Source organism: Apium graveolens, chromosome 9 (assembly GCF_009905375.1).
Source record: "Apium graveolens cultivar Ventura chromosome 9, ASM990537v1, whole genome shotgun sequence".
Taxonomy (NCBI): Eukaryota; Viridiplantae; Streptophyta; class Magnoliopsida; order Apiales; family Apiaceae; genus Apium; species Apium graveolens.
This window is the reverse complement of record NC_133655.1, coordinates 217,969,552-218,041,640: the sequence shown is the minus strand read 5'-3', so window position 1 is coordinate 218,041,640 and position 72,089 is coordinate 217,969,552.

The following is a 72,089-nucleotide window of genomic DNA, read 5'->3' as shown; positions in this document are numbered from 1 at the left end:
TCTTTTCAGCATCTGATTCTCTTCTCAGTCTCACTAACAGTTCCTGCATGGTACCAAAGGGCATGATTGTATCCAGCTTCTCAGTATTGTAGGACTTTAAGTCAGCTATATCCTTTTTGAGTTCATCCATACTTAGATTCTGTCTTAATTGTTGTAGCTTCATGAGATGTAGAGAATCTAAGTGGGCTTGAAGAATGGCCTTGGTACCAGCATTGGAAGTTTCCTGGATTGCCTTTTGGATAACCATGACTTGTTTAACTAAGGATACATTGAAATGCCCTGGTATAGACTCCTTTGTCAATGCCCATTCAGGTAACTCTGGAATAGAACTTGAGCCTACACCTCCCCCTAAGCTCATGCTTCCATCAAAAGAACCAGAGTCATCATTATTAGAATTTACTCCAAATTCTTCAGATGGCTCTCCAGCAGAAGGCATCATATTGACAGCAGCTTTATCTCTTTGTAGAGATTCTGAAGTATGTACTAGGTTTAAAGTCTTTTCTGCCTCCTCATTGCCCTGAGTAGCCAACAGTTGATAGGCTGACACAGGATGAGTAAAAGTGTCAGCATCCAAGGAAATGTTATCAATTTCAGTTTTGTAATGTTGCTAAAATTGTCTTTCCTTGTCAGCATCATCCACAATCATTGACTCACTAACAATGGCTGGATCCACCCTTATACCTCCTGTACCTGCTTTTCTCTCAATTTCTCTCTTTTCTTGCATCAGGGGCTCCCCCTGGCTCACACTCCTCACACCCTCACCTTCACCTACTAAGGTGGTACTCCTCTCACTTTCTTTTGCCATGCTAGAAGAAATAGCATGCATATTTAGACTCTCAAGCTCTCCTTTTTCCTGGGAGCAACCCAGCCTCTCACTCAAGTTTTCACTCCCTTCCCCCAGCCCTAGAAGTGATTGTACAGTAACCATGTCTTCTACACTTGGAGTTAATTCAGTTGTTTGTGTAGAGACCATCAACGGATAAAGAATATCCGTTGAAGTTTAAACTGATGGTATCAACGGATAACTGCTCCTAAGCTTATCTGTTGAAGAACAACCACTTGTCAACGGATGAGGGATATCCGTTGAAGAAGGAAAAGAAGTAGAAATTGAAAGTGATATAATTGTTGAATCTGTGTGGATTGATTTTAAATTAAGTGACACAGATTCTTCAACTAGGTCTGAAAGAATTGGCTGATGATCCAAAAAATCATCTAAAAGATGATGATCACCAGTACTTGAGTGGGGCACCTCCCTGAGTTGTAAAGAGGGAGAATCAGGAATTGATGTGAAGATCATGTTCACATGCAGAGATGGTGATGGAGAATTTGGTGATTGATGTGTGTCAATTTTGAGAGAATGGGGCTGTGACTCCACATTTGTTGGAGTCACATCAAGCTGAATTTGTGAAGGCAAAGATACAAGTGATTGTATCTGTGCAGTGTGTGCACCCATTATGGAAGCTAGGGTTTTGACCTTCTTTCTTCTTGTGAAGACTTTTACAGGGGAGTGTGTGGCTTCAGTGACCCTCCCTCTTTTGTTCTATGACCCTGGTTGGGGACTATTTTTAATAGCTACACCCTTTTGGGAGGGTGCAACTAGGGATGAGTTTGAATCCTTTTTAACCACCACAGTCTTTTGAGAAACTGTGGCTTGGCTAGCTTGGGTACCACTCACCTCTCCTACCTTATTCTGGGGGTTTTCTTTATGTTCACCCTCCCCTACCACTAACACCCTGTTCACTCCCCTCATGATTTATGGTAGTTGTTACAACTGTTGTCTTTTGAGAGACAACAGAGGTGGCTTTCTTTGACTTGGGTTTTGAAACTTTAGATTTGGTGGCCTTGGTAGAAATCTGTTGGGGCATTGACACAGATCCCATGGCCACACTTGAAGGCAAAGAAATGATGGGGTTGGAAGTAGTAGGAGTTGAAGAAGTATTTACCTCACTTACCTGAGGTGCATCCATGATTGGTAAGTATACCAATGGCACCTTACTGTTGAGGTCAATCCTTAAAAGATCTGCAAGGACCCTCTTCTCTTGTACCCAGCATTTGAGTTTATTACTCTCATTATTTATGACCAAACCTTCAGCAACATGGTTAGCCAATAACATAAAGAATCTAGCATAATAGATGTTATGAGTTCTATTAGCTTTGTTACCTAACCTAGTACCCAATTCTAGCATAACATAGTTGTTAAAATTATAGTACCTATCAGAAACCAGCATATAGAGCATATTAACAAGAGCTGAAGTTATTGCATCAAAATTACTAATTTTCCCAGAGAAAACCTTGATAAAGGCATCACTGAGGAAACTCCATTCTTTCCTAAGGCCTTTTCTCTTAATACGGCCTAAACTATTAGAATCAAGGGAATAGCCTATGGAATCTAACATGCTAAATACATCATTATCAGTGTGTGGTGTCATGGCATTGATTTCAGGTAATTTATAACAGGACTGTATATCATCAGAGTTGATACAGTAATTCTTACCTTTGAGAGAGAAGGAGATGGTCATATCAGTGGGGTTGAACTCAGCAGTTGTCCAAATCTCCTCAACTACCTCACAGTAAATCATTGGGACTTCCAGCATTGCATAGCTCAGTTTGCAGTTCTTGATGAAATCCATCATCTTGTGATAATCTGAGTGGGCTTCATTCTTTTCCACCAAAGCTACGAAATTGTTTTTCTCATAGACAAACCCAGTTTGGGACATTATCTTTACTACCGGTGCCATTGTTGTGGGTAGGAGTTGCAGAGAAAAGTTGAGAGTTTTGGGAGAGAAAGAGAGTAAAAGCTTTTTAAAATTCAAGAAAGCGTAAAATGAAAATAAGAATTCAAAGGGGCTTTTATACTTTCTCAAATTAAAACATAAAGAGAACAATATTTTTTAAGTAAATTACAGCCGTTTGAGAATAAAAGAAAACTGTATGTATTCTAAAAACTGCCTTTAATACAAATACATATAACTGTATATATATATGTATCAACGGTTAAGAAAATAGAATCAACGGCTGTGACTCATTCAAAACGACTGATGTGACAGTTCAACGGATGAGGTAAACGGTCATCCGTTGAAGATTAACACAGTTTTATCCGTTGAAGGATAAATTTCCAGAAATGTATTTGTCTTTCAACGGATAATGAACATTCGTTGATGGAACAACTTTGGCTTTCAACGGATAGAAAATATCCATTGATAGGATAAACTTTACTTAAAGCCAATTTTGCTCTTGCAACAAATTCATTTCAGACTGCATAACAAATTACAATTAGGACATGAATTTAGAAATAATTAAGCATACCTAGCTCACTTACCAGTCTTGTGAATGTTGATTCATCAAGTGGCTTGGTAAATATGTCTGCAATTTGTTTTTCACTTGGAACAAAATGAAGTTCCACTGTACCATTCATCACATGTTCCCTTATGAAGTGGTACTTGATGTCAATGTGCTTGGTTCTTGAATGCTGCACTGGATTTTCAGTAATGGCAATGGCACTTGTGTTGTCACAGAATATTGGAATTTTGTCAATATATAGCCTATACTCAAATAGTTGATTCCTCATCCATAATATCTGTGCACAGCAACTACCAGCAGCAATGTACTCAGCCTCAGCTGTTGATGTAGAAACATAATTTTTCTTTTTACTGAACCATGACACAAGCTTATTACCTAGAAATTGACAGGTGCCAGTTGTACTTTTCCTGTCTATTTTGCAACCTGCATAATCTGCATCTGAGTAGCCAATTAGATCAAAACCAGACTCTCTAGGGTACCAAATTCCTAGATTTGGAGTCCCTTTGAGATATCTGAAAATTCTTTTAATAGCAACTAAGTGAGATTCTCTAGGATCAGCTTGAAATCTAGCACAAAGACATGTAGAAAACATTATATCAGGTCTACTAGCAGTTAAATATAGAAGTGAGCCAACCATGCCTCTATAGCTTGTAATGTCCACAGACTTTTCAGCCTTGTTTAATTCAAGCTTAGTGGAAGTAGCCATGGGAGTTTTTGCAGATGAACATTCCATTAAGTCGAACTTCTTTAAAAGATCATAAATATATTTAGTTTGACTAATGAAAATTCTACCACTAACTTGTTTAACTTGTAAACCAAGAAAATAAGTTAGCTCTCCCATCATGCTCATCTCATATTTACATTGCATTAAATTAACAAACTTTTTACAAAGTTTATCATCTGTAGAACCAAATATAATATCATCTACATAAATTTGAACAAGTATAGTAGAGCCATTAACATTTCTAAAGAAAAGAGTTTTGTCAACAGTACCTCTAGTGAAGTGATTATCTAGAAGAAATTTTGACAAAGTCTCATACCAGGCTCTAGGTGCTTGCTTTAGTCCATAGAGTGTTTTCAACAGATAATACACATAGTCTGGAAAATTTGGATCTTCAAACCCTGGAGGTTGACTCACATAGACTTCTTCCTCCAATTCTCCATTCAGAAATGCACTTTTGACATCCATTTGATAGACTTTGAAATTGGCATGGGCTGCATAGGCTAGAAAAATTCTGATGGCTTCTAGTCTTGCAACAGGAGCAAATGTCTCATCAAAATCTATACCCTCTTGTTGAGAGTAGCCTTTGGCAACCATTCTAGCTTTATTCCTTATGACAATGCCATTTTCATCCATCTTATTTCTGAATACCCATTTTATGTCAATAGAACTTTTGTTCTTTGGCTTGGTACCAGCTTCCATACTTTGTTCCTCTCAAATTGGTTTAGCTCCTCTTGCATAGCTACAACCCAATCTGGATCCAATAGAGCTTCTTCCACTCTCTTAGGTTCCTCCTGTGATAGAAAACTACTGTATATACATTCATCTTGAGTAGCCCTTCTAGTTTGCACCTTAGATGTTGCATCACCAATGATTAGTTCAAAGGGATGATTCTTGGTCCATTTCCTTTGAGGTGGTAGATTTGCTCTAGATGAGGTGGCCTCAGTGTTGTCATGATGTGAGATAGAGTGTTGATTAGTTGAAACTCCCCCTGAGTTATTGGTCCTTTGCAAGGAACTGGGAGTTCTATCAACTGATGATGTAATTTGATTATCCGTTGATGAACTATGATCAACGGATGCTCCATTATGTACTTCAACGGATGATGCACTTTGTCTTTTAACGGATGCTGAGTTATGACTTTCAACTGATGCAGCATTTTGTGCATTATCCAAAGGCAAATTTTGAATCCTTTTTGAAGTGTCTTCTCCATCATTCTCATCTTCACTGTCATCACAATATATCTCAATGTTGTCAAATTTGAGTCCTTCATGGTGTCCCTCATCTGTTAGTCCATCAATCTTTTTATCATCAAACACAACATGCACATATTCCATAACAATGTTGGTTCTTAGATTATAGACCCTATATGATTTTCCAGCAGAATAACCAACAAATATCCCTTCATCAGCCTTTGTATCAAACTTACCTTTCTGATCAGGTTGGTTCCTTAGAATGTAGCATTTTCAACCAAAGACATGAAGGAAGTTTAAGGTTGGTTTTCTTCCCTTGAACCATTGATAGGGAGTCATGCCTTTTGCCTGATTAATTAGAGATATATTCTGAGTGTAACATGCACAGTTAACAGCCTCAGCCCAAAAATATATTGGGAGTTTTGGCTCTTCAAGCATTGTTCTTGCAGCTTCAATTAGTGATCTGTTCTTCCTTTCCACCACACCATTTTGTTGTGCAGTCCTTGGAGCTGGTCCAATCACTAGGCAATATCTTTTTCTTGAAATTGACAATACATTGACTGGTCCAAAAAGATCCATGTGTAGCAGTTGTAATGGTTCATCAATTGCTGATTCAAGCTTCTTACTGAATGATGCTCTCTTTTGTTTTCCTTTCTGACAAGCATCACACAGTCCATCCCTTGAGAATTCCACTAGAGGCATTCCTCTAACTAAGTCCTTTTTGACTAGATCATTCATTGTCTTGAAATTCAAATGGGACAGCTTCTTGTGCCATCGCCAACTTTCATCTTGACTTGCTTTGCTGAAAAGACAAGTGATTGATTCTGCATCGGTAGAGTTGAATCGGCCAAGTACACATTCCCTTTTCTAACTCCAGTTAAAACCACTTTGTTGTCCTTCTTACTGATAACAACACAGGCTTCAGAATTAAAGGAAACAGTATTCCATCTGTCACATAGTTGACTGATGCTCAATAGATTGTGTTTGAGACCATCAACTAATGCAACTTCATCAATGATGACATTTTCCTTTGAAATCAAGCCATACCCCATAGTGAACCCTTTGTTGTTATCTCCAAAGGTTATGCTAGGGCCAACTCTCTCCTTGAACTCTGTGAGCAGGGTGAAATCTCCTGTCATGTGCCTTGAACAACCACTGTCCAAGTACCATAGATTCCTTCTTTTTCCCTGCACACAACAAAATCAAATCAAGTTGATTTTGGTACCCAAGTTTCCTTGGGTCCAGCCTTGTTAGTCTTTTTCCTAGACTTCATACTTCCTGTACCTTTTGACTTAGGTAACTTTAAGTCAACCTTGGTCTCAGATGTAGTTGGTTGAAGTGTAGGGTTAGTCACAGAATCATTTAGCACATTTGGTTGAATTTGATAAGGCATAGATTGTGCAAACATGTTATTCCACATAGGCATGTTGTATGGCATTTGAGGCTTACTAAATGCAGCAAAATAAGGATTATTAGCATATGGCATGTTTGCAAAATGTGCATGAGAATTCTTCTGAGATAAAACAAGCATGGCATGCAATGGTGACATAGACATGTTAGGCATGGAAGGAGTTAAAGGCATGGGAGCATTCTTAACAGATTTGCAGTTAGCAGATAGATGATTAACACTACTACAATGCACACAACTTTTTCTAGGAGCATACTTATCAGGTGTGTAGTTGTTGTGTTTGTTAATCCCTACCTTCCCATTTCTATTAGATTTTCTTTTAGTTTCCTTTTTATCCTCAACCAATTTAAGCCTATTCTTCAACTGGTCTAAAGTCATGTGTCCTATATTCACCTTACTAGCATCTTTGGATGTGCTAGCTTCTTCTTTGACAAAGTTCTTGGAAGTTGAACCAAACTTCTTACTGAGATTTTTCAAATTATCCTTTTTAGAATCATTTGCCTGTTTTAACTGATCAGCCTTCAACGGATGCTCCTTTTCTTCCTTCAACGGATGACTTTCATCATCCGTTGATTCCACATCCGTTGATAGTCCATCAATCAATTCCATTTCCTTTTTGTTTTTCTTCCAGGCATTCTCACAGAAGGATTCAATTCCTTGAACTTTGGAAATTTGAGCACTAACATCCCTAGATGTTTTCCAGGCCTTGATTACCTCTTGCTCACGTTCTAGTTGTTTAGAAATGATTTCTACTTTCTTAACAGACTCTTCTAGTTCACTCTCAACAGATAAGCATTTGATTTTAATCTTTTCAAGCTCAATTACCTTACCCTCTAACATAACATACCTATCACTTAAAAATAGATTATTCTCTTTAATTCTCATGTTCTCTTTAGTCAGTGATTTAAGTGAAATACATAAGTGATATAATTCAGTAGACATATCATTTATAGCTTCATTGCATTCATCTTTAGAAAGCTGAGAGAGGTCAGTAGTGATTACCTGGTTGCTTGATGAACTAGTTTCATTCTCATCAGAATTAGCCATTAGGGCTAGGTTGACATACTCCATATCATCATCTTCATTGGCTCCATCAGCTGCCCAGTCATTTTCCTGAGTCAGAAAAGCCATTTCCTTTTGTTTGAGCAATTCAAAATATTTCTTTTTGTAATCCACTTGCTCAAATTTCTTCTTTTCAGAAGTTGGCTTTCTACACTCACTTGCAAAGTGTCCACTTGTGCCACAGTTATACCACTTGAACTTAGACTTGTCCACCATGTTCTTGTTTGGCTTAGTGGCTCTAAAGTTTTTCTTGAATTTCATCTTTGCAAATCTTCTGGACAGAAAGGCCAGATGTTCATCAACATCATCAGAGTCATCTTGAATGGAATTGTCTTCAACCTCAGCTGCTTGCTCCTTTCCCTTACTTGATTCTGATTTTCTTGTGCCACTTTTGAGACTTGGCAATGTCTTTTCTTCATTCCTGGCTTCAATTCTCTCATTTTCAGCTACAAGTGCAACTGATCCACCTTTTTTCTTTCCCTTCTCCAACAGCTCATCTTGCTCCATCTCAAGTTCATAGGTCTTCAAAATTCCATATAATCTTTCAAGTGTGAAGTCCTTATAATCTTGAGAATTCCTTAGTGAAACAGTCATAGGCTTCCATTCCTTTGGTAGAGACCTTAGAAATTTTAAGTTGGAATCCTTGACTTGGTACACTCTGCCATACAGCTTCAATCCATTCAACAGTTTCTGAAATCTATTAAAAGTATCATTCAATGATTCTCCTTCTTCAGAATGAAAATATTCATATTGTTAAATGAGAAGCTGCATTTTGTTTTCTCTAACTTGCTCAGTACCTTCACAAATAAGTTGTACAGTATCCCAAATTTCCTTAGAAGAGAGGCTGTTAATGACATTATCAAACATATCTTTGTCTAGGCCATTAAACAGAATGTTCATGGCCTTCTTGTCCTTGTGAACCTCTTCAATATCTTGAGGAGTCCATTCTGCTCTTGGCTTGGGAATAGACTGTCCAACAGCAACTGTGGCAGTAGCAGCTGTGGCTACTTTATGAGGGATGTGAGGACCATTCTCAATGCAGTTTATGTATCTTTCATCTCGAGAGAGAAGATGTAGATGCATCTTCACTTTCCAGTGATGATAATTATCTCTTTCCAGGATTGGAATCTTCACTCCAATATCCTTCTTACTCATGATGTTAGTAGAATAGATCATTAAACTCTTTATATGTTAAGAGCTTGCTCTGATACCAATTGTTATTCCCAAGGAACTAACAATGAGATTTACAGAAGGGGGTTTGAATGTAAATCTCAAAACTTTTTCAAGTTTTGAGCAGTCTCAAAAGCTAAGTGTATGATGAACAGATGTGTGTGAATTGCTTTAAGCAAGTGCAGACAAATGTATATTCAAAACACAAATGTAAAGAACACAAAGGCTTTAAAAACTTTTCTGGTGGATTAGTTGTTTCACCAGAGATGTGTATTTCAGAAAATCTATAATATAAAGAATTGTTCACAGCTGCTACCTAGTACAAACTAGATGATTTTCTCTCTGAATTTTTCTAAACAGCTCTTAAAAATTCACACCTAATTACTAGCTGCAACTTGGTTTATATAACACCAAGTATTTCAAGTGAAGACAAAGATAAAATATAATTATAAAATAGTTCTTCACATGTTTCTTCTTCATTTCTCTGTCCAATGCAATCTAAGATAATCTGTGAATCTTTGAATACTTCCTTGTTTGCACCAGAATGGAAATGTTGCTTTTTCTTGATTCCTCCAAGAGGCTACCATATTCCAATTGTCTCTGTCAACCCATGTGCCTCTGTCAGCTTATGAATTATCACTATCAACTGCTATGGAACTGAGCATCCATTAAAACTTTCATCCGTTGGTGGCTTTATCCGTTGATGCTCTTATCCGTTGATGCTCTTATCTGTTGATGCTCTTATCCATTGATGCTTTAGCCGTTGAAGCTTTATCCGTTGATGCACTCATCTGTTGATGGATGTTATCCGTTGAAGCTTTAGAGACATCCGTTGAGGCTTTGTTTCTCATCCGTTGAAGGTCTTTAATTTATCAGTTGATACTACTTCATTTATACAAAATTACAAGGCATGAAATATTTACAATTAGCCCTCCTATTTGCATATCCACTAGTAGTCAACATGACTTATAATTTCCTGCAACTTCTAAGAATTATAACTCATTTACAAAGACTGAAATGTGCAATAATACTAAACTTATTTCTAAGTAAAGCTACTCCATCAACGGATAGCCAAAGTGGTCTTATCTATTGAGGCTACAAGCACTAGATTTCTACTTAAGTGTTTTATTTAACTTATCATCAAACTAATACACATATATTCCTAACACTTACTTCATACGCGTATCTCGAATTGATACCACATAGCCCTAATCATCTACCTATACGATTCTATCTGACTCACATATATAATTATATAACAGATAATGTGCACATAATCACGTAAAGCACATAGCACATAAGGCACATAATTGATTTTAGACTCGTAATTATTTTTATAATCGATACTAAACTTGAACTCGCATTAACAAACACTATCTGGTTCGATTTATAATTTTTTTTGGGATTTATTTGACTCGATTCTACCCCTAATAGGGCCTACAGACAATTAATTACCATAAGACGACTCGCTTCCGAAATAAATTATGATTTACAATTATTTATAATGGAATCGGGTCATTTTTCTGAGTCTAAGGGTCTTCGTTTTACTTAAATCGGACTAACGGTTTAATTACTATGCATTAAACAAGATTTAATTAATTAATAAACAATTATAAATAATTAATCTCAATTAATTAAACCCTAATTATATTTTTAAATTATTACTTAAGAATTTTTGTATTTTGAAATAATTAATCCTTAATTATTAGAATTAATAACAAATTATTACAATTTATTACCAATTATACGATTAAATCGACTATTTACGAATAATTATTCGATACGAATAATTAATACAACACTCTTCGAATAAATAGACGAACGCTCGAATAATCAATCCAACTTATCGAACTACTACTCATACAACTACGAGTTACTCGCATTATTCGGATAATTATCGAATTATTAATCACATTATTCGATATATTTAATCTTATTTATTAATTAATTACTTAATTATTAATTAATAGATAAATAATTAAATAATTGAATAAATAATTAAATAATTAAATAAATAATTAATTACGAATTTCTAAATTAATAAAATAATTTAGAAATTATTAATAATATTTTTTAGATTTTAAAACTAATTTTTAATTGATTTTTAGAATGATTAAAAACTGATTTTGATTTTATAAAATAAACTAAATAATTAAAAATGCAAAAACAGGAAAAGGTTTCAGGTCTTTGAGGATCAAACCCGGGTCGTTTACTGGGTCGAAACCGGGTCGTTCCCGGGTTGCTCAAGAACAACCGCCATGGCTGCCAGGAACTGGCGCCGGCGGAGATATTCCGGCGATGCAAAACATGGGTAAAACACGTGATTTCAGATCGATTCTTCTGGGATTTCCCTCGACAATACTTCCAGAACAACTCCCATTCCTTCTTCATCGTTGTTTCGTCGAGAACGTGGTCGGAAAGTTCAAGAACACGGCGGCGGCGTTCAAAATCCGGTGAGCATGAATCCTGAACCAAATCACTCGAAACTGGTACCGTTCGATTCTAATTTTCACGATCTACATGCTCATATCAACCACAACATCTAACAATCAATCAAACTAAAAACCCGAATTCAAGAATTAAACCCGAAAATACGAAATCAAAATCGATAAATGAATCACTAAAAATGATTACAGAATCATAAACTAGATTGAATAAGCTTCAAAACGACTACTTACATGAAGGATTTGGTTAACAGAATCACCTTCAAATCTGAGGTTTAATTCCTTGAGTGTTCTTCACAAACAAACTCAATTTCTTGAATATTCGAATTTTTAATAATTAATTAATGAATAATCAATAAAAATCCATCTATTTATATTTATGAAAATAATACCCCCAAATAAAATTAAGGGGCTAATGACACATCTACTAAAAATATTTGGCCCCAATTTTTATAATTTTTTGGGTATCAATTATGAATTTTTAATTATCCAATAAATACAAAATAAATGTCAAAAATTCCCAAAAATTATGAATATTACAAAAATACAAATAAAATGATGTTTGACAATTTCATGATCATATAAAAAATAAAAATGTGATTTTTGTGGAGTTTTTGACTCCCGAAGGGGTCCGAAAAAGTCATTTTTCGCGAAAGAGGTAAATTTGTAAAACGTCTAGGGGTTCAGAATAACGATATGGTATATGCTGTTCTTGGAAAAATAGGGCCAATGATTTTGTTTGAAATACGGGGTTTTAAAACACTGTTTGAGCTGTACGGACTTGATATAAAACCTATAACTTATAATAAAACACTCAATAATTACCCAAAACACATTCCGATCAAAACAGACAACACGTAACACATAGCAGTTAGGGTTTTACGACTTTACACACTTAATCACATAATAATACACATGATTATCTTTATTAGAGTATAATACAAGCGTAATTTTCTCGGTCGTTACATTCTCCCCCCTTAATAGGATTCTGTCCTCAGAATCACGCTATGAAAATAACTGAGGGTACTTTTTTAACATATCACTCTCAAGCTCCCAGGTTGATTATTCAACCACGGGATTTCTCCACAAAACTCTCACTAATGGTACAAACTTCTTTCTTAATACTTTCTCTTGCCGATCTAAAATTTTTACCGGCTGTTCTACATACGACAAATCTGCCTGAAACACTATCGACTCATATTCTATTACATGCCTTGTATCAGGGTTATACTTCTTAAGTATTAACACATGAAATACATTATGAATATGCTGCATATGGGGCGGTAAAGATAATTCGTATACAACTTTTCCAACTCTCTTCAGGATTTCAAACGAACCGACGTAACGAGGCTTTAGTTTGCCTTTATTGCCAAACCTAGTCAATCCCTTCCATGGTGATACTTTTAGCAGTACATGCTCTCCTTCTTGATAGTCCACATTCCTTCTGGCTGGATCTGCATATTTACGTTGTTGATTTTGCGCTGCTTCGAGTCACTTTCGAATACGTTATACTTTTTCCTTGGTTTGCTGTATTAGTTCTGGACCTAGAATTTTGCGCTCTCCAACTTCATCCCAACTTGTAGGTAATCTGCATTTTCTTCCATATAAAGCTTCATAAGGTGGCATCCCGATACTCGCATGATAACTATTATTGTAAGAGAATTCAAAATCTACCGTACAAACACGTAACATATCTTCAATTGACTGAATAGTCCTTTCACTTTGCCCTTCCGTCTGTGGATGATAAACGGTGCTCATGTTTAACTTGGTTCCAGGACATTCCTGGAATTGTCTCCAAAATCTCGAATTAAAACGGGAATCTCGATCCGATACAATGGACACAGGTACTCCATGACGCATCACAATTTCCAATTTATCAAATTCTTTAATCAAGTCCTCTGAAGATGTTAACAAGTTTAATCTTATCTTTCGACTCAGTGCATCAGCTACAACATTCGCTTTTCCTGGATGATAATTGATTGATACATCGTAATTTTGATTAGCTCTAGCCAATGTCGTTGTCTCATGTTGAGTTGTTTCTGAGTGAAAATGTACTTCAGACTTTTATGGTCCGTGTAAATCTCACATCTTTTTCCATAAAGATAGTGTCTCCAAAGTTTCAGTGTGAATACAATTGCTGCTAGTTCCAGATCATGTGTCGGATATTTCTGCTCATGAGGCTTTAATTGTCTAGAAGCGTATGCGGTTACATTGCCATGTTGCATCAAAACACATCCAAGTCCTCGATAAGCAGCGTCGATGTAAATGACAAAATCTCCTTGATCATCAGGTAAAACAAGTACAGGGGCGGTTACCAATCGATTCTTCAATTCTTGGAAAATCTCTTTGCATTTCTCATTCCATTCAAACTTTTCATTCTTCCGGGTTAACTTAGTCAATGGTGTGGCTATCTCTGCAAAATCTTTGACAAACCTTCTATAATAACCTGCTAATCCCAAGAAACTTTTGACTTCTGTCGGAGTCTTTGGCCTTTCCCAGTTTAGAATAGCTTCAATCTTTGCTGGATCGACTTGAATTCCTTCAACACTGATGATGTGTTCAAGAAATTGCACTTCCTTCAACCAAAATTCACATTTTGAAAACTTCGCATAAAGCTGTTCCTTCCTCAATATTTCTAATGTCATTCTCAGGTGCTCTGCATGCTCTTCTTCAGTCTTCGAATAGATCAAGATGTCATCAATAAATACAATGATAAAATTATCAGGTACTTCTTGAATACTCGATTCATCAAATCCATAAATGCTGCTGGTGCATTAGTTAGTCCAAACGCTATCACAAGAAATTTGTAGTGTCCATATCTCGTTTGGAACGCAGTCTTTGGAATATCTTCTGCCTTTATCTTCAATTGATGATAACCCGATCTTAAATCGATTTTCAAAAACCATGTCGCTCCTTTCAGTTGATCAAACAAGTCATCGATTCGGGGTAAAGAATATTTGTTCTTGATAGTTAACTTGTTCAGCTCACGATAATCGATACATAGTCGCATGCTACCGTCCTTCTTTTTCATGAATAGCACTGGTGCACCCCATGGGGATACACTAGGCCTTATAATTCCTCTATCGAGAAGATCTTGCAATTGCATTCCCAGCTCTTTAATTTCAACTGGTGTCATTCGATACGGAGCTTTCGAAAGTGGTTCAGTACTTGGTGCTAAATCGATGGTTTATCTGGTGATATGATTTCGTATTTATATAAAGTCGGATTGGCTATAACAACCTCTTTTAAGAACCGATATCGCAATTATTTGGAGTATCAACAGGAATATCAATAACATACGAAAGTATATAATCTATCTTTAAAATAAGGATATTTTCTGAAAATTTGGGCAGCGTCTCTTCTATATTATAGACTACCAATCGGACTCAAGCCGACACCAACAATCCCCAAATAACCAACAATTAATCAACAAGTACACCAATCAACTGCCACCATTCCAACTTCTCATTCATAATACTGTACACATAACATACTACTAATCACTTATGTCACTAACCAGCACAACAATTACCTCTAATTTAACTTAAAATCATAATGAACAACTCTTATTATATCCATACCTTTTCTTATTTCTTCTGATCATATCAGAATATCATTACAAATTATTCTACTATTTCTCAAAAACTTTATTCATTTATTCCAAGATTCTTCTAGCTCCTTTTTCAATCCAAGCTCTCTAATTGACAATTCATATCACTTATACCTGTTCATAAATTCGTTCTAAAGAAATCTTTTAATCTTAATTTCCACGGCTCATACTTGTATATGGATACTTTTAAGAATCTTGTTAGTCCCTTAACAATATAACAAGAATTACAGAAGGGGGGTTGAATGGAATTCTTGAAACTTTTTCTTGAATAAAAATGTTCTAACTCAAATATATATATATATATATATAGTGTGAATTGATTAGCAGAATGCGGAATAAAGACTTAAGTGAATCAAAACATAGGTAATTAAAAACAAGAGTCTTTAAAAACTTTCTGGTGGATTTGAATGATTCCACCAGAGATATATATTATATATCGAGAGAACCCTGTGTGTAAAATGCTCACAGTTGCTTACAATGATTGAACAACTAAGACTACATAGAAATGCTAATAATCCTGCTTACAAATGTTTCTCTGCTTTTCTGCTTAGTTTTTGATTATTTTTTAGTTGCTACTTTTTGGTTTATATATCACCAAGATTACAAAGTAATGAGACAGGATAATAAAACAAAAACTATCTAGTCTATTACAATGCTACTTCATTACTCTATTCCAGCATCTTTGAATATCTTCATAATAGCATGGAAATGGCAATGCTTCTTTGTTCTCGAAAACCCAGTTGAATAGGCTACCACATTCCATTTGCATCCACTCGACGCATGTGACTGTGTTGTCACTGTCAACAGATATTTGAATTCTTTATTCGTTGGGTTCATGATCATTCGTCGAGTTATTGATCATCCGTCGGGTTGTCTGGTTGATCATCCGTCGACTTCATTGTAGTTTATCCGTCGGGTAGCAATCTGGCACTTGACTTCATTTCATTTATGCAGAATTACAAGACATCATCAATGTACAATTAATCAACCTATTCTGCATATCTAGTTAAAGTCAACATGACTTGAATACTACTTACAGAATCCATACAATGGTGTATACAGAAATGTGCTACAGACTTATTGTTACATAAGCTACCCACTCGATGGATAATAAGTCATCATCCGTCTTGACTATAATGAGTCATCCATCGGGACTATGAATCTTATCCGTTGAGTGCTGCATAATTTCACTAAGTAAAATCTACCAAGGTGTTTTGTTCATGAAATCATCAAGTACACAACATATACACAACAATCTCCCCCAATTTATGTCTACTGGAATTGTAGCCATAAATTAAGAGATACTTGATGATAATAAAACACCCTAAAAATATAACTTTAAAAGAAAGTAGATATTACTGAAAAGTGCTTCAAATAACAAAAATGTACAAAATTTTGCTCACAGTCATTTTCAAGATGCTCCTCTAGCCTGAGCAGATTTATCTAGTTCCTTGAAGGTCTGGATCTCTTTCCAAGCTTTCTGTTGTTTTTTTCAATCTGATTTTGAAGCTACCTGTGGAATTCCAGTTCATCAGATTCTGAGAGATTTAGCTTTCCTTGTATTTCCAAAAGAGTCTCATTGCTGGAGATGCTCAATTGGTCTTCTAATCTGAAAAATCTTCTCAAACCTTTGTCATCCATGAACTCCATCATCCAGTAGGTCCTTAGATGCACTCTTCTCCCTGTGTAAGGGATAATTAGAGTCTTTCAAAGTGCATCTTTAGCTCTAACACTCCTTAGTTCTTCAATCTTCTTCAGTACCAATCTTCTTGCAGTAATGTTGAACCCAAAGTTCTTCTTGAAGGATGAATAAACTTTAATCAGTACAGCTTGGCTTTCTTGAAGGATCATGTGAAGTGGCCACTGAATCTCCTTTCCCCCTTTGTACTTGAACACTAACCTTTCAGATAGGTTTCTGTATGCATCAATTCCTCTCACTTCATCTAGTTCATCTAGATAGAGGTTTAGATCAGAAAATTCTTTGATGTCACTCAAGTACATGTAATCTCCCTTACTGACTTTAGATTGAGCTTTGACTAGAGATTTGGATTTGAGAGGTGACAGCTTCACTTTTTGACTGCTCTTGACTTTGTTCTTCTTGGCTTGCTAATGATTGGTAGATTGAAGTCAGGAATTGGTATGTTCTCCCATTCTATTGGCTCATCCTTGGGTACAATAGGTTCACCATGAATATTCCTATAGGGATCCACCACCCTGATATCTTCAAATACCACATAGGGCTTTGATGTTTGAGTTATAGATGGTGTGGATTCCTTGGGAAATTGATCTTCCAATTCCTTGTCAACAATATACAGTTTCCTTTTAGTTCTTTTAGCCAATTCCTTGATTCTTGGAGATTTCTTCTATTGTTCAACTTGCTTCTTTGATTCAATGACTTCAGATGGCTGAGAAGGAATTTGTTGTGATGAATTTACAACATGTAGCTTGGCTAAGATAGCAATTTGCTCTTTCTTCTGTTTATCTTTTTAGCATCTAGAGTAGCTTACTTCTTTTCCTGCTTCAATCTAGCCTTTTCTTCTCTCTTTGCTTGAGCAAATTGAGGATGTCCAGCCACCACACAAATTTCTTTCCCATTCCTGAAAATTTTATCAATTCTTGTTTTTGAAGCTGAATCAGCTGGATCTTTGTAGAAAACAATTGATCTTGACAGAAGTTTCTTCTTATCAGGCTTAGGTGTCTCATACACAGTATCTAAAGGGTTCTTCAATGATGATTTTGAATAATTTACCTTTGGTTTCAGAATTGTTTCAGCCTTTGGAGATTTGATGCAAGAAGGCTACCCTCTTTCCAGATAATTCATGCTCATCTCATTCACACTAATTTTCTTGACTTGAGAGTAATGGATGGCTGACTTAACTGGCTCCTTGACAAGTTCAAACTTGTTCTGTATTTCCTCATCAATCTTCTCCCAGTTGACTAAACTCAACTTCTCCTTATCAGCTGCTCTTATATTGGCTGCTGCTGCATTGATCAGATTTATACTATCTGTAACTGATGGCTTTGAGATAGTAATTGAAGGCACAATTACTTTGCTGATTTGAATTTGAAGCCTCTCCTCCTTACTTGGTCCTTTCTCCCCCTTTTTGTTATCATCAAGTTGAGTAGAGGAGGGGGTTTGAACAGCCACTAGTTTTTGAAGTAGATCTATCTGTTGGGCTTGATTAAGATGAATGGCAGTTAAAGATGCTTCCATGGCTGACATTCTTGTGTCCAAGGCATCTATCTTGGTTGACAGATCAGAATTTTTCCTTAATTGCCTCTTGATGTCAAGCATTGTAGCTTCTGGAAGTTTAGAATCTATCCTGTCTGAAAGGGCCTTCTTCATCTCCTCAATATCACCCTTCATGGTGTTTACATCCCTAGCATGCTGGAAGCCCTGGATTTGTTGAAGTTGCAGGGAGGCTAGATGTGCTTGAAGGAGCTTCTTGGTGCTGGCATTAGTAGTGGTTTGAAGAGCAGTATTTGTCTGATTGATTAGCTGGATCAGGGTTGTCTTGAAGTAATGCTCATCACAGTGCTTTGAGAAGGCCCATGATGGTATACCTGATCTTGAACTTGAGCCTATTTCTCCCCCTATGTCCATTACTTTATCTTCACTATCCCCACTCCCATCTCCAAAGAAATCAGCTGAACCACCAGTCTCATAGTCCACATCACCAGCTGTAGAAGGCAAAGCTGTGATGGCATCCTTAGCTCTCAACATAGACTGTGTGGTATGGACCAAATTCAGCATCCTTTCTGTATTGTCATTGCCCTGTTTAGCTAGAAGTTGATAAGCTGGAACAGAGTGAGTAAATGCCTCAGCATCAAGGGAAGTGGAATCTATAATAGCTTTAGGATGCTGAGATAGTCCTTCCCTGTCTGCATCCTGGACATTCATTGACTCACTAGCAATGACATCCATCCTTATTGCTCCAGTACCTGCATTTTTCTCGTTTTCTCTCTTTTGTTGCATCAGGGTCTCACCCTGGCTCCCCACCCTCACACCCTCACCTTCACCTACTAAGGTGGGACTCCTCTCAATCTCTTTTGCCAATCCTGAAGAAATGGATTGCAGAGTTTCACTCATTTCCTCTCCTTTTTCCTTGGAGCAACCCAGACTCTCACTCAAAACACTCTTCTCTCTCAATCCTAAGAGTGACTGTACAACCACTAAATCTTCTGCACTTGAAATAAATGAAGTTTGAAGCTGTGCAGAGATATTCGACAGATGAGTGATATCCATCGAGTGAGTGGTTTTGCTATCCGACGGATAACTGCTGTCAAGCTTATCCGTTGGGATACATTCACTACTCGACGGATGAGCAATATCCGTCGAGAGAGTAGAAATGAATGAGCTGGGAATAGAAACTATTGTTGACTCTGTGCTGATTGAAGATATTTGGGGCACAGATGATACAACAGTTCCTGAAAGAATTCCCCAACAGAGTTAAAGAAGGGGAATCAGGAATTGATGTGTTTATCATATCCACATCCAGAGAATTTGTTGGTGAGTATGGTGTTTGAGGTGCTTCTATAACTAGAGATTTTGGCTGTGACTCCACATTTATTGGAGCCACATCAAACTGAATTTGTGAAGGTGCAGTGACTGTGTCTTTAGCACTAGTTTGCACAGTGTGTGTACCCTGTGCATCTCCAATGGTTTTTGATTTCTTCTTTCTGGCATAAGTTTGGGGTGAGATTGTGTCCCTAACCCTCTTGGCCTGTGCTCTTGGTTGAGAGCTTTATTCAATAGCTACATCCTTTTGGGAGGATGCAGCTAGAAATGAGCTTTTGTCCTTTTTAAGCACTGCAGTTTGTTGGGAAACTGCAGTGTGGCTAGGCTGGGATTCACTCAACTCTCCAACCTTATTCTTGGGGTTTCTTTTATGTTCACCCCTTTCCTCACCTAACTTACCCTCCTTCACACTCCCCTCTTTGGATTTAGTGGATTTTTCAACTGGCATCTTTTGGGAGATACCAGAGGGGGCTTTCTTTGATTTGGTTTTTGAAATAATTATAGGTTTGGTAGCTTGGGTAGGCAACTATTTGGTCATTGACACAGTTGCCACAACCACACTTGAACTCAAAGAAATTGTTGAGGTTGGAATAGTTATAGGGATAGATGAACTTACCTCACTTACCTGTGGTGCTTGCATTACAGGAAAGTAGAACATTGGCACATCCTTGTGATGATTGGCCCTGTTCAAATCTGCAATGAGCCTTCTCTCTTGAACCCGATAATCTAATTTGTTGTTAGGGTTCTCAAGCACAATCTCTTCACAAAGGTGGTTAGCTAACATCATAAGAAATCTAGCATAATACACATTCTTACCTCTTTTATTTAACTCTCCTAATTTAAAACCTAACTCAAACAAGACAAGGTCACTAAAATTAAAATACTTATCTGTAACTAGCATGTAGAGCATGTTAAGCATGGAAATATTCACTGAATCAAAATTACTGATCTTTCCTGAGAAAACCTTTGTAACTACATCACACATGAAACTCCATTCTTTCTTAAGACCCATTCTCCTAATGTCACTCAGTTTAGAAGTAGAAAGTGCATAGTTCATGGAATTAAGCATATTGATTATATCAGTGTCAGTGTGTGGTGAGGTCACATTATCATCAGGAATTTTGAAACATGCTTTTATCACATCACTATTGATACAAAATTCTTTACCTTTAACGGTGAGTGTGATGGTCTTATCTGTAGAGTTGTAGGTAGCAGTGGTCCACATCTCTTCAACAACTTCACAGAAGATTGTGGGTGATTTCAGCATGGCATAATTGAGCTTGTAATTCTTCACAAAGTCCATCATCTTGTGATAATCACCAGAATGCTGAATACCCTTGTTCACTAGTGCAGTGAAATTGTTCTTCACATAAATGAACCCAGTTTGAGATATAATCTGTACAACAGGTGCCATTGTTAGAGAATAAGAGCTTGAAGAGAAAGAGAGTAAGTGCTTTGAGAGAGAATGAAAATAGAGCAGTTGAATTGAGAATGATAAAAGAAAAGTGATTGAAATGAAATAAGCTTTTATTCTATCTAAAAAATAACTGATAAAAATAATAAAGTAAAATAAAGTAATCAATAAAAATTGCTTAAAATAGCCGTTTAAAAATAAACTGTAAAAATTCCACCCATTATCTGTCGTGTTATGCTTACAAACTGTAAGTATACTCGATGGATAATGTACAGGGAATTAATGGCTGAGATTAAGACAATTCGACGGATAAGGATAAACTATTATCCGTCGAGACATAAAATATTCCAGAAAAATAATTGATTTTTATTAGCAAATAGTATACCGACGGATGATCAAACTTGATGGATAAAGATCATCCGTCGAGATATAAATTTTGACTTCCCATTTAGATCAGTTTGATTTTTCAAAATATAGCATTTGCAGCCAAAGACATGAAGAAAATTTAGAGTTGGCTTCTTGTTCTTGAACAATTGATAGGGAGTCATGCATCTTGCTTGATTAACCAGAGAAATATTCTGAGTGTTGCATGCTATATTTACAGCTTCAGCCCAGAAATAGGTTGGCAGTTTAGATTCTTCAAGCATTGTCCTTGCAGCTTCAATAAGTGATATGTTCTTCCTTTCCACTACTTTATTCTGTTGTGGAGTCCTTGCTGCTGAGAATTCATGCAGAATCCTATTTTCCTCACAAAATGCTCTCATGACAGAATTCTTGAACTCGGTTCCATTGTCACTCCTGATTCTTCTAACCTTGAAATCAGGATGATTATTGACTTGCCTTATGTGATTGATGATGATTTCACTAGCCTCATCTTTAGACTTTAGGATATATGTCCAAGAGAACTTTGAGAAATAATCTACAATTACTAGGCAAAATCTTTTCCTTGAGATGGACAACACATTGACTGGTCCAAACAAATCCATGTGAAGCAGTTGCAAAGGCTCTTCAATTGTTGAATCAAGTTTCTTCCTGAATGATGCTTTAATCTGCTTCCCTTTTTGGCAGGCATCACACAATCCATCCTTAGAAAACTCCACTAGAGGAATGCCTCTAACCAGTTCTTTATTTACTAGCTCATTCATGGTTTTGAAGTTTAAATGGGATAGCTTCTTGTGCCATAGCCAACTTTCATCCTGACTTGCTTTACTGAGAAGACAAGTAACATATTCTGCATTAGATGAATTGAAATCAGCTAGGTACACTTTTTTTTTCTCACACCAGTGAGAACCACTTTGTTGCTTCTTTTATTAGTCACAACACAGGCTTCTGAGTTGAAGGTTACTGAGTTGCCTTTATCACAAAGCTGGCTGATACTCAACAAATTGTGTTTGAGACCATCCACTAAGGCAACCTCCTCAATGATGACATTATCCTTTGAAATCAAGCCATATCCCACAGTATAACCCTTGTTGTCATCTCCAAAAGTAATACTTGGGCCAGCTCTCTCCTTGAACTCTGTGAGCAGGGTAGAATTACCAGTCATGTGTCTTGAACAACCACTATCCAAGTACCAAAGATTCTTTCTGTTTCCCTGCACACATCAAAATCAAATCAAGTTAATTTTGGTACCCAAGTTTCCTTGGGTCCTGCCTTGTTAGCTTTCTTTTTCTGTTTTTTAGGCTTTATCTCATTTGACTTAGGGATATCAGATTCATCCTTAGTCATTTGAGTTTGGCCTTTGAAACCATTCATTGCAACAGAATTATCATGCATATTATTATTAACAGGGAATGGCATGCTATTAGTAAACATGTTATTCCAGTATGGCATGCTAAATGGCATTTGTGGCATACTAAATGCAGCATAATAAGGATTAGGTGCAAATGGCATGTTAGCAAACTGTGCATTCATATTCTGTGTAGACATAGCATTCATAGGCATGGGAGGCATGACATTCATGTTAGGAAATTGAGGTGGCACAAACATGGAAGTAGGCATGGCAAATTTACAATTAACAGACAAATGACTTACACTACCACACTTGACAGATTTTTATAGGAGCATATTTATCAGGTGTGTAGTTATTGTGTTTGTTAATCCCTAATTTACCATTTCTATTGTTTTTCTTTTTAGTCTCTGTTTTTACCTCAATATTTTCAAGTCTGTCACTTAACTGTTTGACAGTCATGTGACCAACATTAGCCTTTTTCCCTTTCTTAACCTGACTCGATTCTCCTGAAACAAAGTTCTTGGAAACAGACCCATACTTCTCATTCAGCTTAACAAGTTTGGCTTTACTAATGGGCTTGCTCACAGCCGACGGATGAGGATTTTCATCATTCGACAGATAACCCTTTTTGTTATCCGACGGATGATCCTCATCATCCATCGAGTCTACATCTGTCAGCACTCCATCTACCAAATTTGGTTCTAGTTTCTCTTTGTTCTTTTTCCAGGCTGCATCACAGAAAGACTCAATTCCTTGAACTTTGGTGATTTGAGCATGGACATCCCTGGATATTTTCCGCCTTAATCACCTCAAGTTCACGCTCGAGCTGCTTCTTTAAAATTTCTTCTTTCTTCAAGGACTCAGTTAATTCCTCCTTGGCAATTTTATACTCAATTCTTAACTTTTCAAAATCTATGAACTGAGACTCAAGCACATTATTTCTCTCACTCAAAAACAAATTGTTTTCTTTGATTTTAGCATTTTCTTTAGTAAGAAACTTAAGTGTAACACGCAAATGATATGACTCTGTAGACATGTCATTTATGGCATCATTACACTCAGCTATAAATAAATGTGCAAGGTTTGTAGTAATTACCTGATTACTTGAAGAACTTGTCTCTGTCTCATCAGACTTGGCCATTAGGGCTAGATTAACATAGCTGACATCTTCATCTTCATCCAGACCATCTGTTGCCCAGTCATTTTCTTGTGTTATGAAAGCCCTTTCCTTCTATTTGAGCAGTTCAAAGTATTTTTGCTTATAATCCACAGGCTCAAACTTTTTCTTACTGGAATCAGACTTCCTACACTCACTGGCAAAGTGCCCTGCCAAGCCACATTTGAAACATTTGAATTTTGATTTATCCACCATGTTTCTATTTGGCTTGGCTGCTCCAAAGTTCTTCTTCAACTTGAGCTTGGAAAATCTCGTGGAAAGAAATGCTAGATGTTCATTAATGTCCTCCATGTCATCTTGGCTCAAAGAATCTTGATTTTCAGCTGCAAGCCCCTTACCCTTGCTTTCACAGACCCTTGAAGTTGACTCAACAGCTTCCATCTTCACTTCCTTCTCTTTTTCCAACTCAGCAACTAGTGCAATGGATCCTCCTTTCTTCTTTCCTCTCTCCATCCTCTCATCTTGCTCTATTTTAAGCTCATAAGTTTTCAGGATGCCATACAGTCTCTCCAAAGTAAACTCCTTATAATCTTGTGAGTTTCTTAATGAGACTGTCATTGGTTTCCATTCTTTTGGAAGAGATCTAAGGAATTTCATATTGGAGTCTTTTGTCTGATAGACCCTTCCATGCAACTTAAGAGCATTTAGTAGTTTTTGGAACCTACTAAAAATGTCAGTGAGAGACTCACTTTCTTCATTATGAAAATGCTCATATTGCTGAATCAGGAGCTCCATCTTATTTTCTCTAACTTGCTCAGTGCCATCACATATGATCTGTATTGTATCCCAAACATCCTTGGCAGTTTTACAGTTGATAATGTTGTCAAACATATCTCCATCAACTCCATTAAATAAGATATTCATGCCCTTTTTATCCTTCCTGACTTGTTCAATATTAGGATCAGACCATTCATGCCTTGGCTTGGGGACTGATGTCTCGTTTCCTGTTGCAGCTCTTATTGGAATATGAGGGCCTCTTTCTATGTAGTCAACATAGGCCTCATCTTGAGAAAGCAAATGAAGATGCATCTTTACCTTCCAATGATGGTAATTATCTTTATCCAGAAAAGGGATCTTGGCTCCAACATCCTTCTTGTTCATCTTGCTATATTGTTTTTATCTTTAAACTCTTTGTAAGTTAAGAGCTTGCTCTGATACCAATTGTTAGTCCCTTAACAATATAACAAGAATTACAGAAGGGGGGTTGAATGGAATTCTTGAAACTTTTTCTCGAATAAAAATGTTCTAACTCAAATATATATATATAGTGTGAATTGATTAGCAGAATGCGGAATAAAGACTTAAGTGAATCAAAACACAAGTAATTAAAAACAAGAGTCTTTAAAAACTTTCTGGTGGATTTGAATGATTCCACCAGAGATACATATTATATATCGAGAGAACCCTGTGTGCAAAATGCTCACAGCTGCTTACAACGATTGAACAACTAAGACTACAGAGAAATGCTAAGAATTCTGCTTACAAATGTTTCTCTGCTTTTCTGCTTAGTTTTTGATTGTTTCTTAGTTGTTACTTCTTGGTTTATATATCACCAAGATTACAAAGTAATGAGACAGGATAATAAAACAAAAACTATCTAGTCTATTACAATGCTCCTTCATTAATCTATTCCAGCATCTTTGAATATCTTCATAATAGCATGGAAATGGCAATGCTTCTTTGTTCTCGAAAACCCAGTTGAATAGGCTACCACATTCCATTTGCATCCACTCGACGCATGTGACTGTGTTGTCACTGTCAACATATATTTGAATTCTTTATCCGTCGGGTTCATGATCATCCATCGAGTTATTGATCATCCGTCGGGTTGTCTAGTTGATCATCCGTCGACTTCATTGTAGTTTATCCGTCGGGTAGCAATCTGGCACTTGACTTCATTTCATTTATACAGAATTACAAGACATCATCTATGTACAATTAATCAGCCTATTATGCATATCTAGTTAAAGTTAACATGACTTGAATACTACTTACAGAATCCATACAATGGTGTATGCAGAAATGTGCTACAGACTTATTGTTACATAAGATACTCACTCGATGGATAATAAGTCATCATCCTTCGGAACTATAATGAGTCATCCGTCGGGACTATGAATCTTATCCATCGAGTGCTACATAATTTCACTAAGTAAAATCTACCAAGGTATTTTGTTCATGAAATCATCAAGTACACAACATATACATAACAAATCTATACTGCATCTTTCAACCGACCAAACAAATCCTCTACCCTTGAGAATATATGCTATATTTCATTAATTAACTTGTCTAATTTCTAATAACCAACACATGGTCTTAATCAACACTATCATATTCTATGAAACTCATTTGGTTTTAAAGCATTACTTCTTAAATGATTTGACGCAATTGGATTACCAATTCTTTATTTCAATTTATATTTTCCTATACAGAACCTTTATCGCTGGCTCAGTCATGAGTGTCCAATTCACTATAACTCATTCATTCGGGTTGGGAAGCCTAACAATTTCTTGAAGAACACGTTCGAAATTTGGTTGCAATTAAGATTTCCTTCTATCTTGAATATTCATGACAAATATCTTCCCGTGACGAAGGGATGCTTCACGTGTTAATTGCATGTCTGAGTCATTGTTCAGAATTCCCTTGATCTCGATTATCGTCCTGACACTCGTTCGCTTTGTCTGACGCACATAGCTTTACTTCATTATTTTATAACTAATTTATTTATTACATTTCACTAATTATTTATTTCACGTAGAAATCCTATGATTTGAAGCGCATCGCGTCAACACAACCTACTGTACTACTGAAGTCCTCATAACAAGAACACCCATCTGTTTTGATATCTTTGTAACGACCATAATATCGGTGAATTCATTTTTCCTTGCCCGCAGATGTCCATCATTTATCGGCTTGCAATTATATCCACCTTCGACACTTAATTCTTTCTGTCACACGGGACTATTCCATTTCTTTTATAATCGTTAAAGAACGGACTCTATACGAGAGGAGAGTTTGTGAATATGATTTTGATTGAAAAGAACCGGATACGGAATAACAATGCAACAAATAATTGGGAGAATCTGTAAGTGAATAAATTGAAGGAAGAAGAATAAGTGAAGATTTAGATGTGAATGAGACAACCATATTTGTACTCAAGATGGCCAATCTTTCATACTATATGGCATACAGCACATAATTAGGTGGCGTCCCACCAGACTCTTCATCATTTCGACAAAGCGTCACACCATAACACTGGTTGTCTCGATCAAAAAGAAATATTTTGAGAAGAGAAATAATTTGAAAGGGATACAATAAATTTTCTTTCCTTCTTATCTCATATATTTATCACTGATAGAAGCTCACACGTATTCAAGAATCAAGAAGAGTATATGCAATTATAGAAAGAATGACATAGTTGGTCGCTATCTACGTTTTGTTTATGCATACCTTCAACGTTTTAACAATCTGAGCATAATTATCTTCTCGTAGAATTTGTCGTCATAACTTTTTGCTTCATCCCTGCCATGTAAGTTTTATATTTTTAGCGTCATACTTCCATGTTTGATACTTTAATAACTCGACCATATTCGTGTTCTTTTGGAATTTATAATCATAATCTCTAATTTCTTCTATGCCGCGTAGCGTAACCATTAATCCTGCAATACCTCAACTCCGTCGATAGAAATATTATTCTTCTTCAATCGTCTGGAAGATTCCTCCATTTTCTTCAATCATCCTCGAGCTTCTTTTGGGTCAACGAACCTATTTTAAACTTCTCTATATTAGCGGCTCTACTTGGCCCTCTGATTTAACAATACTGAATTCGATCAAATATTCTTCCGGGTAATCTAATACTTATAACAACAAGAACTCAAGTAGTAATTTGACAACCCAAAATTTTAAAACTCATTTTGTGTAAAGATCTTTTAGAAATTCTGTTAAGAAAATCTTCTTTTGAAAACTAGTTTTAGAATTTTGAAAGTCAAACATCTGGTCGTCCTTACTATATGAGTTCGGTTGTTGTTTTCTTCCACAATAACAAGATACCTAATTGAGAAAATGACCACCTAAGGGTTCATTCACTTTAATATCTCTTCTGCTTTTATTGAATCCATTTTACCTTCGCTAGTCACCGAGAACTTCATTTACTGCTGCATATTACTTCATCCGTAACTCTCACTCCAATGCTAACATCTAGTATTATCTTTAATATTTTCATCATCGTCCTTGATGTCATAGTTACAATAGATTGACGCAACTCGACGTTCTGTCCTTATATAAGGTCGTATCTTCTTGTAAATCTTCAGTATATCTAATAAGGTAGATATCATTCCTTGCGCGGTGCCCGAAAAATGATAAGAGGCTTTTTGCCATAGTGGTGCCTTCAAACTCGCGACATTGGCTCTTCATCAGCTTCAATCAACTTTTTACCTCCAGCGTAGAGCTCGTCCTACTACCTAATTCTAAGTTAAATCATACCAAAACTCACCTAGCCTCTCTTACACGAAGTTCCCCCAAGACTCAATTGTATTTTCCTTTAAAACCACATAAAAAGTAGGGTAACATACCCAAGTATCTCTCGGCACTGGTCCAGCCATCTCAGCCTCTCCTTTCTCTCACTCTGAAACTGCTGGTCGATAACTACCTCATCCATAAATTCCTGCTGAGGGAACTGATATATCCCAGACACAGGAGCATAAATAGCCAATGGTGCTGGAAATAGTATATGATGCTCTGGTGCAAACATCAGTGGCTCTGGATGTAGCGGCGGCTATGGGATCAGAGGCTCTAACTCCTCCCACTGAGGGATGTCAAACATATCATGGATGTCAAATATCGAAAACTCTAACGGCGGAAAATCAGGTACCTCTGGCTCAAAATAAGGAAAATAATCAACAAAGTCAGGTACCTCTGGTGCTGGTAGCTGATCTGGTACTGGTCCCTGTGGCAGGGTGGAGGTGGTGGTAATGGTGGAAACACCTGAACTGATGCTGAGGGTACCACTGGGTCTTAAGCTGTCCGCTCAGAGGATGATGCTGAGGAAGCCATCTAATAGAATAACCATAGCACAAGAAAAGATCAAATCACATTCCAAGAACTAACAAACTCCTAATCTTAATAAACAAACAATCCTAACATCCTTATCCTATCTCATGTGATCTTCCTATTATATCTTAACTTTAATGTTCTTATTTTCAAGGGCCAAAACCTAAGCTCTGATGCCAACTATAACACCCTCCAAATCTGGGGTATAAGATTTGGGGCATTATTAACACTAACGACTCACTAAACATGTACAAGAAGAATATAAATAAAATAATTACTCCGAACTACTACTGCTTAGGATCTTTTCAAGGTTAAGGATTGAATGACAAACCAACTTTATTATAAACCAGTTTAAACAATCTATCTCAAGAATTCTCTTTATTACAAAACATTATTCTATTCACATTTTAAACTAAACAACCTTTATTCAAACTACCACTATTACTTATTCTGTTACACCTGATCTGGCAACTCAAAGGTCTCTTCTAGGATAAGGACAAACACCCTTGGTACAAGAGGGTCCCGCTGCTTGACTCGCTTCTTGACTACTCGGGTTCTGATGTGTTTCATTCTCAACCTTAACTGAAAAATAAGGTGAATAACAATAAAAGAGGGTGAGCCAAAATTGCTCAACAATCCTGCAATAATATATATAGTATAAAGAGAGAATAATAAATGAATTGGTAATCTGTTGGGTTGAACAACCATCTGTTTCTGTATAGAATAATAATTTGCCATTACTGGCGAGTGCCAAATGAACAAGACTGGAAACAAGAACCAACATATGCACTATAACCTGCTGATCAGTCAGGATACAGTGTGGATCTATACCCAACTGCATAGACCCAACCAACATAAGGGGTACCCAGGTAACTATGGCCTCATAATCAAGGGTCCGGTTAATACCTGGCCCGTATCGTGACCATCCAGTTCATAGCTTAGCATCCGGAACAATCGGTATACTTTTGATGTATCCCAACATCAGGATATATCAGAGTATATGTAATAAGGGTATCAACATCGGAATATGAATAGAGGATTCAATAAATTGGGAGAAATCAAGAATCGAAATGAAATAAAAACAAGAATCAATAATTGTGTATTAGTGTATATGAACAAGAATTATCAAAGTGTAATTGATATGGGAAAGTGGGGTATATTTCACTATTCTGAACTTAGAATAGGGGAAAAACTTGCCTGGTGTGCACTTCACCTCGTATGCCTCACTGCCTTCTATCTCTGGCTTGATTCGCCTTGTTGGTACTGAATATATCATGGAAAGATATTCGTTTAGATAACTTACTTCATACGCGTATCTCGAATTGATACCACGTAGCCCTAATCATCTACCCATACGATCTATCTGACTTGCATATATAATTATATAACACATATGGTGCACATAATCACGTAAAGCACATAGCATATAAGACACATAATTGATTTTAGACTCGTAATTTTTTTTAGGATTTATTTGACCCGATTCTACCCCTAATAGGGCCTACAGACAATTAATTACCATAAGAACACTCGCTTCCGAAAGAAATTATGATTTATAATTATTTATAATGGAATCGGGTCATTTTTCTGAGTCTAAGAGTCTTCGTTTCACTTAAATCGGACTAACGGTTTAATTACTATGCATTAAACAAGATTTAATTAATTAATAAAAAATTATAAATAATTAATCATAATTAATTAAACCTTAATTATATTTTTAAATAATTATTTAAGAATTATTGTATTTTGAAATAATTAATCCTTAATTATTAGAATTAATTACAAATTATTACAATTTAATTACAATTTATTACCAATTATACGATTAAATCGACTATTTACGAATAATTATTCGATACGAATAATTATTACAACACTCTTCGAATAAATAAACGAACGCTCGAATAATCAATCCAACTTATCGAAATACTACTCGTACAACTACGAGTTACTCGCATTATTCGGATAATTATCGAATTATTAATCACATTATTCGATATATTTAATCTTATTTATTAATTAATTACTTAATTATTAATTAATAGATAAATAAATAAACAATTGAATAATTAATTAAATAATTAAATAAATAATTAATTTCCAAATTTTAAATTAATAAAATAATTTAGAAATTATTAATAATATTTTTCAATTATTAAAACTAATTTTTAATTGATTTTTAGAATTATTAAAAACTGATTTTGATTTTATAAAATAAACTAAATAATTAAAAATGCAAAAACAGTAAACAGGGAAAGGGTTCGGGTCTTTGAGGATCAAACCCGGGTCGTTTCCCGGGTCGAAACCGGGTCGTTCCCGGGTTGATCAAGAACAGCCGCCATGGCTGCCAGAAACCGGCGCCGACAGAGATTTCCCGGCGATGCAAAACACGAGTAAAACACATGATTTCGGATCGATTCTTCAGGGATTTCCCTCGACAATACTTCCAGAACAACTCCCATTCCTTCTTCATCGTTGTTTCGTCGAGAACATGGCCAGAAAGTTCAAGAACACGACGATGGCGTTCAAAATCCGGCGAGCATGAATCCTGAAACAAATCACTTATAACCCGTACCGTTTGATTCTAATTTTCACGATCTACACGCTTATATCAACCACGACATCTAACAATCAATCAAACTAAAAACCTGAATTCAAGAATTAAACCCGAAAATACGAAATCAAAATCGATAAATCAATCACTAAAAATGATTACAGAATCATAAACTAGATTGAATAAGCTTCAAAACGACTACTTACATGAAGGATTTGGTTAACAGAATCACCTTCAAATCTGAGGTTTAATTCCTTGAGTGTTCTTCACCGACAAACTCAATTTCTTTAATATTTTAATTTTTTATAATTAATTAATGAATAATCAATAAAAATCCAGCTATTTATATTTATGAAAATAATACCCCCAAATAAAATTAAGGGGCTAATGACACATCTAATAAAAATATTTGGCCCCAATTTTTATAATTTTTGGGTATCAATTATGAATTTTTAATTATCCAATAAATACAAAATAAATGTCAAAAATTCCCAAAAATTATGAATATTACAAAAATGCAAAGAAAACTGATGTTTGACAATTTCATGATCATATAAAAATTAAAATGTGATTTTTATGGAGTTTTTGACTGCCGAAGGGGTCCGGAAAAGTCATTTTTTGCGAAAGAGGTAAATTTGTAAAACGTCTAGGGGTTCAGAATAACGATATGGTATAGGCTATTCTTGGCAAAATAGGGCCAATGATTTTGTTTGAAATATGGGCTTTTAAAACACTCTTTGAGTTGTACGGATTTTGATATAAAACTTATAACTTATAATAAAACACTCAATAATTACCCAAAACACATTCCGATCAAAATAGACAACACGTAACACATAGCAGTTAGGGTTTTACGAATTTACACACTTAATCACATAATAATACACGTAATTATCTTTATTAGAGTATAATACAAGCGTAATTTTCACGGTCGTTACATCTCCAATTCAATTGGAGGTTCCTGTCACAGGAACAACTCCCCTCAAAATCCTAGCTGAAATTGCTCTAACAATTGAAGATGAGAGTACAATTTCCAACAACCCTGCTATGGGAGAGGCAAGACCATCACATTCATGTGATAGTGCTTTGCAAGAAGCACAAGGGTTTGAGGCTGGTGCACATGACAGTAACCCAGTCAAATGCCCTCCAATTCAACTGGAGGTTCTCACCACAGGTGGAGAACAACACCCTGTCATAACCACAGAGCAATCTGTGAGTCAAATTATGACTCCTGTCACAGGTGGTTCTGTTACATTATCACCATCACACCCATTCAATCAACCTTCTACTTCTCAACCTCAACAACCACATCTCACCTCAAAATGGCTGTAGATAACAGACTCTCAACCTACAACAGTAAATGATCTTCTTGTTGAGCAGATTTCTGGACTGCCCAACATTTCATAACACTTGCTTACTTTATATATGAGCAATCAAGATTATCAAGCCATTCTGCTAATATACAATGAAGAAGTTGAAGAGCAGAAGCAGCAAATTGTTAATGAAGCTGAGTAAGATGGGAATGTTGATGCTTGGTTGTCTAAGGATTTTACCTTGGAGATGGATCAGGTCTTGGCTAAGTTTAGAGATGAATATGTCACCATTCGGGGAAGTAATGCCAAGGCCATGACTCCATAAGATGTCTATGATACAATTACTGAAGTTTACAAAGCTCAACTCAAGGCTTTTCACCTCTTTCGTAAAGCTCTAGAACTAAATCTGGTTGGTCATGAAGACAAAGTAACGAAGATGGTGAGAGAGAAGATGGATGAGATCATACCTTGATCTGAATTTCAAGTGAAGATCACTTCAAAATTTTAACTTTTTGCTGACCAAATGGCAAGATTTGATCTGAATTCTATGTAAAAGGATGTCAAGAATCTCAAACTGTCTTTCATTGCTCTGCATGAGGTGCTTCAATAACAAATAACAGGCTCAAATGATACAAAACTCAAGTTGAACCAGCTTCACCAAAGCAGATATGAGCCCTCTGTCCTACTCATGGAGTGTATTAAACAAGCTGTGGAAGAAACCTTTGGATCCTCACTAGCCTCAAGCTCTCAACAACCTGCCTCCACATCTACAAATCTCCAAATTCAAGCTCTATAAGGTCAATTCTCAACTCTGCAATCCTCCAATGATAAACTCACAGCTCAAGTGCATGCTCTCACTACACTGGTGTAGAGTCAGCAGGCAGACATTCAAGCATTGGTCCCACAAGCACTTACAAATGCAAAATTCTGTTGCTTTGGGAGCCATCATGTGCAAGCTCAATATTCCATTGCCAGCACTTCTCGAGTCTATGAGGCCAGAATTACCAACTCCCCTCAACATGCATGTTCCCAAGACGGAGGGGGAGATAGAAGCTAAGATTCAACAATCCAAGGATGATGGTAAATCAAAGGAGCCTAGACAATTGACTTCAATCACTCAGACTGCTCCAAGCTCTTCAAAAGTTCAAATCTCAAATGATGTTGGAAAGGAAAGACTTCTAAAGGCTGTAGAAGGACCAAATCAAGATCAAAAATTCAGTGAACTTCTTGCAGTACTAAGGATGTCTCTTTAAAACAAATACATACAAAAGAGCACTGGCCAAGACCATCAACTCTATTAGGGCAGTAATTGTGAATGTTGAAAACTAATTACAGAAAATGATTGGGGTAAATATTAATGATGATGGTGTAGACATATGTCTTCAGGTGTCTTTTCAAATCTCAGAATTCTAAGAGCATTTGTGTTGGATGTTGTGATTGACAAAGTACATGTAGTCATCACAGAGGACACCCAGCTACTTCATGAGCTCAGAAATGCATAGATAGCAGCTTTTCCTAAAGCCTATCTATATCCAAATAAAGGGGTGGCCAACATATGTCCAACAACCAAACAATGTAAATAACTTATTGTTCCAAAAAACTGGGTCAACTCAAACATGAGGCTGATCATGACTCTTTAGTCTGATCTAAAGTACAAAAGGAACAAGAAGCCTGAGGATGTGGAGATGGTAAAGATCCATGATAGGTATCTGGTAAATACTGATACCATGTTGCCAAATCTAAAAATCAACTACTCAAAAGATGACAAGGATGATGATGAGTAGAAGCATGATGAGCAAAAACCTTCTGGCTCAAATCCAAGTTAATCTTCAAGAGCAACTTGCAGCAAGGATAAGAAGAAGGATGAGAGCAAGGGAGATGAGAAGAGGAAGGAAGATGAGAAGAAGAGAGGAGATGAGAGAAGAAAGAAGAATAAGGAAGATGTCCCAGGACCACAAAAACAATCCCTACCAATCCAAATCAACCAAGCTCAACCCACAAAACCCTTTAGCTCAAACACTCAACCATCTCTCACCTCAAAGCCAAAATTCTTATATAAGCCAACTGCAAACTCTATTCTCAAAATCCTAATCACTACCAGCAAAACTAGCCTAAAGAAAATCTCAAACCTACCTTCATATAAACCACCAACCAAGACTCACTTTAAATCTGTTGTTAGAATAACAAAGCAACTGCAAGTTACTGAAAGATCTCTCTGGAATTGCTATGTTCAATCTGATTTTCTGCCACTAAACTGGTGCCTCACAGATGCAGAATATTTTAAATAGCTAGCTGAAGAAATAGTCAAAGTATGGGTTGTATCATATACAGAAATCAGAATATATTATGATGATTGTTCTTTCACTCTACTTGGAAGTAACCTAATAGACACACTTTCAACCACAGAATTCAAAAGAGTGATCAGTTTGATGAAGGATAAGGATACAATCATAAGGTTAAGGAAAGCTGTATATTGAAGGGTTTTTAGCACATAAACACAACGAAAACGTGAATTTAAATCTTAAAAAACCGAAACCCTCTGCAGGATCCATGCGAAAAATAATATTTAATTCGTAGTTCAGTATGTTTACCTTAAGAAACTTTACGTTAATGGAAAGATGGAGGTCTTTAATGGTGATCCAAGAATGATGAACGGAGATCCTTAGCAGCTGCTCCTCAAGTGTGAAGCACTCCACCGGTATCCACCAAGAAAACGATGTAATGAAGGAGGAGGAGGTGGAGAGAATTAGGGTTTTGTAAATCTTTTTGGTTGAGGCAAAAATATGATTTATAATAGTATATTTATAGGCAAAATTTTTAGCTGAAAATTTTCCCATAAAATATTATTATTATTAACCCTTTATTATTCTCATTAATAATTAAAACACCTTTTAATTATTAATCCTTTTTCTAAACTCTTTAGAAATAATTCTCTCACTTGATTTAATTTCCAAAAATTAAATTCTTAATTAATAATGTTAAGAACTTTTCTTAATTAATTTATAATCAATTAAATCTCATTTAATCAATTATTAAATTTGCCAATTAATTATTTATTTCATAAATAAATAATTATCAGCCATTATTAATTAATTCCTCCACATTAAATCATTCTCTTTTATGGTGTGACCCTGTAGGTTCAATATTAAGCCGGTAGTAGAAATAAATAATAATAAAACTATTTTATCATTATTTATATAAATTCTCTAATTCATTAAATATGATTAATTAATTAATCATATTTATTCTACCTCGTGAGGGTTACTTCTCAGCATATCGCGACTATCCGGATAATACGAATTCACTGCTTAGAATACCAAGAACCTATTCAGTAAATAGTTACCGTACAATTAATTCCTTCTACCCTGCAATGTCACGATTGGATACAAGGCATGGAACTTGTGTCATGCCTATCTTATTTAATCACTTGCTTTCCCATTCACTATGTTTAGTTCTATTTAATGTAAATTAGAAACTCCTTTCTAATTTCATTCACTCTGGCCAGAGATTCCCGAACTAACATAAGTGGATCAGCATTGAACATTCTCTTCCTTCACTGGAAGGGGTAGATCCTTTATTGATCATACACTATCTTCGTGTACAAATTCCTATACCCAGTAGAGCCCTTATAATTATCCCTTGAGACTAAGAACTAAACCAAAGCATAGTTCAGTGTACACAAGATGACTATGATGACCTCAAGTCTAAGGATACTTGTACAACTATCACTATGTGAACAACTGCTGACACGTGAGTGAACTCCATTAGTTGTTCAGCTGTGTGAGTCATATTCAGTGAATTTATTCTATAATAAGCACCTACATACTAGCTATAGTGTCACCACACAAATGTCTATGAGAACAGACATCCTTCATAATGAATCAAGCATAGTATGTACCGATCTTTGCGGATTATTAATTACCAGTTAGTAATCCTACGACCAGGAACTATTTAAGTTTAGAGTTATCATCTTTTAGGTCTCATTATTATGATCTCATCACAATCCATAAAAAGATTTACTCTAAACTGTGGTATATCTTATTTAAACATTTAAATAGATAGAGCCCGCAATAAAAACAAAACAAGTCTTTTATTAATATCAATGAAATCAAAACAGATTACATAAAAGTTATTCCTAAATCCTCATACATGATTGGACTTAGGACATATCTCTTTCAATCTCCCACTTGTATTAAAGCCAATCACTCTGGTATCTAATACCCATCTTGTCTTTATGACGATCAAAGTGACTCTGAGAAAGTGGCTTTGTGAGTGGCTCTGCTACGTTGTTATGTGTGTCAACTCTCTCGATGTTGACATCTCCTCTATTTTCAACTCAGATTCACCACCAAAAACAAAAAATGTCCTGAGTCCTTCACAAGTACTTAAGGATGTTTTTCACTGCTTTTCAGTGGTCTTCACCTGGATTGGATTGATATCTGCTCGTCAGACTAATTGAATAAGCAACATCAGGCCTTGTACACAACAGCACGTACATGATAGATCCTATTGTTGAAGCATAAGGAATCTTACTCATACGCTCTCTTTCCTCAGGTGTCTTAGAAGATATTTTTTCAGAAAGGGACACTCCATGGCTCATCGGTATGAGACCTCTTTTGGATTTTTCCATGCTAAACCTTTTAAGCACTTTCTGGATGTATGTACCCTGGGTAAGACCTATCATTCTTCTAGATCTATCTCTATAGATCTTCATACCGAGAATGTAGGATGCTTCTCCCAAGTCCTTGATGGTGAAGTTCTTTGATAGCCATACTTTGACTGATTGTAGCATCGGTATATCATTTCCTATAAGAAGTATGTCATCTACATACAATACAAGAAATGTTACCGCGCTCCCACTAACCTTCTTGTAGACACGTGGTTCATCTATGTTTTTGATAAAACCAAACACTTTGATTGTCTCATCAAAATGAATGTTCCATCTACGAGAAGCTTGCCTTAAACCATATATGGTTCGCAGCAGCTTACACACTAGGTGTTCATTTCCCTTGGAAAGAAAACCCTCTGGATGTGTCATATACACTTCCTCCTCAAGTTCCCCATTGAGGAAGGCCGTTTTCACGTCCATTTTCCAGATCTCATAGTCGTAGTAAGCAGCAATCGCAAGCAAAATCCGAATTGATTTTAACAGGGCTACAGGCAAAAAAGTTTCATCAAAGTCAATCCCTTGCCTTTGTTTGAATCCTTTTGCCACGAGCCTGGCCTTATAGGTCTCCACCTGGCCATCTGCTCCAATCTTTCTTTTGTATACCCACTTGCACCCAATAGGCTTAACACCTTCAGGCGCCTCAACCAGAGTCCATACTTGGTTGGTATACATAGGTTCCATTTCGGATTTCATGGCACTATGCCATTTCTCTGAGTCAACACTACTCATAGCCTCATTATAGGTCACAGGGTCGTCATCATCAATGATTGACAACTCATTGCCATTCTCAATGACAAGGCCATGATACCTATCAGGTTGGCGAGACACTCTCCCTGTCCTACGAATGGGCTATTCCACAGAAGGTTGTTCAGTCTGAACAAGTGTTTCCATTTGATCTCTAGTAGTTTGTGCTTCTTGAACTTCATCAAGTTCAATTTTGCTCCCACTGTTTCCTTCAAGGATAAACTCCTTTTCCAAGAAGGTAGCATGTCTGGAGATAAACACCCGATGATCGATGTAAAAGTAATACCCCAAAGTCTCTTTAGGATATCCCATAAAATTACATTTTACGGATCGAGATTCCAGCTTATCTGGATCAACTTTCTTGACATAAGCTGGACATCCCCAAATCTTAACGTGTTTAAGACTCGGTTTCCTTTCTTTCCATATCTCATATGGAGTTTGAGGAACAGATTTGGAAGGCACCTTATTCAGTAAATATGTTGAGGTTTCCAATGCATAACCCCAAAGGAATACTGGAAGATTCGCATAGCTCATCATGGACTGAACCATGTCTAACAAAGTTCGATTTCTCCTTTCAGATACCCCATTCAACTGTGGAGTATATGGAGGAGTCCACTGGGAGACTATACCATTTTCTTTGAGATAAGCTAGAAACTCTCCATTCAAGTATTCACCACCTCGATCTGATCGAAGAGTTATAATACTATGTTTGGTTCGTTTCTCCACTTCATAATTATATTCTTTGAACTTTTCAAAGGCTTCAGACTTGTGTTTCATCAAATACACATATCTGAATCTAGATCGATCATCTATGAAAGCAATGAAGTATGAAAATCCACCCATGGCTTGCGTAGACATTGGTCCACATACATCTGTGTGTACCAATCCTAGCAAATCTGCAGCCCTCTCTTCATGTCCACTAAATAGAGATTTGGTCATTTTACCCAATAGACAAGACTCGTATATAGGATATGATTCAAAATCAAAGGGGTCAAGTAACCCTTCCTTATGCAATGTCCGCAGTCTATTTTCACTAATATGACCTAGCCTACAGTGCCATAAATAGGTTAGATTTTCATCATCTCATTTTTTTATTAGTTTGTTCAATCTGAAGTAAATCATGCTCTACGTTACATACATACATACCATTATTTAAAATGCCACATCCAAAAAGAACATTATCTCTTAGGATAGAACATTCATTATTCTTAATAATAAATGAAAAACCATCCACATTCAACATAGGAATAGAAATAATATTCCTCACAATAGAGGGAACGTAGTAACAATTATTCAAAATAATAGTCTTGCCCGTAGGCATATGTAAACTAAATGATCCTACAGATATGGCCGCAACCCTTGCTTCATTGCCCATACGTAGAATCACCTCATCTTTTTCAAGAGTCCTACTTCCCTTTAGTCCTTGCAACGAATTATAAATATGAGAACCATAGGTGGTATCTAATATCCAAGAAGAAATTTGACCTAGTGACATATTAATTTCGATCATGAACATGCCTGAATCAGAAACGGTAGTCTTACTACCCTTCTTCTTCTTCAATTCTGCAAGGTAAACCTTGCAGTTCCTCTTCCAGTGCCCCAACTTGTTACAGTGAAAACAAACAGCTAAATTAGGACCAGTCAACTTATGAGCATCTAGTATGCTCCGGAGTGATAGTGCAGAAGACATGACGAATATAGTAAATCTGTAAATGATAAACACATAACAACACTTAGCAAATATTCAATTACATTTCAAAACACTATATGAATCGGGTCTTTATTCATAAGTGTCTCCCACTAGCTTATCTAATTTTTTCAACCCCCTAAGTGAAAATTAAGCATTCATAATGCTAGTGGGAATAGGGATCCTACATTCCATCACACAACCTCGGCTGTGGCATGAAACGTCATGTTATGTTCAATAGGCAGGCAACTCTTGTCAATTACATCTTATGTTATTCCCTAATATAAGTTTAGCCTCTTGAATAATTGAGTCAAGGCTGTGGCACGACAAACTCAATATTCTAAGTTAAGTCTAACCCAACATTTCATACAATTGAATCAATGTCCAACGGCCCACGGCTGTAGCACGTACCGACCTTTAGATTCTAATTCAATATACACATCTCTATGTAATAGACAAGTATTTCTTATTTCGAAATCAAAGCCCTCGGCTGTAGCATGAAACGACAATGATTTAAAAATAAGAACCACTTTCTACCATGTTGGAAGGCTATGACCGACACAAGCCCGTTGTGTCATTGGCCAATTACTACTTGATATTATTTACCATGCGATGATAGATTTAGGTGAACTTAAATCAATATAAGGCGTGCTCTAGAAAATCTAGAATAGGAATCGTTTCTTGCCTTAACAATAAATATTATGAATACGATCATGAGATTCTTGTGTTTATGAAACACGTAATTGAATATGAATTTTCAATATTGAGAGAAAGGATGATTCTGTCAACAACAGATTTCTATCTGTAAGAAAGGGTTATTAAGTGACGTCTCTTGACAATGCTCCACCCGATCTGGGAATCATCTGATTATCGATTATTGATTTGAAATATTTAATTACGTGTTTCATAAACACAAGAATCACATGATCGTATTCATAATATTTATTGTTGAGGCAAGAAATGATTCCTATTCTAGATTTTCTAGAGGATGCCTTATATTGATTTAAGTTCACCTAAATCTATCATCGCATTGTAAACATAGGCATATATCTCATATATAAAATTAAATAAACAAGTAAATGCAAAGTGTAATAAAGTAAATGTGTTGGGTTATGGCCCCATCCTATGTGATCTTTATCAAGCTCATGATAAAGATCAAGGTCAATCTAATATGGTGATGGAAATAAATATAACTACTTATTACATAAGTCTTCTTCTTTGTTTAGACTTCTTATATGCCTCGTCTTCTTCTTTGTATCACCTCCATTGGATAGCCTTCTTAAGTCTTCAATTACATTACATGATTGAAAGTAAAACTAGTCTAATGAACTTACAAGAATAACTCGAGTTACATTCGAGATTTATGATTACAAAGATTGACGACATCCAAGTCGTATTTAAAACCAAAACCATTACACTAAGGTCGAAAGGCCATAACCATCCACCATGCTCATAAAACACGTAAAAGCATGTTAAAACACATAATCTGATATTAACATATCATATTATCCATGATTTAATCATAAAAAAAATATGACAAAAATCAGAAAAATCAGAATCAAATCAGAAAAATAAGAATCACTGTTTACGGGCTGTAAACGACGTCAAACGCCTTACAGACGAGTCGTTGATAGCTTTAGCTATTAGTTTTGTTCAGACGCTCGTTCACCTATGGAATAGGGTATTCGTTTGCGTAAATAGGACACCAGACCCAGATTTCAGCAAATCTGCAGCAGCCAATTCAGAATCCATATCTAATATGATTCTCATAATTAGAACAAACATAAATCATGTATATATCAGTATACATACAGATTACATAATCATCTTACGATTATACAACTCACATGAATATCATATATTCAAAACCATACATATATAAGCATATTATGTCAATATCAAATCATGGCGAATCACGTACATGCTCATATATCGAAAACAGTTAAACACATCAACGAATTAAAAACTTTTCACAAGTAGCTCTGATGCCATTGAAGGGTTTTTAGCACATGATAGGGATAAATAAATCCTGATTACATAATTAATATTACAGTTTGGGCTGCAAGGCCCAATAAGAAGATGTATGACATTCAGACCAGAAAGGTTAACATGTTGATCAGGCCTGATGGACCAGATCAGGCCTGATGGAACATAGAAGGCCCAAAAATCCTGATTATTTATTAATTTCGTAATTAATAAATAAGGGATAAAAACAGCTATTAAGATAAGTCCTAGTGGGGATATAAATCCTTGTAGATTGGCCTCCAAGGAACCTCATGGGATAAGGAATCAGCTTCCTAATCCCTAGGACTCCTCAGTCTATCCTAATTCAGAGACTTGACCACCAAGTCTCCTATACCAAGTCCAATTCAAGGACTCCCACATCTATATAAGGGGTCTCACCCCACAAATCAGAACTACATTTTTTGGCTTGATTCTCTAATTCACAGAGATACGTAGGCATCTCGTAAAGGCAGAGTTAAGCTACGAAACACGAGAGCAACCATTAAAGGCCTTGAGCTCCCGTACCTTAGTAATAAATACAGCAATTATATATATTAATTTTTTATCTATAATATTTGGCGCCGTCTGTGGGAAGGCACAACAATAACCATGGTGAGAACACGGAGAACAATCAGAGCTCTGGAAGAAGGAACACCATCGGGGACAACCCAGGTGATTTCATCAACCGTGGAGATACCTCCCCACTCAACTTATGCATCTAATCAAGCGGAAGCCCGGATAGGGGCAACTCAACCTCAGCCACAAGGGACGACTCCCCCGACTATTCAAGGTACGAATCCTCAAGTTCAACAAGTACATATACCTGTGAATTCTAGACCCGTCGGGTATGAATATTCAACTATTGTTACTACTTACCCCCTTATGGGATGCCACTTTACCCTGAGGTTGGAGGAAGTGGATATGCTGGGCGAAGTGAAGCATGAGGGCAATCACCCCCCTATATACGAGGTTTGGCTCCTATTCCCGAGGATCGGGAATTTTTTGGTCCTTACACCGAGAGAGACTCTGAATCTTCGGATGATGAAGTAGCCCCAAGAAGGAGGCGTCCTGGCAAACAGCCGATGGCCGATGGAAGGCAACGCCCTCAAAGCACCCAAGGGGCGAATCCCCAAGAAGTGCAGGAAAGGATCAGGGCTCATGAGGCCGAGATCCAAAGGCTGAGGCGTGACTTGGAGGCTCACCAGGCCACCAGACCCCAGATACCTCCTAGGGGAGAAATCCTCCTCCTGTCATAGACCTGGATGGTCCGGTACGGAGAAGGGCTGTTGTCCCAAGAACTGATCCAAGCAATCTCCTTCCCCTTGGAGATCCTGATGATCCAACTCCGCCCTTCACTGAAGAGATAATGAATGCCCATATCTCAAGGAAATTCAAGATGCCCACTATCAAAGCCTATGATGGCACGGGAGACCCCGCTAATCATGTTAGGACATTCTCTAATGCACTGCTGCTGCAACCCGTGAATGAGGCTATAAAGTGTCGGGCCTTCCCTCAAACCCTGTCGGGTATGGCTCAAAGATGGTACAGTCGCTTGCCTCCAAACTCTATTGGATCGTTCAGAGAGTTAAGTTAGGCTTTTATTAAGCAGTTCATCAGTGGGAGAGTCCATGAGAAAAGTTCAGCATCTCTTATGAGTATTGTGCAGGGAGCTAAGGAATTCTTGAGAGATTACCTGAATCGTTTCACAAAGGAGGCTTTAAAAGTCCCGGACCTTGATGATAAGGTAGCCATGATAGCACTGCAACAAGGAACTAGGGATGAGTTTTTCAAGATGTCCTTGGACAAACGTCCCCCTGAAAGCATGTTGCAGCTCCAAGAGAGGGCAGGGAAGTATATCAAGGTTGAAGAAAGTATGAGGAAGACCGTAGTAAGTAGTGAGCCCACTGGAAACAAGAAGCGGAAAACTGATTTAGAATATATTGCTAAGGACAAGTATCCTAGAACCGAACAAAATTCTGATTCAACCCCCAAGAAGGGAGGACCTGGGCAAAAGTTCACTGAATATGCTAAGCTGAATGCTCCTAGAAGCCAGATTTTGATGGAGATTGAGAAAGATAGAGATATTCGCTGGCCTAAGCCCTTGAAGGCTGATCCCGCAAAACTAGATAAGAGCAAGTATTGCAGATTTCACAAAGATGTTGTCCATGACACCGATGAGTGTAGGCAATTGAAAGACGAAATTGAGTTTTTGATTCGAAAAGGAAGATTGAACAAGTATACTGGAGAAGGAGGGGACAGGAATAATAATGGAAGGAAGAACTTTGAAGATCGTAGGAGGGACCAAGACGATCAGGGGCAGAATCCCCAACCTAGAGGGCCGGTTATAAATGCAATTTTTGGAGGGCCGCGACCTCGAGGGCCTGTGATAAACACGATCTTTGGGGGTCCAACTGCTGCTGGATTGTCCAAAAATTCCAGAAAGGCATATACCAGAGAGGTTATGCATATTGTTGGAGAAGCCCCGAAGAGGGCCAGGACAGAAGTAACATTGGCTTTTGATGATTCTGACCTAGAGGGTGTAAAGTTTCCTCATGACGACCCGCTGGTCATAACACCGATAATAGGAAATAGACCGGTTAAGAGGGTCCTTATGGATAATGGTGCTTCTATGGATATCTTGCTCCACGACACCTTTCTAAGGATGGGGTATAACGACTCCCAGCTGACACCAACCGACATGCCGATATATGAATTTGCTGAAGTAGAATGTCTTGTAGAAGGGATAATCAAGTTGTCAACCATCATAGGTACGGAACCAAGGCAAGCAATGCAGATGTTGGATTTTGTGGTAGTAAAGGCTAGTTCAACCTATAATGCTATCATGGGAAGAACATGGATACATGCCTTCAAGGCAGTCCCTTCTTCCTACCATTCAGTCATGAAGTTTCCCACCCGGAACGGGATTGGAGAAGAGAGAGGAGATCAAAAAATGGCTAGAAGCTGTTATGTGGCCTCTTTGAGGGCAGATGGAGTCGGGGGGCAGGTTCTTCCTATTGAAGATATGGATGTCCGAGAAAATGACGAGAAGAGAGGAAAGCCAGCAGAAGACTTGGTTTCGGTTCCTTTAGACCCCGAGAATCCTGAGAGGATGACTTTCATTGGAGCCACATTAGAGGAGCCCCATAGAGGGAAGTTGGTGAAATTTTTGCAAGAAAATAGTGATGTGTTTGCGTGGTCAGCAGCTGATATGCCAGGCATAGACCCGGAGCTGATTACTCACAAGTTAAACGTGGATCCAAGCCGGAAGATAGTGAAACAAAAGAAAAGAATTTTTGCCCCGGAAAGACAAGAGGCTATAAAACAGGAAGTAGAAAAGCTCTTAGAGGCTGGTTTCATTGAGGAGATTCAATTTCCGGAGTGGTTAGAAAACCCTGTAATGGTGAAGAAGGATAATGGAAAGTGGAGGATGTGTATAGACTTCACTGATCTGAATGATGCATGCCCTAAAGACTATTTTCCGTTGCCAAGGATTGATACTTTGATTGATGCCACTGCTGGGCATGAGATGCTGAGCTTCATGGATGGATTTAGCGGATACAACCAGATCAAAATGCATAAGGATAACATTCCAAAGGTATCATTCATCACTGACTTTGGTGTTTATTGTTATCTTGTTATGGCATTTGGTCTTAAGAATGCAGGAGCCACCTATCAAAGGTTGGTAAATAAAATTTTTAAGGACCTTATTGGTAAGACTATGGAAGTCTATGTTGATGACATGTTAGTCAAGAGTCTAGCAAAGACTGATCATATAACCCATTTGAGGGAAGCTTTTGAGGTTCTGAGGTACCATAAGATGATGTTAAACCGTACAAAATGTGCTTTCGGAGCAGGATCTGGAAAATTCTTGGGATTGATGGTCTCAAAGAGAGGAATCGAGGCTAACCCCGATAAAATAAAGGCAATCCTAGACATGGAACCACCAAAAATTGTCAAGGATGTTCAGAAGCTCACAGGAAGGGTTGCTGCGCTAGGACGATTCATCTCCAAGTCAGGAGACAAGTGCCTGTCATTCTTCAAGTCACTAAAGAACATCAAGGACTTTGTATGGAATGAGAAAAACCAGAAGGCATTCGAAGAGTTAAAGAAATATATGGCTCAGGCCCCGTTGTTAGCCAAACCATCCTTGAATGAAGTTTTATTCTTGTACTTGGCTGTTTCAGAGAGCGCCTTGAGCGCGGTGTTGGTTAAGGAGGAGCTGAAAGTCCAGAAACCCGTATATTATGTCAGCAAAATTCTGCATGGTGCTGAATTGAATTATTCAACTATTGAGAAATTTGCTCTAGCCTTGGTAATGGCTTCGAGAAAACTGTGTCCTTACTTTCAGGCTCATCAGATTGAGGTGCTAACAAATCAGCCACTGAGAAATATCATTCACAGTCCCAAGGCAAGTGGGAGATTGATTAAGTGGGCAATAGAGCTGGGAGAGTTCGATCTCAAGTATAAGCCGCGAACGGCAATAAAAGCCCAGGCGCTAGCTGACTTCGTGGTGGAATGTACCATACCCAACCAAGAAGTCGGGGGGCAGGAAGATACCATACCGCAAGATAAGGGAGTCGATAATGGGGACAGAGAGAAGGATGATAAGGAGAAAGAGTATTGGGTTCTCTATTTTGATGGAGCATCAAAAATAAACTCCAGTGGAGCAGGATTGGTATTGCAAAGCCCTGATGGGTTCTTAATTGAGTATGCTATGAAGCTAGACTTCCCAATAACCAACAATGAGGCAGAATATGAAGCCCTGATAGCTGGCATTGGCCTAGCTGGGACACTTAGAGTCAAAAACTTAAAGGTCCATGGAGACTCGAAACTGATCATATCCCAGGTAAAGGGAGAATTTGAGGCAAGGGATGATAAGATGGCTAAGTATGTCCACCTAGTAAGGGCTGTGATGACCCAATTTAATGAATTCCATGTTGAACACATTCCAAGGGAAGAAAATGCTAAGGCAGATGCGTTATCAAAGTTTGCTTCATCTGAGATAGAAGAAAGTTCAGGAAGTGTGTACTTCCGTGTTTTGAAGACACGAAGCATAGATGTTAAGCTTGTGGCTCCCATAGGCCTGGGGACGTCATGGATTGATCCCATCAAGGCTCACATTCAAACCGGTTGGTTGCCAAGCGATGCAACTGAAGCACGGAAGTCAACTGTTCGAGCACTAAGGTACTCTTTGATAGATGGGATTCTGTATAAAAGATCTTTCTTGGTTCCTTACTTGAGGTGTCTCAGGCCCGATGAGGCACGCTTGGCTCTTGAGGAAGTACATGAAGGTATTTGTGGGCAACACTTGGGGGGCAGGGCCTTGGCTCATAAGATAACCCGTTTAGGCTTCTATTGGCCAGAAATGATGGCTGATGCCAAAGAATATGTAAAGAAGTGTCATCGCTGTCAGAAGCATGCACCAGTTGTTAGACAACCCCCCGAGATGCTGACCTCTATCAACTCGCCTATTCCCTTTGCTATGTGGGGGATGGATATTCTAGGGCCTTTCCCCATGGCCACGGCACAAAAAAAGTTCCTGATTGTAGCCATTGATTATTTCACCAAATGGATTGAATTGAAACCTTTGGCCAAGATCACAACTAAGCAGGTTGCACAATTCTTGTGGGAAAATATTATGTGCCGGTATGGAATTCCCCGTATCCTAGTTACCGACAATGGAACGCAGTTTAACAGCGAGGAATTTAAGAAGTATTGTGAAGAAAATGAAATTGAGTTACGGTTCACCTCTGTGGCTCACCCGTAAGCCAATGGTCAAGCGGAGGTAGCAAATCGAATAATCTTGGATGGACTAAAGAAGAGGATCGAGAAATCAAGAAATAATTGGGTGGATGAGATACTTCCAATATTATGGGCCTATAGGACTACCTGTAGAGTCACTACTGGAGCAACCCCCTTCATGTTGGCATATGGGGCAGAAGCAGTTGTTCCCGTGGAGATATCACATTCTTCTCCAAGGATTCAGGCTTTCAATGCTGAGGAAAATGAGGAAGGACAAAGGTTGGCTCTGGACTTAATCGATGAAGTGCGAGATGGGGGCACATGCAAAGATAGTAGAGTATCAGAAGAAGGCTTCATTCTACTACAACCTAAGGGTTAAAGAAAGGTTCATTAAACAAGGTGACCTAGTCTTGAGGAAGATAGAAGCTTCTGGGGTAGGACAGAAAGGGAAGCTTGCCCCGAATTGGGAAAGGCCGTACAAAGTCAAGAGCGTTCAAGGTAGAGGAACCTACAAGCTGGAGACAATGGATGGTTTTGAAGTCCCAAGAACTTGGCATGCACAAAACCTGAAGGTTTACTATGTGTAGGGCAATTGAATACGATTCTCACTTGTCTGGATGACAAGTAGGTTGAAAAGCACCTTGAAGCTTTGCTTGCATAGGATTTTATATTCCAGTAGAATTTACATTGTCAAGTTATTATTGTTAAGGGTCGAACCCATATTATGTAAGGTTTTGAAAAACCAGACTTCAAATTGAAGAGTTCGAAATTATTTCAACCTATGGATGTTTGAGTTGTGATAGTACTTGTGTGGCCAATTAGTTCAAGTTTGAATGCATATTAAAGTATCGGAAAGATAAAGGAGAAAGATGCGAATAAGAAAAGTAGCATATAAAATAACCCCGGAGGTAATAAGTTTTGATACAAACAAAAGTCCAGACATAAGTTAAGGATAAAATTACAAAATGAAAAAACTACTCCTCCATGCGGGAGCCTTCATTCTCTTGCTCCTTATCAGCACCTTCAGCATCCTTCGCAGGAGAAGCGGGAGGAGAAGCAGTGTTAGGATCCAAGATGCGATCATCTGGCTTAGGGGAGTTGAAGAGGGCATCTATGATGTCCTCCGTCTCAGCCTGCACAGGACTTATAAAGTCCTTAAGGTCGACTAAGCCCGGATGCCTCTCAGAAACCGCCTTTACGGCCGCATCCCATCCCTGAGTAAACTGTAGGGAATAAAGACCCTCATCATGAATCCCCATGAGATTCTTAAACTTGTCAGAATCCATGTAGTCATCAATGAGCTTATCCTTATCGCTCCTAAGTTTCACCAGCTCGGAATGAGCCTTAGCCAGCTCCTCCTTCTTCGTGTCCAGCTTCTTCTCCAGGACCTTGGCTCTCTCCTCCCATTTCTTCATCTCCTTCTCAAACCCATCAGAGTTACCCTTCCAGGACCTAGCCTGATGGAGGGCCGCCTGGAAGTAGGTGTTATTCTGCAAAGAAATATGAGTTAACACAAGTTCGTTGAAATACGAGAAAGTTGGAATTCAAAGAAAAAAGAAAAAAGAAAGTTACCGCAGCTTGGGCTTGAGAACCCAGAAGCTCAATAGTCTCGATATCACTCCCCGTAACAATGTCAGTAAAATTGTGGGGAGTGATGGAATGGTACGACCAATCCTTAGCATGTTTGGTGGATCCAACCACCGTATCGCTCCTCCTAAAGCCCCAGTTAGGCCTGAAGGAATGTTCCTTAAGTGGAGGATCCACATCGTCCCCCAGCTCGACCACCGGGACGTGGGGCTTAAGGAAAGTAGGACCGTCAGGCTTGCTCCTGGGGTCCCTGTTTAGCTTGGCCCTCTTCTGGCGGCCAGACTCCCCTTCCTTGGGCTTGTTGATGTTATTGATGGCCTCGCAAGCTGAAAGAAAAAGATAGAAGGAATATTAAATTGCAGGAGATAAAATGTTACAGTTAAAGGGAAGGAAAAATAGCTATCCAGTTATAAATTTACCCTTATCACTGGCCTGAGAGAGACCAACTTTCTTCAAGGAAAACTCCTCTAAGAGGGTCCAGGTGTCTGTTTTCCCATCATCTGAAATTAAGGCTTGATAGGCCACCTCCTCCTCATCAGATAACCTGATGCTACCTGAACAACCATCTGACACTTTGCAAAAGGGCCTACGGAAGAGTATGGCGCAATCACCCCCGGCCCAGGTCAGCCTAACGAACTCATCCCTCCATTTGGGGTTGTTCTCAACTATGGAATTACTATCAAAGATATGGGGGATTTTGGGCCGTTGATGAATTAAAACCCAACCCGGTTGACTCATGGAGCTATTATAGAATTGGAAAACTTTCCTAAAGACAGCTACAGAAAGAGGAAAATTGTTTCTAAGACAAAGGACCATAAAAAAGATAATGTTCCTCCAAGCGTTAGGAGGGAGTTGACAAGGGTTGATTTGTACATCAGCGAGTAAGCGAGGAATAAATTCATGGAATGGGAACCTAAGACCCGCGGTCAGGGCTCCTCGATAAATAAACAAGGTATCCCCCTCCCAGTTACATGTCATATCCCCAGGGGCGGCTGCAGTAATCCTAAGGTGGGGTGGAAGTCTGTACAGGGTGTTCATGGACTCAATTCTACCATCTAACTCATGAAAGGTGTTATCATGGTTATACGAATCTAACTCAGATAGAGAGGGATATTCATCACCTCTAGAGTTAATCATATAAATTAGGGAAGTATACGGAGATTGAATTTGAATGTTTGTACCTCTCTTAGAAACATTCATCTTCTGCAAATGAGCCAAGTCACGATCCGCCATTAATATGCTTCGGTTGAATGCTCGAAACCCAGAAAAACTTGAGAAAGGTGGAGCTGTGGTGGTTGAGGTCGCCGGAAATCGCCTTCTCAAAGGGAGAACTCTAGAGAGAATTGTGAGAGAAAGTATGAGAAATGTGAGGTGAAGTGAGGATTCTCACTTCACACTACATTTATATAAGCGAAAAGCTCGGAATACGAGGCGTTTTTAGGCCCATGTAGCCAGGCCCAACCTAAAAAAGCCCATCTACAAGAAGTATCATGAATAATCTAGAAGCTCCCATGGAAAATGAAGGGTCGAAAATCGACTAGAATTTTAAGATGGTTCGATCAGAGTCCTGATCGACACAAAAAGGATCCTGATCGATATCCCATTCGAACAAAAGGGAAGAAATCCATTGAGTTCGATCAGAGTCCTGATCGACACAAAAAAGGATCCTGATCGATATCTCATTCGAACAAAAGGAAAGAAGTTCACTAAGTTCGATCAGAGTCCTGATCGACACAAAAAAGGATCCAGATCGATATATCATTCGAACAAAAGGGAAGAAATCTATTGAATTCGATCAGAGTCCTGATCAACACAAAACCGAATCCAGATCGATACTTCATTCGATCAAAACGGTAGAAAGCCATCTAGTTCGATTAGGATCCTGATCGAAATCGATCAGGAATCCTGGTCGATTCTGCCCAGATCCTGGACGAAGGTTCAACCGACTAGAATGTCACTTTGAAGGCTAGTTCGATCAGAATCCTGATCGAAATCGATCAGGAGTTCTGATCGATTCTGCATAGATCGTGGTCGAAGATCCAATCGACCAGAGTGTTACTTTCTGAGCTAGTTCGATCAGGATCCTGATCGAAATCGATCAGGAATCCTGATCGATTCTATATACATCCTGATCGATTTTAAGCCAGAAAATTGAGGAAAATTCCAGAAAAATAAGGAAATTCCTTAAAATATTTTCTGAAAAATGTTGGTATTTTCAGAAATTAGGGAAATATCCAGCAAATTAAGGATAAATCCCGGAAAATTAGGGAAAATCCAGAAAATTAAGGATAAATCCTAGAAAATTAGGGAAAATCCAGAAAATTAGGGAAAAATCCTAGAATTAAGGGAAAAATTCCTGGAAATTAAGATAATTCCTGAATAAAAGGAAATATCATTGTAAACATGTAGGTCGCTCCACACTTTACACAAAAAACAAAACCCTGTAAGGGAATAAATGAACTTAACTTTCACGAAATCTTATACGGTTTCCCAAAAGTTGGGAGGCAAATGATCGGGATAAATAAATCCTGATCACATAATTAAATATTACAGTTTGGGCTGCAAGGCCCAATAAGAAGATGTATGACATTCAGACCAGAAAGGTTAACATGTTGATCAGGCCTGATGGACCAGATCAGGCCTGATGGAACAAAGAAGACCCAAACACCCTGATTATTTATTAATTTTGTAATTAATAAATAAGGGAGAAAAACAGCTATTAAGATAAGTCCTAGTGGGGATATAAATCCTTGTAGATTAGCCTCCAAGGAACCTCATGGGATAAGGAATCAGCTTCCTACTCCCTAGGACTCCTAAGTCTATCCTAATTCAGAGACTTGACCACCAAGTCTCCTATACCAAGTCCAATTCAAGGACTCCCACATCTATATAAGGGGTCTCACCCCACAAATCAGAACTACATTTTTTGGCTTGATTCTCTAATTCACAGATATACGTAGGCATCTCGTAAAGGCAGAGTTAAGCTACGAAACACGAGAGCAGCCATTAAAGGCCTTGAGCTCCCGTACCTTAGTAATAAATACAGCAAGTATATATATTAGTTTTTTATCCATAACAGCACATAAATGCAATGAAAATGTAAATTTAAATCTTAAAAAACCGAAACCCTCCGCAGGATCCATGCGAAAAATAATATTTAATTCGTAGTTCAGTATGTTTACCTTAAGAAGCTTTACGTTAATGGAAAGATGGAGGTCTTTAATGGCGATCCAAGAGCGATGAACGGAGATCCTTAGCAGCTGTTCCTCAAGTGTGAAGCACTCCACCGGTCTCCACCAAGAAAACGATCTAATGAAGGAAGAGGAGGTGGAGAGAATTAGGGTTTTGTAAATCTTTTTGGTTGAGGCAAAAATAGGGTTTATAATAGTATATTTATAGGCAAAATTTTCAGGTGAAAATTTTCCCATAAAATATTATTATTATTAACCCTTTATTAATCTCATTAATAATTAAAACACATTTTAATTATTAATCCTTTTTCTAAACTCTTTAGAAATATTTCTCTCACTTGATTTAATTTCCAAAAATTAAATTCTTAATTAATAATATTAAGAACTTTTCTTAATTAATTTATAATCAATTCAATCTCATTTAATCAATTATTAAATTTTCCAATTAATTATTTATTTCATAAATAAATAATTATCAGCTATTATTAATTAATTCCTCCACCATTAAATCATTCTCTTTTATGGTGTGACCCTGTAGGTTCAATATTAAGCCGGTAGTAGAAACAAATAATAATAAAACTATTTTATCATTATTTATATAAATTCTCTAATTCATTAAATATGATTAATTAATTAATCATATTTATTCTACATCGTGAGGGATACTTCTCAGCATATCGCGACTATCCGGATAATACGAATTCACTGCTTAGAATACCAAGAACCTATTCAGTGAATAGTTACCGTACAATTAATTCTTTCTACCCTGCAATGTCATGATTAAATACAAGACATGGAACTTGTGTCAAGCCTATCTTATTTAATCACTTGCTTTCCCATTCACTATGCTTAGTTCTATTTAATGTAAATTAGAAACTCCTTTCTAATTTCATTCACTCTGACCAGAGATTCCCGAACTAACATAAGTGGATCAGCATTGAATATTCTCTTCCTTCACTGGAAGGGGTAGATCCTTTATTGATCATACACTATCTTCGTGTACAAATTCCTATATCCAGTAGAGCCCTTATAATTGTCCCTTGAGACTAAGAACTAAACCAAAGCATAGTTCAGTGTACACAAGATGACTATGATGACCTCAAGTCTAAGGATACTTGTACAACTATCACTATGTGAACAACTGCTGACACGTGAGTGAACTCCATCAGTTGTTCAGCTGTGTGAGTCATGTTCAGTGAACTTATTCTATAATAAGCACCTACATACTAGCTATAGTGTCACCACACAAATGTCTATGAGAACATACATCCTTCATAATGAAGCAAGCATAGTATGTACCGATCTTTGTGGATTATTAATTACCAGTTAGTAATCCTACGACCAGGAACTATTTAAGTTTAGAGTTATCATCTTTTAGGTCTCATTATTATGATCTCATCATAATCCATAAAGAGCTTTACTCTAAACTGTGGTATATCTTATTTAAACATTTAAATAGATAGAGCCCGCAATAAAAACAAAACAAGTCTTTTATTAATATCAATGAAATCAAAACAGATTACATAAAAGTTATTCATAAATCCTCATACATGATTGGACTTAGGACATATCTCTCTCATATATTGTGTATGGGTGAAAGAAAGGGATGAGAAAATTGCAAGGGCAAAGGCTGAAAAGGAAGAAAAAGATAGGAAGTATGTAGAAGAACTTGCAAGAATTGAGAAAAGATCAAATGAGCTTAAAGAAAAAGGGATGAGCAGACTCTCCAAAGATGGACATTTTCTGAACATAAAAGTTGGCAGATTCTCTAGATTTAGAGTTGGTTACTTAAATGGTTATTCATTAGATGAGTGGCTCAAGCTTGTGGAAGCTTTAAGAGGAACTGGAATTTTAGAAGAAATGGAAGTGTTAGTAACTCTTAAGGATCTCATTAGAAATGAGCCAGGCTATGAAGATTTTATGTAATGAATGCCTTGTTAAAACTTCTATAACCACTTAATGTTAAAGATTGTAATTCTGTCAATTTTTTTGTTGTAAAGATTTATTGTTCATTGTAGCTTGGGGTTAGTCTTGTTAACAGGCATGAATTTGTGATAAGCAATCTTCTCACAAATTGGGGGAGATTGCTGTGCAAGACATGCATGTACTATAACAAGACTAAGTCAAATTGACAATCTTAAGTAAGTCGTATGGTAATCTAAGTTTGCATTTTGTATTGTATCACTTAAGTCTGTAAAAGTGTAAATAGATCAGACTGGAGTATTTCTGTACACAGTCTCAACCCTAAGAATAAACTCTGGAAGAAGATCATGAAGATCATGCCTCAGGGAAAGTGTGAAGAAGCTTGGAGTTGAATAAATCTGTTTTGGACATAACATTCTAAGTCAAGAAATCTACAAGTCACAGATTAAGTCTTATAGAGAAGTCATTCGAGAACTCCAAAATGACTTATCGAGAAGTCAAGAAAAAGCTACTAGAGAACTCAGAGATATCAACAAGACAAATGAAGACATGAAGATTGGAGATATCGACAAGTCAAATTATCACTAGAGATCTCAGAGATATCGACAAGTCAAAATATCACGAGAGATCTATGAGATATCGACTAGTCATTTCTGCACTAGAGAACTCAGAGATATCATCAAGTCAAATTGAAGACATGGAGATTGGATATATCGGCAAGTTAATTCCACATGCAAAAATTTAGAGATCTCGACAAGCTAAATTCTCTTATAGAGAACTCAGAGACTTCGATAAGTCAATACAGCTATAGAGTAATAAGAGATCTCGATAAGCCATTATACTTATCGAGATGTCGAGTTCTTTATATGACAAACTGGAGATCTCGATATAAAACTCAAAGTACAAAATACAGATCTGTTAAATATCCAAGATTATCAATCAACAAACAAATCAATCACTGATTTGAAAATTCTACAAAAAGAAGCTTAAAGAGTACAAGATCAAAGGCCAAGATTAACTGACTAAGAAAAGGCACAGACATGCACAATTTGCAAAGATACACTAAGGCAGAAATAGAAAGTTTTAGTTAACTTAAAGAAGGGTTTAGTACATGCTATTACATGCTGTATAAAACCAGTGTTTACTATTCTATAAAGTGAACACTGGATGCCTTGTTTCAAGTTATAACAAATAGATCCAAAAAGTCTTGTAACTCTCAAGAGAGAAGTTGAGTTCTTAACATACCAAGAACCCAGAAATTTGTAGCAAAATACTAGCTTGATTTTTATATAAAATTAAGCGAGTTTTGAAAAATAGTGTGTTCATGTGCATGTTTTTTTAATTCCTGTTAAAGCATATTATCTCTACAAGACAGATTACTTTGTTCACCATTCATAACAGTTCAAAAAGCCATTAAAATTATCCAAAACACATTCACCCCCTTATATGTTGTATACCTTACCCAACATTTATTATTTAAACAATTTTTTTGTGCATCGAGACTTCCTTTTTGTAAGCAATCCATACTCGTCCTGATATTTTGTATATTTTGAGCATGGCGAGCGGATGTTAGTCTAATCTGGATGAGGGTCTCTGCAAAGTTGTCAAGAATATTCTTAAGTATTTAAAGAGGATTAAAGATTTCTTCTTGGTGTATGGAGAAGATGTGAAACTGGTTATAAAGGGTTACATTGATACTAATTTTTAAACCTAGTTTTTGGACATACGAGAATAATTATATGTCTAATTCTTGTTTTGTGTATCGCCTAAACATAAGTAATGTTGGCTGAAATAGTTCATAATAAGAATATTGATAATTTTATAATGAAAGCCAAGTATATTGATGTTTTTGAAACAATCATGGAGACTATTTGGGCATGTGCTTAGGTGACATCATCTTTTTAATATGATTAAGCATCAAGAAGTCATGTATGATATGCATTTTTATCTCTAAGTACGTGACTTATAAATGTGATTACGAGAACAATATCAATATTCCTAAAGATCTCTAACCGAGTATTAAGAAACATAATAATGTATTAACACTAGTGATTTTGTTGACTGATGATCACATCATTGATAATAGGTATAGTGATATTAAAGTAAAAAACACAGGCATATGTAAACATAAATAACGCTGGATAGACCAATTTGAGATTCTACATGTCTGTTGTGTCATAAGTAAGTCTCACGGTGATAATGATGTAATGATCCTTATACTTGATATCATTATAATTCTATATGAGAATTAATATACTTTGATTACATTAAAAGTTACCTTTGACCGGGTAATGACAAAAATTGTACTTCGGGTATATAATGAATCTTATGAGAAATATGAATGATCTAAAAAGGATTTAACCCTCCTGTTTTAAGGAGTGATATTATTGGCTCTTGTGTGAGCTAGGCTATGAAATGTGGGGTCGCGCTCAAATATTTATTTGATATGATAGTCTATGTTAGATATTGAATACAACATAGGGGGTGAATGTGTTTTGGATATTTTTAACTCTTTTTAAAATTATTTGGAATGGTGAACAAGGCTATCTAATTTGTAGAGATATCGTGTTTAACAGAATAAAAAAAAGATGCACAATAAACACAGTATTTTCAAAACTCACTTAAATTTTTATTAAAATTAAGTATTTCTTGCTACAATCTTGGGTTCTTTGTAAGTAAAGAACTCAACTTCTTTCTTGAGAGAGTTACAAGAAAATCTAGATTTTTTTCACAACTAAAACAAAGGACCAGTATTTAATTTATATATTAGTAAACACAGGTTTACACAGCATGTAATAAGATGTACTAAACCCTACTTTAAGTTATCTCTAAAGCTTTCCATTTCTGGCTTAGTGTATCTTTGCAAATCGTGTAAGTATGTGACTTTCCTTTTTCAGTTAATCCTGGTCTTTGATCTTGTACTCTTCAAACTACTTTTGTATACTTTTTAATATAAGTGATTAGATCATTTATTGATTGCTAATCTTGAATATTTAACTTGTCTTCATTCTATACTTGAGGTTCATATCGAGATCTCCAGTTTGATTGTATAGAGAACTGACATATCGATAAGTATAATGGATTATCGAGATCTCTTAGATCTCTATAAGTGTCTTTGACTTGTCAAAGTCTCTGATTTCTCTATAAGTGAACTTGGCTTGTCGAGGTCTCCAAAACTCTGCATGTAGAAATGACTTGTCGATATCTCTGAGATCTCTATAAGCATTTGAAATTGTCAATATCTCTGAGATCTCTAATGAGAAAATTGACTTGTCGATATCTCCAATCTTCATATTCTCATTTTGACTTGTCGATATCTCTGAATTCTCTATATGTAAAATGACTTGTCGATATCTCAGGGATCTCTATATAAATTTTGACTTGTAGATATCTCTAAGATCTCTAATGAGAAATTGACTTGTCAATATCTCCAATCTTCATATCTTCATTTGACTTATCGATATCTCTGGGACTTCTCTATAATCCATTTTGGACTTTTTAATAAGTCATTTTGGAGTTCTCGAATGACTTCTTTATATAACTCGATCTGTAACTTGTAGATATCTTGACTTAGAACATTTTTCCTAAAACAGATTTATTCAACTCCAAGCTTCTTCACCTTTTCTCTGAGGCATGATCTTGTTGATCTTCTTCCAAAGTTTATTCTTAGGCTTAAGAATGTTTACAGAAAAATACTATAGTCTGATCTTTAACATATTTACAGACAAGTAATATAATATATAAAAGTACAGATTTAGACTATCATACAACTAAATCTTAGGGTTGTCAATATGACTTAGTCTTGTTATAGTACATGCATCTCTTGCACAACAATCTCCCCCAATTTGTGAGAAGATTGCTTATCACAAATTCATGCCTGGTAACAAAACTAACCCCAAGTTACAAGAAGACAATAAAGGTTACATAAAAATTGACAGAAATACAAGTACAACTTTTACACATTGAGTGATTACATGAGTTTGATAAGGCATTCATTACATGAAATTCTCATACCCTGACTCCTTTCTAATAAGATCCTTAAGATTTACTAGCACTTGAAGTTCCTCAAAGATTTTAGTCCCCCTTAGAGCTTCCACAAGCTTGAGCCAATCATCCAATGAATAACCATTCAAGTAACCAACTCTGAATCTTGAGAATCTTCCAACCTTTATGTTTAGAAAGTGTCCATCCGTAGAGATTCTGCTCATCCCCTTTGCCTTGAGCTCATTTGATCTTTGTTCAAACATGGAAATTTCTGTTGCATACTTCCTATCCCTTTCTTCCTTTTCAGCTTTTACTTTTGCTTTTCTTTCATCTCTTAATTTCTATCATACACACAACACAGTCCTTCATGCTCTTGTACTAGTGTCCTTCCCCTTCATCAAGCTAATCACCTTTTTGATTTATGTAGTTGAGAATGTGTCCATTAAATCCCTTTCAAGTAAAGTGTAGGAGCCATTTTGATAATAGATTCCGACTTCCCTCAGTGATACAACCCAAACTTTGACCATTTCTTTAGCTAATTTTTGAAAGTAGCATCATTTGTGATGCACCAATTTAGTGGCAGAAAATCAGTTTGATCAAAACAATTCCAGATAGCCCTTTCTTCAACTTGCAGCTTCTTTGGTTTTCTCCTAATAAATTTGAAATGAGTTTTGATAGGTGGCTTAAATGAAGGTAGGTTTGAGATTTTCTTTAAAGTGGTTTGGATGGAGGTGATTGGTATTTTAAGTAGAGTGTTTGCAGTTTGTTTTTACAGAAGTTTAGGCTTAGAGGTTAAAGGTGATTGAATGTTTGAGTGTTTAGGTTAAGGGGTCTGATTAGTTTGAGTTTGGATTTGTTGGACTTGGACACCTTTCTTCTTAGAATCTCCTTCTCCCTCCTTCATGTTTCTTTTCTCATCTCCCTTCTTATCATCTTGACCTTTTCTCTTTTCATACACCTTGCTTCCAACTGCCTTAGAGGATTGACTTGGATTTGAGCCAGAAGGTTTTTGATCATCTTTCTTCTGCTCATCATCATCCAAATCATCCTTGGTGTTGATTTTTGTTTGAGGCAGCATAGTTTCAGCATTTCTTAAGTATCTCCCCGGAATCTTTATCATCTCAATGTCCTCAACTGTCTTGTTCTTCTTAGTCTTCAAACCGGTCTCAATGATCATCAACAGCTTCTTATTTTCCATGACACACTGCTTTGGAATCTAAAAATGTTTGCAATGCTTGGTGGTTGGACAGATGTATGCCACTCCCTTGCTTGGTTGTAGATGTACTTCGGGAAAAGCATCTATTTAAGCATTCTTCAATTCAGTCAGCAAGAGAGTGTCTTCAGGAATCACTCTGTTTACTTTGTTAATCATAATGTCCAGTTCAGATGCCCTTCTTGATGTGAGAAAATTTATAGACACATGTAAACATCTATCCACACCAGAGTCATTTATGTTGACCATAACTCTCTTTTCCTTGACACCATCTTTGGTTACTACCATAATCACCCTTAAGAAGTTAATAGTCATGTCCAAAGCTTTCTTGTATGTAAAGTGATTATTGGATAGAGAGTCCGTGAGAGCCTTTAGCAGTTTTTCAAGTTCATTGCTTAGACTTGGCCCCTTAGCTGCATGGATTAGCCTCTCCATCCCAACATCAACTTGTTGTTCATGATCATTTCCCTTATCTTTGGCTAGTTCTATTTCCTTAGCTTTCTTGATTTGAAGTGATGATTTTAGCAACCTTTCATGTATCTTCCCCTTAGTCTTGGTAACAGGTAAGATGAGAGGTGAAGGTATTTCAGGCCTCACAGCTTCAGGCAGGGATGGAATGGAATGTTGAGTGCATCCATGATAACTCCCAAAGAAACTGAATTCTGCATTTGTAGATGTTTATGAGAGTCTACCAGGGTTTTAATATTATCTTGTTAACTCTGCACAAAACATGTGAGTTGAGAGACTTGTTCCATGAGTGAGTTATTGGAGTCATGAAGAGTAGAGACTTGTTGTTGAAGAGATTAGATCTGTAGATTTGTAGAAGTGGAGATTGGATGTTGTGAGCTAGAAGTCATAGGAGCACCAAATGTGGCTGGGATAGACTCCTTGATACCCTCCATTAACAGAGCTGAGGACTCATATCTGGTTTGATAAAGTTGATTCAACTTGAGTCTGGTGTCATTTGAATTTATAATATGCTGTTGAACCACCTCATGCAGAGCCACAAATGATTGCCTTAGATTTTTATACTTGTATCCACTCCAGTTAGATCAAATCTTGCCATCTGTTCTGCAAAGGTGCTAAACCTTGATTTGATCTCTACTTATGAAGGAATAATCTCATCCATCTTCTCCCTCACCACTTTTCTAATTTAGTCTTGATGACCATTCAAAGTCACTTGTAGTGCTTTACCAAAGAGGTGAAAAGCTTTGATTTGAGCCTTGTAGACTTCATTGACTGCATCATATACTTCTTGTAGAGTGAGGGTTTGGCATTACTCCCTAGAATGGTGACATATTCCTCCCTGAACTTTGCCAAGACCTCATCCATTTCCAAAGTAAAGTCCTTAGAGAGCCAAGCTTCTACATAGCCATCCTGCTCAGCTTCATTCACTATCTTCTGCTTTTGCTTCTCAACATCTTCATTATAGGAGAGCATAATGGCCTGATAGTCCTGATTGGACATATCTGTAGTGAGCAGGTGTTGTGTGATATTTGTAAGGCCAGAAAGTTGTTCAACCAGAAGGTCATCCATGGTGTTTGGTTGGGATTGAGCATTCTGTAGCCATTGTTGAATTAGATGAGAGGGTTGTTGTATGGGGTTGGATTTTGAAGGAATGTTTGTAGGGTTTGAGAAGGAGGGTTGGGGTTCTTGAACATTACCTATGACAGAAGCCACAGTTGGACTCACAGTAAAAACTGTGGTTGTGACGGTGTGTTGTTCACCAACTATGGGAATCTCCAATTAAATTGGAGGGGATTTGACCATGTTATTGTCATGTACCATGGCCTCAAACCTTTTCTCATTTTGTAGTGAGCTTGCACTTGAATGTGTTAAACTTGCCTCTCCAATAACATGATCATTGGCAATTGAACTCCTAGCTTCAATTGTGAGTGCAATTTCAGTTAGGGTTGTGAGGGGAGTTGTTCCTGCAAAAAATCTCCAATTGAATTGGAGAGGATTTAGATAGCTCCCCCCCCATGAGTACTACCCTCAAACCTTGCAACCTGTGAAGGTTGATTTGCACATAAAGGTGAATTTGAGACCACCACAGGGTCTTCGGTAAAAACAGATGAAAACCCTATGGTTGTATTGGTGTCATCAAGGTCTACCCCAGAGTGTAGCCTCTCACCAACTAAATTTGGGTCCTGGGTGGTGAGCACAGTCTCTTGAACCATGTCACATGATGTTGGCAACACTTGAAAATCAGATTCAAGTATTTGACTAAATGAAGAAGAAATTTGAGAGATTAAATTTTGAATTTCAGAGTTAAGTGTTGGCAGCTCCCCCTAAATAGATGAGGAAGCCTCAAAAGATGTGCTTTATGTGTGTGTGCCATCCTTATTTCTTTTTTCACACACTTGAGTTTGCTCAAATATTGGTGCAGACTCTTTACAAAGTGCATTAGGGTCGATGCTTTGTTTAATAGAGACATCCTGTTGAGAGGGTGCCTCTAGAGTTTGTTTAATTTCCTGTTTAACAACTGCATCATGTTGGAAGGGTGCAGAGGTGGTCAATTGAGTGGTCAACTTAGCTTTCTTAACCTTCTTTGGTTTTCTGACCAGGTGTAACTCAGGTTATGTTCTATCCTCATCACTATCACTAACTACTTTTAAAGGTGAAGGCACCATCTTCTTTTTACTCACTCCAGCCTTTTGAGAGGATGAAGTGGTTCGTTTCCTAGCTTCTAGTGGTACAGAAGGAAGGGTCTCAGTTTAGGAAGGCCCATGTTGGTTTTCCTGTGTTTGTTCTTCCACAGGGCAGAAGCCATAACTGAACTAGATATTATAGCACTAGACCTCATGTCAGGCATAGGGTAAGGATAGGTCCTAAATTTCTCAATCATGAATGGAGTCATTTTGAGACCTACTTTTACCATGTTCTTTGTAATAAGTGAGTCAGATAGAACTTTGGACACTTGTTTATAATTGCCTATTAGTGTTCTATCTATACCATTAAGTAAATGAATATCCTTAACTTTATGATTTAAAGTGGACATTATAAATTTAGGGAAGAAGATTTCCTTACCTCTTGTAGCCAGGGGTATTGTGAGCCTGGTGTTAAGTTCTTCCAGGATCAATAAACCTACATATTTATGTGCCTGTTGTGAGCCATGGAGAACACCAGCTTCTGGACCACACTTGATATGTTGTCATACCCTGTCTTTCTGCAAGTGAAGGCCCTTATGATGGAGTCAAATAAGAATGACCATTCCCTTCTCAGATTCTTCTTGTTTAGGTTGGCCAGGTTGATCTTCTCACTGTAATTTATGAAGTCCATGAATTCAGCCAGCTTCTGTTGAGTAGAAATCTCCATCATTTGCTCAGTTGGAATGCCCAAAGCCTGGTTCACATCTTGCTCATTAAATTCCACCTGTTGGTCTTGAATGGAGCAGTTCACCACCAAAGAGACTGAATTTTCATGCACAATTGTCCTCACCACGGCTGTTTTCCAAAACTCATACAGAACATTTAAGTAGAGGATAAGATTAGCAGTTAGAGCTCATGCAAGATAAGTCTCAAACAAAAATTTAACAAACCCCTTAAAATTTTCAGGAGCTTGATTAGCATATGTAAAAGCGAGATAGTTGGTTCCTTTTTTGGGGATTGCAGCTCTAACATTGCTTAGTGCCATTTTAGAGGAGTAGATCTGAGTGGGTAAGAAAAATTAGAGAGAAAGAGTTTGAAACGAGAGAGAGCGGTCGAGAATTGGAAAAATTAGGTCACTTAGAGATCTCGAAGGCGTAAGGATGTGTATGTCGAGATGTCTGGGTATTTATAGTAAAAGATAAATGACTTATCGAGAACTCAAAATAAACGTTTGTGATTTGCTTATCGAGAAGTCATATTGAGAGAATAGATACATATCGATATGTCATTTTCCCAAATCTTATCGAGAACTAGAAAATGACTTGTCGTGATGTCAAATAAATACCCAGTTTGTCCTGAATGGAATGAATTGTTTCCAATTTATTTGAATAAATTAAAATAAAATTAGAAGGATTTTATTAAAAGTATTTTACCAAAATAATTTTTTAAATCAAATTATTTCAGTTCTAAGTTGTTGATAAGTCCAAAATTCATAATTGTATAAAACTCTGTGAGTTAACACTAATAGAGATCTCTACAATGATTTATCGATAAGTCATAATGAAGCTTGTCGAGAAGTCCTTCGATAAGTCTGAAAATTGACTTATCGAGAACTCACTCGAGAAGTCTCAAAATGGCTTGTCGAGAAGTCAATTAGACTTATCAAGAACTAGGTTCTCTATATACTTTTGTTCTTTTTGATTATGTCTTGTGCTAATTTCACATATTAAAAATGTGAATTAACATTTGGACAGTTTTCTTAGAATTGAAAATTTCAAGCTAAATTTTGAATTTTTTTAAAAAAATATACAGAGATTTCTGAAATATTTATAACTCAAATTTCAGTTAATTTCCAATTAAATCAAATGAATTTCGATTTATTAGAAATCAATCAGCTGCCAAATATTAGCTGAGTTCTTGTCTTTAGGATGAAGAATTTAGCATTCCAATTTCACCTACAAGTCTAGTGAAAGTTGCTTCATCCAAAGGTTTAGTAAAAATGTCAACTAACTGTTTTTCTGTTGGAACAAAAATGAGCTTTATGGTACCATTAGTATCATGTTCTCTAATAAAATGGTACCTTACATCAATGTGCTTTGTTTTAGAATGATTAACTGGATTAGCCACAATGGATATAGCACTAGTATTGTCACACATAATTGGAATTTTGTGTAACACTAGGACATAATCTATTAACTGATTTCTAATCCAAAGCAATAGAGCACGGCAACTTTCAGCAGCTATGTATTCAGCCTCAGCTGTTGAAGTTGACACATATTGTTGTTTCTTGCTATACCAGGATACGAGTCCTTGCCTAAGAAACTGACAGCTTTCACTAGTGCTCTTTCAGTCAACCCTGCATCCAGCAAAATCTGCATCTGTGTATCCAACAGCTTCAAATCATGTTCCCTTAGGATACTATAATCCCAAGTTTAAAGTTCCCTTCAAGTATCTGAAAATCCTTTTCACAGCAATCAAATGTGATTCTTTTGGATTGGCTTGAAATCTTGCACACAGACATGTTACAAACATAATGTCTGGTCTACTAGCAATCAAATATAGCAAATATCCAATCATTCCTCTATAACCTAAAATGTCTATAGTTTTTCCTTTCTTATCCTCGTCCAACTTTGTAGTTGTAGACATATGTGTTGATGCAGGTGAACAATCAACCATACCAAACTTCTTCAATAAATCTTTAACATACTTGGTTTGGTTGATGAAGATTCCATCACTTCTTTGACTGACTTGAAGTCCAAAAAAGTAACTTAATTCTCCCATAATACTCATTTAATATTCACTCTGCATGAGTTTTGAGAATCTTTGACATAGCTTTTCATTAGCAGAACCAAAAATGATATCATCCACATAGATATGAACTAGGATCATATCACCACCATGCTGCTTGTAGAAGAAATTCTTGTCAATTGTACCTCTAGTAATCCATGTTTAAGTAAAAATTCTGACAATGTATCATACCATGCTCTAGGTGGTTGCTTTAATTCATATACAACCATGAGTAGTTTATACACAAAATTTGGAAATTCTGGATTTTCAAAGCCAGGTGGTTATTGCACATAAACTTCTTCTTCGAACTCACTATTAAGGAATGCACTTTTTGCATCCATTTGATACACCTTAAATTTTGAGTGTACAACAAATGCAAGAAAGATCATTATTGCTTCCAGTCTTGCAACTAGAGCAAAAGTTTCATCATAATCAATTCCTTCCTCCTGTGAGTACCCTTTTGCAACCAACCTTGCTTTGTTCCTAGTGACAATCCCATTTTCATCCATTTTGTTCCTAAACACCCATTTTGTTCCAATTACACTTCTGTTCTTTGGTGCATGAACCAACTCCCATACTTTGTTTCTTTCAAACTGATTTAGCTCCTCTTGTATAGCAGATATCCGATCAGGATCAAGTAGAGCTTCCTCAGTTTTCTTAGGCTCAATTTTTGAAAGAAAGCATGCATGTAGACATTCATTAGCAGTTGCACTTCTAGTCCTCACTTCAGCATTTGGATCACTAATTATTGCTTCTCTTGTGTGACTCATATCCCATTTTCTGGTGTGAGTTTGTTGACTTGATTTTTCTGCATTTTCTTCATCATTGAAATGACTTGCAGAACTTTCTCCTCTTTCTCCCCCTGAGTTTGTGCTATCAAATTCAGGTGTTTGAGATGAGCTTCTATTTTTACGATTTACTTGTTCAACTGACTCTTCATCCATTCTGTTGTTTGTGTTGACTTCAGCTTTATCTTCATAATCACAATCAATATTGAGATTTTCAAATTTAAGGGCCTCAGCTTCATTTTCATCAAGGCATTCTAAGCCTGGACACTTGTCATCATCAAAAGTCACATCTGTGATTTCCATAATTTTATTTTGTTTAATCATATAGATTTTATAGGCAGTTCTCTCGAATGTATACCGCAGAAAAATTGTTTCAAAAACTTTAGAGTCAAATTTTCCCACATATTCAGAGTTGTCTTTCAAAACATAACACTTGCTTCCAAACAGATGAAGATGATTCACGGTAGGCTTTCTTGTAGATAAGATTGAGTAGGGTGATTTGTCAAGATTCTAGTTAATAAGATATCTATTTTGTGTATAGCATGCAGTGTTGACAGCTTCTTCCCAAAAACTTGTTGGCGGTTTGGCATCCTACATCATTGTTCTAGCAGCCTCTACTAGTACTCTATTCTTTCTCTCAACTACCCTATTTTGCTGAGGTGTTCTTGCAGCAGCTGAGAATTCTTGAACAATGCCCTTGTCTTTGCAAATTCAGTTAATGTTGCATTTCTGAATTCTGTGCCATTATCACTCCTCAATCTTTTTACACAGTTCTGATCTTCATTCTGCTTCTCAATCTTCTTGATGTGTTCAATTATGATGTGTGGAGTTTCATCCTTGGAATGTATAAATTCTAACTATGTGTATCTTGAGTAGTTATCCACCATCACAAGTCCATATTTCTTCCTTGATTTTGATAAGACATTAACTGGTCCAAATAAGTCCTTGTGAATAAGTTGCAAAGGTGCACTTATGGAATTCACAGTTTTACTCTTATGACTAAACTTCCTCATTTTACCTTTTTGACAAGCCTCACAAACTTCAATTTTGAGCAAACTCCAGATTTGGTATGTCTCTCACTAACTCCTTTTTCACCAGGGTGTTGATTGCCTTATAATTCAGGTGAGAGAGTTTTTTGTGCCACGGATTGCTTTGCTCTACATATGCCTTAGTGTAGAAGCAACAAATTCCTTCCTTATTTGCTGAGTGTATATCTGCAACAAACAGGCTTCCCTTTCTTACTCCTTTCAGAGCAACTTCCCTAGTGTGTTTGCTGATGATTAAGCATTCTCCTTTGTCAAATGTAACATTGAATCATATATCTGTGAATTGACTGACATTTAGGAGATTCACTTTCAAACCAGCAACCAGTGCTACATCTTTAATGATAATATTTCCAGAAATTAACTTGCCATATCCCATTGTGAAACCTTCGATGTTGTCTCCAAAAATCACTAATGGGCCAGCCATCTCCTCAAACTGTGATAGCAGGGCCTTATCACCTGTCATATTTCTTGAGTATCCAATGTCTATGATTCATATGACTTTCTTCATTTTGCCCTGCACACAATGAGGATTAAGTGCGTTTATCTACCCAAGCAGTGTTGGGTACTTTTTTCTATTTAACAGAATTTGCAGAATTATAATGAGTTGATTCAGAAAGAATGGTGTTCATTGATTGATTTGCTTGTTCCCTTTTAGTTTTAGACCCAACTTCTTTGAGGTCTACCCCCAGCTTTGGTAACTTGTCATTACTTATATGTTACAAGGATACAATCAAACTTATCACAGAAGGAGTAGGGATCTTCAGTCTTTGCTTTATTATATTTGCATGCCCCCAATCTTGGCTCACTAACAGCCTTTTTACAAAGGTGAGTTAGATGATATGTAGAGCCACAATTCTGACACTGTTTCCTAGGAGCATCTGCAACAAATGCAAAGTTATTGCTCTTGTTTATCCCAATCTTCTCATTTCTATTTTTCTTCTTCTTTCCTACTTTCTCAGTCGTAACCTCCTTGATTGGCTTTTTAGGGGTTTGATCCACCATGGGCTTTTTATCAGTCTTAGAAGGTGGAGTTGTTTCTTTGCATTTCTTTTCATTGTCCTCATCATCAAGTTCTTGCTTTATGATCAACTCATCTTCAATGAAATTTACTTCACATGCTTTGAATAGTGGTGAACTAACATTTCTCAGCATAGCTGGGACATCTTCACTTACTGTTGATTTTCCTTTATCACCTTCAACTTTCCAGTTGTTATTCAATGCACCATGATCCAAGCCAATAGTTATGTTAGCACATGGTTTGTTCTTCTCATGGTACTGACCAACTAGTTGAGATGCATTTCTGAATGATTTCAGTTTCACCTCATTTTCTCTAGCTTCTCCCTCAACACAGCTTATATCTCAATATCACACTTTAGCTTGTTCTTTAGATATTCATTTTCTTGATTGACAGTTTCAAGCTCAACAAGCCGCAGTTCCAAATTTTGTTTCTCAATCTCAAGCTTCTCATTTACTTTTGACAGCCTACTCACTTCCTCAGTAGCTGCTACCATGCTTTTGTGTATGTGAAACATCTCTACACTCATCTTTTCAACAGCCTCCTTATATTGACTAGCATTTAAATCAATAGTAGTAAGAGTTGGTACCTCTGTTTTTGTAATAACCCCAATTTTTGGAAATTTTTGAAACCCTTATGAATAGTGTTTTTGCTGAATGAGAAAACTTTTCATGCCACACTATGTAGGGGTTCTGTTATGGATATTCTGAGATTTTATTAGTACTCTATATGGTATATAAGTGTATGTAAAGATCGTCAGAATCCAATTCCGAACACTTTGATTTTTCCCGGAAATCCACTAGATACGGAAAGAATTGAGTATAAGGTAACAGGAAAAAGGATTTAAATTAAAGGATTATAAGAGAGGATCATAAAAGGAATATAATATATTGAGAAAGGTTAAGGGAACCTAAATAATAAGATCCCGGGTATGATCCCTCAAACGATAAACGAAAACGAAAGTTAAGCGAACCGTATAACATATCAGCGGTCATTAGGCAAACAATTAGGGAATTAATCAAAGGGATTAGAGAGGATGATGTCACCCAACCAATGAGAATAGGACAAGGAGGGAAAGATGACATCATAGCATGACACAAGCATGATATAAGGAGGAAGGAGATGTGGATGGTTATTAACCACACAAAGTCTAAGGTTAAATAGGTAATTAACTAAAACAAAAACAAAACCAAATCAACCAAGCCAAAACAAATCATTTTTCACCAAAACAAAAATCTATTTCTCTTCACCAAGAACTTGCTCTCGGCTTTTTGGCATTTCAAAGGGAAAAATTTTCAAAATCCAAGATCCAAGCTTCCTAAATTGGTAAGATAATTCCCTATTCATCCTTATGCATAGATATGGCTATATTATGAGTTTAAGCACCCCATTCATTCTCAATCTTCTTCAATAAATCAATGAAGAAGACAATGAATAGTGATTTCAAAGTTTTTAACTTGAATTTTTCTTGTTTTCCTTTAAGATCCAAGCATCCCTAAGACTTCTCAAGGCTTCTTAAGGCTTCCTAGATACTCCCACCACTTCAAGGAAGGTATATCATCTCCAAAACCTAGATTCCTTTGTATAATAAGATGATTTTGATTGTTATGGTGATATAGTAGCTTAATGCTTGTGGTTTAGAGTTTGGGTTGGAGTGGTAGTGAAATGGAATGGTGAATCTTGTTGTTTTGGTTAAAAGAACTTAAGTATAGTTAAATTCAGGCTTAAGCATAAGTATAAATGTTAATATTGAATTGATTGGGGCTGTTATGATGTGATAAGGATGGACTTTGGTTGTATGAATGGATTGAGGTTGAATTGTGATGGTTTTTGAATGGTTTAAAATTGGGAAATCACGTAAACATAGCCGTCGTAATGTCCGATTTACTTTAGACTGCTTTTGTTCATAATATTAGGACCCGAGAACCCCCTGCTAGATGTTGAACATTGCCATGTTTAGATAGTTCATGTTACGAGCTTCGTTTTGATATGTAGTTCGTTTGATTCCGATGTACGGTTTAGGAGAAACGACCGTTTCAAGTAACGGCGTTTCGCAAACGAAACTTTTCCCCTCGCCTTACTTTGAAACATAGGTTAAAGACCAAAAAGGGTTAATTAGTGTATGAAACAATTATGGTAAGAGTGTTAGGCAGTTGGTAAGACACTCGCGAAGGAATCGCCTTAAAACTCGTAATGGTTAATTTATTAAAAATGGTGGAGCTGAGGGTACTCGAGAGACTTAAGAGAATCAGTAAGCGCAAAACAAGCGTTAGAGTCTAAGTTAGTTAAAGTATAGATTTACAAGTGACTTTGGTTTAATTCCAACTTACTTGTTGTTTATAGGTTACCAGACTCGTCCCGAGCCTTTTATCACCCCCAGTCGCTCAGGCAAGTTTTCTATCCGTTATACTGTTGTTGTGATGTATACGCTTGTATATGCATTATCTTGTAGTAGATGCATGATGGTTATATTAGCAAATTCTTGCGATATATTGTAGCATGCTGATATGGTATATATGCATGCCTGTTTCGTATTCTTGCCATATATATCTGTTGGTTCAGTTGATAATACCTATGCTAGAGATAAGCGGTATTTGAGTTACCCTTAGTATAGGGGATAAAAAGGTGAACATATTTCTAAACCGGGAGTCGAGGATCCCGAGTAGATTTTGTATATATATATATTATATATATATATATATGGTAATAGTTTTCAAAACTATTAATCGAATAAGGTTTATTCGATAACTTTATTTTATTAATGAATATTATCTTGAATATTCATTCGAGGACTTATGACTCCTATATATTATTTATTGAATATTACTTGGATATTCATTTGAGGATGTATGACTCCTTTATTTTATTTAATGAATATTATTTATAATATTCATTCGAGGTATTATGACTCCGCTTATTATTTATTAATATTCTTTATTTATTAAAGAATAATGTTCGATAATCAAACTTACTTTTGATATTCAAATAAAGATATTACTTTCGTATAAGTATATCTTTGATTATTTACTATTCATTTCAAGTATAAGTTTTCCAACTTCTACTTCAATTATTTTTATAAAGATTATTCTTCATGGAAATATTATTTAAATAATAATATCCAGATATTTCTTTTTATTGAGACTGATTTACTTTATTAAATCAGCATTATTCCAAACACTCTTTAAAGTGTTTTCGAGTCTTTAAAATGATTTTTAAAAGTTAGAACGGATCCCAAAACTCATTTTTATATTTAAGATCCTCCTTTCGAAGGGGATTTAAATACTCTCTCAAAACCTGAGGGATCCGGCTCTGTGGTGTGTTTTATATTCGCAACAAGGTTGCTGTCTTGATAAAAGAGTTTTTGATTACTTACCCAATATTCGGGAAGTAAAATTCTTGGAACAAGTTAATCCATTAACAGGCATCGCCTGGGAAATATCGGTGAGTTTTCCTTTCCAACTAGATACGACTTCTTGGTGGAGCCGTATCAACAAGTTTCTACTTGGGGAAGGGGGAACGAGCTTTACGTTTCAGAGTCATGGATTTCATCTGAACTAGGAGTGGCGTAAGTGGTCGAGTGGCGCCGGCCCAGCCTTATTATATTGGCCCAAATGGCCTGGAAGTTCCGCTAAGGCGGTCCATTCCTTAGGAGTTCAGTGTTCGGTTGACAAGTAAATCCGACAGGTTCTCCTCTACATGTAGAAAATGGTGGGGTTGTACTACTACGACTGATCATCGTAAGTGGTCTTCCTGGCACGGCAAACTCCCGTAATGAGTTCATCATCCATTTGGATAATTCTGCAACACTACCCATAGCATTTCGATCGAAAGGCTACTAATGGGTGGTTGCCGAAGCATTGACAGGGTCAAACAGTTTTATTGGTGTATCCATTGAATGAAGTATCTCGTAACTTCATTTCTTTTCAAAATATTTCAAAGATCAAATATTTTCAAGTTTTATTTGTGGTCTCATCTATGGGATGACCTCGTGAATCTTATTATACTTTGAACATTAGTAGTTCAAGTAGATTTCTAAAAATGGTATAAGTATAGTGAAGTAATTGGTAACTTCATCTTCTTTTAAAACTTATACCCAGTAAGTAATTACCTTACTCATGATAAAGAATTCTAGTAAGTATCCATTTAGATACTTGTATTATTGTTATCACTATATATTATCTTGCGAGCTGTAAGGCTCACTCTTGCTTTATTTCTTCATCACACAACAACAGTTAGGAAAGATGGCCAGACTCCAGCAGACCCAGCGCAAGCGCGTGGGAAGCGTCCCGCGTCTTCCCGTTGATGTTGTAGCTGCTATAGCTGCAGAGGTAGATCTATTGGTAGATCAGGCATTCTACTTTTGAGAATCAAATTATGTATAATTATAACTTGTGGCAGATAATGGCAATTAACTGTAAATTTATCAAGTAATCATTCTGGGTTGTAATA